The 72,089-nt window shown below is 36.7% G+C and overlaps 1 protein-coding gene across 1 annotated transcript; it reads left to right on the forward strand.

The window, feature by feature from the left end:
* Positions 1 to 3,035: 3,035 nt before the first annotated feature.
* Positions 3,036 to 57,728, forward strand: NFATC3 (nuclear factor of activated T-cells, cytoplasmic, calcineurin-dependent 3). The gene is made up of 10 exons (XM_010004437.1): positions 3,036 to 3,066; positions 4,090 to 5,221; positions 15,210 to 15,372; positions 32,483 to 32,682; positions 33,813 to 33,985; positions 34,731 to 34,871; positions 36,997 to 37,052; positions 37,654 to 37,780; positions 39,553 to 40,605; positions 57,166 to 57,728. Exons 1-10 carry the CDS (start codon positions 3,036 to 3,038, stop codon positions 57,288 to 57,290), a joined length of 3,201 nt encoding a protein of 1,066 aa, XP_010002739.1. The 3' UTR covers positions 57,291 to 57,728.
* The last annotated feature ends 14,361 nt before the right edge of the window (positions 57,729 to 72,089 follow it).

Below are 72,089 nucleotides of genomic sequence, written 5' to 3' on the forward strand. Positions count from 1 at the left end.
TGAAGCATAGTTAGCAGCTTAGTAAGGGATGAGCCAGTGTTGTTTAGTAGCGAACAGTAGCTTCTGTAAAGTGGTCTGTGTCCAGGCAGAGGCAAATGTACATTCAAAGTGACAGACCTTCTGGTCCTTCTTGATAAAGGGTGACACAGAGGCCTAATGTAAGATAGCAATAGAATTCTGCAGCTTTATATATGACACAGAGGCCTAGCTCTAGAATGTACATAAGATAGCAATAGAATTCTGCAGCTTTATATAGATTATATGCACAATGGAAATATAGCCCATCTGCTAACTCTTATGATTCCACAGTAGTAAACCCGATATCAGCAGAGTGGGGAAGAAGGCTTCACTAAATTTCTAAAGACTCAGTGGCTTCTCCAGGCATAGTAGTGTTAAAAGTCTTAGTAAGTTAAAACAAAGCTGAGTTTCTTTCTGTGCTAGCTATCCAGAAGACCTCTTTCTTCAATTGTAAACCAAAATTTGTTTGACGCAGTTTTGTTCTTAGCAAACATTGACTCCTTGTTTTGTTTCCCTGTCATCTTTTTAGAAGCTTCCTGGAACAAATAAACTATTAATACTACTTCTAAAACTGAAGTTAAACTTATTGGCCCATAATTCTTCAGTACTTTTTAACCTTTTATTTTTTTCGGTTTTCTTTACTTTGCATTGCTGTTAACTTTGTTTAGCAATTTATTTACTTGACTTTACTAAAGAGAAAGCATTTAACACACTTGCTTTTCAGGGTCATGGCAGGCTTTTGATGTGAATGGCACTGCTTTTAGTCTGTATATTTTGCTGTATTTATCCTATCTAGTGATTTGCCCCCATGTGCTTTTGGTAGTTTTTATGCTCTACCTTAGTAATTTGACCTAGTTTCTATTTATTGAATACTGTTTTCTTATATTTTAAGGGCAATGAAGGCCTCATGACTTGGTCAACTTCACTTCTTTACTGTCTTTCCTCTTCAGATAGGATTGTTTGTATGTAATAGCTTTCCTATTAAATAACCACAATTCCATAACTCAGTTTTTTGCCTTGCTCATGCCTATTGTGAGACTTCAAGTTTGTTTACCCTCTGCTTTCTTGAAGCTTGCATTGTGGTTTTGTTGTTTTTTGTTTTTTTTCTTATTCCCATTTCTTTCACCCAAGTTATACCCATCTTTGTATGTTTACTAGTTCCTTCACATTGGTAAGAGGGCTCTTCCAGATTAGGTTCTCTCTACAGTCTTTAATTGGACAAAAATAAGAATCGGTAAACAGTCTAGTAGAATTAATGATGTGATTTGTTGTTGTCCTTTGTATGATCAATTAACCTGTTATTTAAGGGGGACAGTTGGTATGTACAAACTAAAAGAAACCCACCTGTTTTTTGGTTGTGTCTGAAAATGGGTTGGGTGATTTAGATTTCAAAATACATTGTTTCCACAGCCTTAACCGTGCTTTTGGGATTTGGTATTCATTAGGTGCATAGTTCTTACTTTAGGTTTCTAGCTTCCTGTTTTTCTATGTGTGTATGTGTGCTGCTGGGGAGGGGTAATGGGAGAGAAAGGTGCCAAACTCATTAGAAGTTATTTGTTGTGGAGAGGGACCAAAGAAGCCTGAGTCAGAAAAGTACTCCCTTGCCTCTCTTCCCCAGTTCTTTCCAGCTGGTGTTGATAATTCTGTGCTAGTCTCATCTTTTCACCTCCATGAAACTTAAGTTTTCAATGTACATCTGTTTTTTATAAATCACAGTGACATTGAAAGTAGACAAATTGTCTTAAAATATTTTAAGATTTCTTTATTATTGCTGCAAGAGAAATAGGGCTCTTAGCAATGGTGAGTTTTAGCATAAACAATGTGCTGCTTTGTTTCTAAAGCCATTAATGACAGTAAATGGTTACACACAGGACTTGGAGACTTGAAAGTGTTTTTCTGTAACATTGTTCTTATTACAAAATGTCTGTACCTGTAACTTCTATATCTAAGTTTTGAGTAACTGAGTAATTGCTTTTCTTTGGTTTCCTTTTTTCTCCCTTGATCTATGCTTCTAATACTAATAATGAATCAGGAAACAAGGACATTTGTGATCTTGCACATTAATATACTGATAAATATGGGAAACATGCAACTAACTATTGTCTGCATTTCATGTTTTGTGATGGGAAACAGCAAAAAAATCCCCAAATTAAGTTTTAAAAAATGCTTGTTATCCTAGTGAAAGGATAGGAAAATGCAATTTTGATAGTGTTCAACATAGTGAGCTTGTGTTAACTATTTGTGCAATGTACAAAATAGTCCTTCCTAGGTATCCTTTCAGTGTATGCATATTTAGAAATTAACCTGTACAATTTTTTTTTGCTCCTAACACATATAATAGTAGTTAATGAACATAGTCTGTTCCTTGGCAACAGTATCCTTGATATCCATTTGAAAATACTTGCTTGTCTCTGAGGAGATGCTGTTTTGTTTTGTTTCTGTTTTAGATAATTTTAAGGTGATTGCTGTTAGTGAAACTGATAATAGAATTACTTCATTGACATACTAATGTTTTTTTCATCATGGAAAGGCCTAAAATACATGGCTTCCTGTCTGGATATTTTATCTGATTATGAGAGAGACAAGTTTTCTTTTAGAACAAGAATTAATATTCTACTGATACCTAGAATAAAACCAATTTAAAAAACAAACAGTGCTAATACCCAGAGATGCAAATAATGTTATTCAGTCTGGATTTATGGAAAATAATTGTATTAATGTGGTGCCTCATCATCACATTTGACATAGGAGCATTTTAGTTTGCAGAAACATTTATGCTTCTGCATAGTAATCCCCTGCCACTGATAAAAACAGATTTTAAAAATACACAAATCACTGGAAACTGTATAATTTTAATGATGATGTTAAATGTTAGTGATAGGTCAAAAGCTCTTAAAGTGATTAAACATCAAAACAAATTACTCAGGTTGTGGAGACAATACTGTTAACAGATTTTGAAACTAGTTTCAGTGTCTAGTGGGGACGGTCCAAGTAAATTTAATTTCATCCGCTAGACGATGATAACTAGTGAACTACCTGAGGTCTCTTGTATACATACTTTCTATAATTAGAGAGGGGAAGGCCTCTGTTTTTCAAAGGGAAAGAAACCAGAGTGGAAACACAGTGGCTGCAAAATAAGAATAAAGCTGCTTTTTCTACTCATTTCAGACAAATGTCTCATACTGGCAGTTAATTTAGTATTGAGAAGTGGGGCAAATTTGTTTCTTTTTGGTGACACAAAGCTGATCATTTTGTTAACTGGACCTGCACTCCTTCTCAATTACTTGTCTTTCTTTGGAATATTTCCTGTATTTTGGCTAATTTTTTGTGTGATCTGAGAATATTTTATTTTGCCTTTTTATGCTGAACAATTTGTGCTCAAAAACTTTGTGAGACTGCACTTGAAAAATGCCTTTCTGTTGGATGGGAACTTGAGAGTTTTCTAAGCAATCAAGAAAGATCTTTGAAATAAGATTCTTCATAATATCTTTAACAATATTCTTTGTTAGTCCTCTTTTGATATTTTTTTTTTTTAAGTTGTTCATAATCTGCATTGAAGTTTGAGTCACTGTAAGGTGCTTTCTAGTGTTAAAGTAGATAAACATTATATATGTGATATTCCAGTGCTTTTAACTATTGACTAGTAGGCTTGCAGAAAGTATAATAATCACATTAGTGTTAAAAATATTATGGATTATTATTGAAAATGTTTAATTATGAATGGAATGTGGTTATGAAAGCTAAAGTTTTGAGTGGTCCAGCTTAGGTCCTTGCAAGATTTTAAGCCCATTTCCTGTGTGTATTGTATATTTTACCTCTGAAGATGTATATAAATTGTGGAACCTGATTGGAAACAAGATTCATGACTGAAAACTGTGCTGTAGTCATATTTAGTTGTAATTATAGTTGGGGGAAAACTAAGAATTAGCTTTAGTGTGGCTAGCATAATGGGAAGTGCCTAGGATGTTGAAAACTGCCCATACCCGGGAGACAAAGGATTTTTTTTTTATGGTATTTTCCAAATACTTTATTCTCACTGTGTTCCTCTTTTTTTTCGTATTTTGTTTTCAGATCTTGAGTCAGATGACTGTGCATCCATATACATCTTTAATGTAGACCAACCACCATCCTCTGTAAATCAGCCAATTTGTATTCCTCGCCATGGATTGCAGTCTCACTCCTCTCCTCTGTCACCACCTACAAGACTTCAGAGTCACAAGAACTATGAAGGAACTTGTGAGGTACCAGAATCCAAATATAGTCCACTAGGTGGACCCAAACCCTTTGAGTGCCCTAGTATTCAAATTACATCTATTTCACCTAACTGTCACCAAGGGATTGAAGCCAACGAAGATGAATTGCACACAAATGGCACAGAAAATGAGTATATGGAAAGGCCTTCACGGGACCATCTCTATCTTCCTCTTGAGCCATCATATAGGGAATCATCCCTTAGTCCAAGCCCTGCCAGCAGCATTTCGTCCAGGAGCTGGTTTTCCGATGCTTCTTCATGCGAATCCATTTCCCATGTTTATGATGATGTAGACTCAGAGCTAAATGAAGCAGCTGCTCGATTTACCCTTGGCTCTCCTTTGGCATCTCCTGGTGGTTCTCCACGAGGTCCCAGTGATGAAACTTGGCAGCAGCCTTATGGGTTTGGGCATGCCTTGTCACCTAGACAGTCTCCCTGTCATTCTCCAAGAAATAGTATTACTGATGAAAATTGGCTAAGCCCTCGACCAACATCAAGGCCCTCATCAAGACCTACATCCCCATGTGGGAAACGACGACACTCCAGTGCTGAGATTTGCTATGCAGGTTCTCTATCTCCTCACCATTCTCCAACTCCATCACCTGGTCATTCACCCAGAGGAAGCATAACAGAAGACACGTGGCTAAACACTTCAATTCATAATGTACAAGGCCTTAATTCTGGCCTTTCACCATTTCAGTGTTGTACAGAGACTGATATTCCTCTAAAAACAAGAAAGACCTCAGAGGATCAGACTGCCACTGTATCTGGAAAAATAGATATCTGTCCTGAAGAACAGGGTAACTTATCATCATCCCTTGAAACTGCAGTTGATGATGGCTCTGGATCTCAGCACAACTTGAAAAAAGATTTGCCTGGAGACCAATTTCTTTCTGTTCCTTCGCACTTTACTTGGAACAAACCAAAGCCTGGTCATACTCCTATATTTCGGTAAGTGATCAGAAAGTCCTTCTCTCCTGTTTTCCCCTTTCTATGCATCTTCAATAGACATACAAATGTGCTTGTATTTCAGTCATGCATTAAGACTTCTTAAAGAAAACTTCTTGTAGGCAGACCAATTATATAACTGAGATAAAAAAAAGCTGAGACACCAAATACCTGTAATTTTCTTCATTTAAAAATGCCGTAGATGCATTGCAACATAGAATTAGTTTTATTTAAGTGAAGTTTGCTTGCATCCATGCACAGAGCCCAGCTGATGTCTTCAGATCTTGTGCTCACTTTGCAGTTCCATTTAATCTGAGCAGTTAACATTTTAATACAAATAAAGAAACCTGACTTCTATGATTTAATGAAACTACAAGACCACAAGCTGGGAAGCTTATTTGCTTTTGTTTTTACTTGTGTCTTTGGACTGATAGCATTCTAGAAATAGAATAAAGAAAAAAAAAAGTATGTGTGCCATTCTGAAAATGATCCAGAAAGAATGATTTCTGGGCTTTAGTTCCAAGGGTATTTCCACCATTGTGGTGCTGAGTTAACTAACTGTTTTCCTTTTGTAGTCCCGTCCTGTGCTAGCTGGATGATTTTTAGAGGCTCAGAAGAGGGAACTAGTTTGGTTGAGGGGAAAAAGTCACCCTCCTTCCCATTCTGTTACTTTTTACATGGAATAGTTCTGTGATCATTCCAACCACATAGCTTCTGGAATCACTTTGCCAGTACAATGCAGTGGGTGGAGTAGAAATGAGCACTCCTTAAGCAGCTTTGCTGCTGGATGGACAGATACTGTAATTATGCAGCATGAATCATCCATTTGATTCCTGAACCTTTTCCTTGCTTAACTAGGTTTTAAAAAGTAAGAGGTAGGGAGGTACTGGGAAGAAGAAGCTGCGGGTGTTATTTGTGTGGAAATATTGTTTAAAAAGGACGTTATATTAATATCTGTAAAGCACATTTATCCGTATAAAAGCACATTAGAGGTCAGTGCTTCCATGTTAGTCTGTATTAATTTTAAAATAACTTTGATTTAAAATAGTAGAATTCTCTCCACAGGCAGTGCTTAGGATTTGCTCTTCAAGGATGTGGTGGATGAAACAATTACCCATCCTTAGAATGGGGGTAAAGGGGTGTGTGTGGGGGTAAGACAGAGTAGGATTCTCCATATGTGTGTGTGTATATATATATACACATACATATAGACACATACACACAAACTTTATTTGGAAAAAAAAATTTAAGTTCTAAAAGCTAATGACAAAATACAGTGTTCTTCTCATTGCAAGGTCATCTTTGCAAAGCACTTGTTTTCACACAGTATTTTTAGTTTTTCGAAATAATGGCTTAGAAAATATCAATGGTTTTAACATATTCCTCCCTCCTACCACTTCCTGCCCCAAAATTAAAAAAAATAAAGAAATGTATGTTTCTGACCAAATGTCAGAGATGCCCTGTGGTAGGCTTTTTTTTCCTTGACTCTTAGAGTTTTAAATTGTTAGCAGAAAACTAGAATTAACTATTGACTAATAAGCGAGACTTAATGAAGAAATATTTTCGGGGGGGGTACCCCTCTCAAAAGCAGAAATGGTTGAAAAGTGGATGGCTGGTTTGCATGGCAACATGCTTGTCTTGAATAATTTTAATGTTTTGATGTATTATTTCCTGATAAATTATTGGATGATCAAGGCTGTTGAAAAATATTTTAGAATACCTGTTCTCATTCTGGTTGGATATGTGAATATTTGCAGAAGTGTCCATCTTGTGGAACATAAAAACATTCTGCCATCTTTTAAAGATTGCTGTAGCTGACCCTTTCCACGAACGTTTTAGGCAGAGAGCTAATAGAGAAAATTAATCTGTAGCTTTTTGCTATAGAGTACTGAAGATATGTACACAAATGGGCAAAATATAAACCAATGCTTCTAGGGTACAATGAAAGATCTTTAAAACAAATGGAAGATATTTTGTAATATTAGAATTTTTTTAGAAGCTGGCACTGGAGGACTTCTCTAAATATAAAATGGGCAAGCAGGCAGAAGGCTATAAAGACTACACCTCTTCACAAGTCCACTAAATAAAACTAATAAGTTGTAAACATGTGCTACCAAAAATGCGTAGCATATGAAAAAATGTGTGTTATGTGTGCTAAGTCAAATTTCTGTGTCCTCATTAAAGGTAAGTGTAGACAAGTAACAGTGGACAGACCAGTGCAAAAAGTCTAGAAACTAGGTAGTGTCTTCTCTATCTAGGAATCATGAAATACCTGTTGATGATGCCATTAACCAAGTGCCTAGGCAGATGAGCGCTCTTTCCATGGCAGATTGAATTGGCAATTTAAAGAATATTCAGCAATTAAGTTATTTGAAAATTTTATTTATTACATTATTACTATCATTACTGTTAACATCCTCCTTTTTTCCACCCTTCAGCATTCCTTCAGGATGATGGATAAGAAATCACTTTATTTGTGTCTCATGTTTTACTCCCCTCCACTTGGAAAATCCCTTTCTTTTTTGGATGTTAATGTAATGATAGTAGATCTGTCCCCTCATTTGCTCACTACCCCAACATTTAATGAAGATGCTAGTTTAATGACTTTTTCTTGCACGTCTGCTGTTAGAGCTTGCGTTTTACTCACAGAAAAAAAAAGTCAATTTCTTTCAGTAAATCTTTTTGAAATACCCATTTTTAGGCTTTTGCATCAAGTCATTTCATATTCTTTTATTAATTGGATTCTTCTTTTTCTTTCACTCCTTTCCCAAATACTGGCTGTTGGAAGGGAAACAGACACTTCAAATTCCACTTTCTTATTTAGATAGCCCATGTTAGTATAGGTTATAAATAGTCTAGGAAGAATACCAGGAAAAAAATGTTTCTTCCTAGACTGTATTCAAATTCAAATATCTAAATTTTATTAGCTTGCTTAGACTCAGGCACATCTGAAAGGTGTTATTGTGCTCCTGTGAATTACCTTAAGCACATCCTTAAATAGAAATTTCAGAATTTCAAGGACTTATTTAGTAAATATTTATGAAGCCATGTAATATTGGGAAGCTTTCCAAAACTCATCCCTTTTATTAAAATGTTATTGTTTAGATTCTAATCAGCCTCCTCAAGTACTAATTTGCTGTATTAGAAAGATGAGTAACAAATAGTATTTTGCAGTGCTCCATACACTTGTTTTAGAGAAATTAATGTTCACTGTTAGTGTATATAGCTCTTCTGTGTCTGATCCATCTCCCCTGAAACAGGTTTGCAGTTGTAACATTTCCAGAAAGTTGGAAAAAAAAAATAGTCTGTTTTGCAATGCTTTATTTAAACTTAATCAAGGGGAATAAAAAGGGTAGAGGGATGATCTAGAAACCAATACTGAGCAACTTAGAGAATATAGTATGTTCTTGGTGAGAACTTGTCAGTAAAAGTACAGTTTATAAGAGATCAGCAACATTTGTGATGTTAACAACCGTGGTTACAGTGTTCTGGAGTTGACAGCCATCACAGCCATGGCCAGGCCTGGTGGGACTTCTTTTACAAGAGTGGTCAATGATGACACAAGTGAAAATGGTTGGGGTTCTGTTATTGTTGCTTCTGCGTTTGTTGTTTCATTTTCTTTTGCTTTAAGCTCATTACTTTAAACATGAATGTTTGGTGGAACAGTAAGTTTTAGATTCTGTAAAGTAGATCTTGAGAATTCAGTTTGTGTCTCAACCAAACAGGAACTTTGTAGGGTAGTAAACCTGAAAAAGTATTTCATTTTTTGTTTCTTTAACTGCTGAAGTATGTGATGGGATCAGATGGTGCTTTTGCCTGGTAGATAACCAGCCAATATTCATTAATGGCCAAAAATCTTGAGATAAAACCTAGTTGCTTTTTCTGTGTCTTCCTTCATGGAATTCTCAAGAGACTTATACACCCACTGTAGATATAGCTGTAGGTGTCGTGATGTAGAACCCACTATATAAACTGTTGTCTTCAGACTCTGTGTCACAACTGTAGTCTAGAGCACCGAGAACTGATGGGAGTAGTTTCTTTGTTCCAGTGGTGATGAACAGACAGGCTTTGATAGATGAATTTACAGTTCAGAAATCAGTCTAGTGATGGATACTTGGTGGCAACTTGAGAGTATTTTACCTGCAATTATCTGGCAGTGACCTCTGGAAACGAGGATTGCTGACAATGTTGCTTTTTCTCTCAGAAAAATAATAGTTCAAATATCATGGGAGATGGCCAAATACTTGGAAAAGTTGTTTCTTCTGCATGGATCGTTCTCTTCAAAGTCTGGGGAGTAGAGAGAAACAGAATGATGTATTTTTAACAAAACTATTGGGACTTCAGTCTTAATTTTAGATATCTTAGGGTGTGAGTGGACTGTAGGCAAACCTAGTCTGCTAAGTAGTTATCTTATTTTGATAAATAGAAATAACACCAGCTATGCTACATTGGCAAAACTTTAAAGTGAAAATATTTGCAAATCACTGACTTTGAAGATAAGGACATACTTAAGAGAAAGAGAACTTTGAACCTCTTTTTTAATAAGCTAGGCTATTGCTATAATGTTTACACACCATTAATGAATCCAGAGAAATTCAGGTAGTGTTTGATATGCAACCTTTGTGCTGTACATGTGATTCAGCTCTCTGCTTTGCTCTGAAATGACAGTGTGTAGATTTTACTTGGCAGTATATTGTATCAGTACTCTGAAAGCATAGTTACTGCAGGTCTGCTAGTAGCAGAACAGTGATATTTTCAATGTAAACAGTATTTTAAAAGGCTATTGATAGGCCACTGTCGCAACTGGAATGACACCAAACTTACTTACTCCAAAATTACTCCACTGGGGAGAATGTTGCTTTGTTCTAGGTAGCAAAGAGCAACAATATTTTGGCTCTACAGATGTTCTGGAAAAGAACCATAGTATTGCGTCAGATTTATGATGCGAGATTCTCAGGGGTTTGCTGTGTTGCAACATTGACTTGTCAAGGATATGCTGTTAGTTAATATCTGCAAAAACTTGGAATGAAGAAAAGTTGTGGAATATCTATTGTATGGTCAGTTAGCTTTTTCCCACAGTGACAGATTTTGATGTGTTGGAAGGAGCTGTGAGTGGAAAATGTTATTTTTGCTGCCACTAAGTAATAATAAAAGAATCACTCTAGGAGATCTGTGAATCTCAACCAACAAAGGAAATACTTTCACAAGCATCTTGAGATCCTAGTGGATATCTTTAAAAGGTTATTTCTAGAATTAGTGAATACAAAGAGGCAGGAATATGTTCTTACAGAGTGGCTAAAATGAGTTCTTATATTAGTTCCACTTGTTTTCAAAAACTTTCTAAGTGGGGAGTCCAGAAGAGCATTAGATTAAAACTGAGCTAATTGCACATGTGCTTCAGCTGAGGTACCAGCCTTAGGAGTTTGTCCGTGCAGAGACCCAGCTATTTGTCCAATGAATTACCCAGGAAGAGTGCTACAAATGGAAGGTAACTGTTTTAAGATTGTAACTGTATTGTTTTTAGTGGCTCTCTTAACCTTTGCTCTTCCTTCTGTCCCACATGTACTGCTGCAGGGTCACAGTTAAATGCCAAGACGCCCACTTGTTTCTGGGGTTGGTTTCCTCCTGTGCAAGAGGTCTAGTCAGCCCATGAGCTGGACCCTTACTTCTGCAGGTCTGAATACTGAAGCCCATCTGGACACATTTGACTGTCCTTTTGTTGAACATTAGATGTTTCTCCATCAGTTTGTGCAACCTGAGTCAGTTGTGTTTTAGAGATGATGGTTGCAGAGGAAGACAGTATCTGTTAAATTAATGTTGATTAAATTATCACTTTGGTGATAATTTCAAATGCAGTGGCTTCTGCTGAGGATGTTACTGAAGGATTGCTTCTTTACGACTTAGTTTCCTTGAATAGCTGCTGTTCTCTGAAGCCATTAATCTTGATGTGATAGGAGTATGAGCTTTTTGGAGGCTTGCATTAATCAGATTATAAAACTCTCTTGGTATTACTGAAAGAAGGTTTACAGATTGGTACTGTTTCAAGAACGCGCTAAGATCTGATTTAATGAAAGTTTTAGAATTACTGTCATTAATTCTGTTTCCTGACATAAGATTTGTTGCTTTACTAGTAGGTTATTGTGTGGTTAGTAAGGGTTTTTGCTCATATAAACAAAAAAATTTAGGAAACTTCTGTAAAAGACTAGGTCTCAAGCCATTGTTAACAGTAATTTGGCAATGAAGCAGGTAGAATTTTGTAATGGAACACGGGGAAGTGTCTGCAAATGTGTTCTTCCCCCATCAAGTCTGAAAAGGGGAGGAGGGGTTAAATAACGAATGTTCTTATTTCTCTTAATATTTTGGCCTGAAATTACTTGAAAAAGTCCACAGTCACCAGCTAATCTGGATTCTGGGTTCTGAATTCAAAGTTAGATGGCTTTATCAATCATGCAAATGCTATTGTACTGTGTCTAAGCTGGAGGAGAAATTAATCTTTTTGTAACACCAAATTTTTGTTAATTTCTAAGGCAGCTGAACTTCTTATTCTTAAACATGTTACAGGTATTTGAAGAGTAATGCAGCACTAAATTTTGAACTTGCCTGAGGCCCAAGCTGTCAGAGATCATTGGAGTTCAAGGCACAGTTAAAAGTTGATAAATAACTGGTGATTTAGAAGTCTAGCAGTTCTACCGCTGATCCTCACCTAATAGTGCAGACTGAACAATATTTGATTGAGAACAGATCCTTACATGCAGTAGAGCTGGCAGCTTTAGACTTACTTTCCCCTGTAGAACATCTGGTACAAAAATAGCATTGCTTTACACTGAAAAGTGTTCCAAATATATGCAAAGTTGTTACCTCTTGCCCCCCAAACACTGACATGATTCTTCTGGTTTTATATTGATTTCTACATAGTGTAAACAAACAAACAAACCAACAACAACAAAACCCAAGCCAAAACAAACAAACAACCCAACCAATAAGAGTTTGTGAACTGTATTCTGGTGTTTTAAAAATGTATTTAGTGTCCAAGCTTGTGAGTCCATGTGGCTTTCAGCAGGTGACAGTGCTGGTTAGGAAGTTCCCATTCTGCCTCTCTCTCCCACTAGTTCTGTTTGAAGAAGCTCTATAGATAGCTGAGGCTCAGGTAAATTAATAGGATTTAAAAGTTTACCTTTTGCATTTTAAAATGAGGTTAGATCACTGATCAAGTTTAGTGTGTATCTCTACAGCATTTGTCTCAAAAAAGTTAAAAGTGATGTGGAAGCAGAAATCCTCAAAAATACTTATGGCCAGTGTACCCTAAAACTTAGTAAGATTCCACTGCTACTAAGAAGTGGAGGTTGATGGAGACAGCAAGAAAAATATTCAGAGGGAAACAGCAGTTTGGGTATCCAACTGCTACTTCTAGAAAACATCAATTTGATGCAGCACAGCCTGAAAGGCTATGTAATTTAACTGGAAAACTGTGTTCTGAAAGCTTTCCAATTTTTTTGATGTTTTAGGCATTTGCCCATGTGTTGTGTGTTTGCTTGCTCTCTCATGCTGATATTTCCTATTTGTTTTCAAAGAATGACAAAATTTTGAGGCTTCATTATTTTCCCGTCTCTGTGTTTGTACTAGTATTCCAAATATTTTTGGAGGACATAATGGGAGTTTGATACAACTTGTACCACATTTTGGCTAGTTAATTGCAGAAGGAGTAAACCTCTTTGAGAGGTATGGGAGAGTGGTCACAAGCAACAAATACTTCTTTCTTGACTGAGTTTACAATTAAACTTTCAGTTATACCGCCCAGAAATTGATATATTGTCTGCAGTGTGCATCTTATCCTAAGTTGTCTTAGGGACCATATCTATTCACTCTGTGTGCCAGCTATTTTGACACAGAATATTTGGTTATATGGAGGGGGAAAAGGTTTCCAGAAATACTAAAGAAAAATTTCTCGCATGCTAGATTTCTTTTTAAACTCCTTTTAGTATCTTCTAATCCTGACATTTTCTTTCCTTTTTCAGACTGAAGACTTGAGTCCTCTTCTCCTTCAGTAGCTATAAAAGTGAATGGCAAGGTCTAGTTGATAGCCAATAGTAGCATTTAGGCAGTACATCTTGGCCTGTGGTAAGTATCTGGAAGGATTGGGCTTATACTGCGTTCCTGTCAGTTTCCTCTTTTATTGCTGACATCACCAGTTCTCTCCTACCCAGCAAATACTATTGCTGTGGAAGGACAAGTCATTAGGTCTCCTTACTGGGGAAAAAAGAATCTTTGCTGTGCACTGAATGCTTGTGGAAATGATTTATTGCTCACATCTCTTCCTTTCAGTAAGAAGAAAGGGAAATACTTTTGTTTCTCCCATGGCTCTTGGAAAGGTGTTTCAGGAGATAAGGCTGCTGTTGTTATGTTAGCTTTCTCCTGAGGGGCACAGAAGAGGTACTCCATGAAGCAGCAGGTCAAAAGGCCTGTAGGTTGTTCTCCTGCAGGAGGAGGCCAGCAAGTGGTGCCCTTTGTTGTCCCTCTTTTCCATGCCTAGTGACAGTGTCTTTTGTAGTACAAGGTAGATGTATGGTACTGCAGACTGAGCCCAAGCCCATCCAGATACTTGCTAAAGACAGAGGTTTTTTTTCTCTCTTGTTCAGTCCAAACATTATCTTCTTTCTCAACTGTGAATATGTTTTATAGGTCTTAGCTAAATTCTTCGGAAGGTAAAATTCATCTTTCTTGGACCTGTGCCTATTCATGTTTGTGGAAATTTGCATGGCTTTGGATAGGTGGTGGGTTTTTTCCTGATTTCCTGTAAAGTGGAAAGAAATTTAATTGAGCTTTCTCAGATGATGATACAAACCAGTATTTGTTCATCTCTTTAAGTCCATATTTGCTTTCCTTGTTGGTCAGAGTAAGGTAGTACTAAACTATTTTAATAGCAGCTCAGCTTATTTTTATTGTAAAAGTTCTTGTTCACAATGCTATAAACATTCACTTGTAAATGTTCACAAATGAATTTGCTCTACCAGGTAATTACTGACTTGAATCTGACTGTTCATTTTATTGGAATCCTAAGTCTGTAAATCTCTGCAGGTAAAAAAGGGTAGGTATGAAAACACTGGTGATACTATGTGGCTTATTTCGCTTTGCGGTCCTTCCGTATTACTTCTGTTACTGCATTTTGTTCTCCTTCCCTGGAGACACTTTGCTGCTCTGTGTATGGGTGTATATAATCTGCGGATAAGCTAGGTGTGTACTTCAGGTTTCTTTGATGTCTGTTGCAGTAAGGAAATCGATGGGACTACTAGCTTTTAAAAATTTGGATTATTATATAGTGTTCATTTTAATTATAGTTAATAAAGTGCAGTGCTTACCGATCTTAAAATCATAGAACATAAAATCATGGAACTATTCAGGTTGGAAAAGCCCCTGGGGATCACTGAGTTCCACCATCATCCCTACTCTGCAAAGTTCTCCTCTAAATCATATCCACCAACACCACATCCAAACAACACTAAAACACATCCAGGGGATGGTGACTCAAAATAAATAAATAAATAAACCAACAAGAACAACAAGCTGGAAGATGATAATGCAGGGAGTTAAAACTTCATTACTTGCAGATTGAACTTAGCTGTTCCCTCTAGACAACATTTGAACTTGCTTGTTCATACACTTTAGAATAAAAAAATTAATATAACTGCATGATAGAACAGCACTGCTAATGTGGGGTAGGGGGATTCTACCATGCCTTTCTTTAATCAGATACTGGAATGAAGAAATTCCTCTCTCACAACCCCAAAAGAATTACTTAATTGAAGAGTTTAATGAGCTAGCAACTTTTTAGGATTTTCAAGTATCAGTTTTATGCTAATAGGTATTTTTCTTTTGTCATCATTTGTTAAGAGAGTGACATCATTGTCTATATTTTATAGTGATCTTACTTTTGCTTGTGCTGTGGCCAAATGGCATAGTTCTTTTAACCACAGTGTGCTTGTCTTGATTGCAGCACATCTTCACTGCCACCTCTTGACTGGCCTTTACCAAGTCATTATGGGCAGTGTGAACTGAAAATAGAAGTCCAGCCCAAAACTCATCACAGAGCTCACTATGAAACAGAAGGAAGCAGAGGAGCAGTAAAAGCATCTACTGGAGGACACCCTGTGGTGAAGGTAGGAAGTCTGGTTTTCTTGAATAGAACACAATTTTTAAACTACAATTACTAGTATTTACAATGTAGTGCTTTGTTACCTCGTGTGAAGCTGACAGTCCTATTTAAGATTTTCTCACTCAAATGTAACTTGTTCAATACCAAAGTTAGTTTTAGATGTTTAAAAATTCAGAGTTTGCTATGGTGACAGTGCATGTCACGGTTTTCTGCTGGATGCAGTGCTATGCTTGTGAATGGATTAATGGTGCAATAGTGTTTTATTTAACGTATTCAACATGGGCTTTGAGAAGGAAGGAGTATGCATGGGTGCAGGCAAGAGAAGTAATGATAATAGATTAGTTGGAGCTATACTGAAGAACTGCTTCATTTGAATAAAATTTTATTTCTTTTAGTGTTGATCGTGTTTCTGCATACTATAAATGTCTCTTGTTCCTGTTTTCATTAGGTTATTTCTGTGAAGTGGTATCCATAAATCCTTAACTTTCCATTTAACTGTCACTTAAATGTTTGAAGTAAATTGAACTTGACTCTTCTGTCTGTAGCATGAACCAGAGATTATTACTCACAGTTAAATGAGAGCTATCTTACTAAGTAAAGCATCACCTACTTTGATTACATTTGGTAATCTGTGAGGGCAAGTAAGACCTACTTTTTATATATATAGTTTCTCTTGTCTTAATGGAATCATACAAGCCTTATTGTCTCTTGGAACAGTTTAGATCAGTTTTGGGACTAGAGAAAATACTGTAGCCTTATCTGGCTAACAGAGGGTTGTGATGTACTGGCTCTTGATAACTGGTACCTGCTGTTAACAGCTGCTTTGGCTGGGCTCTTCTGCTAGTGCTAAATATTCCAAATGCTAATGGCATCTAAAGATTATTATTTAAGTATTTTGCCAACACCAGCCAATAATTGTTGAGCTCAGAATTAAATGTCAGGTCCTGATAAATTAGGCTTGGCTTTCATAAGCAATCTTTGCCATCATACTCTCTTCAAAGTGAAGGATGTGAGGCTTGTTACTGTGGGTTTGACTCTGTGCAGGAGCTGTGATGTGCTCCTCTCTGACTCTCAGAGGACAGGTGTGCATACACAGATGTCTTGCTCTATGCTGGGAAAAATTCTGGGTTACTTAGGAGTACTCACTGATACCTCCTTTAATATCCATGGTGCCAGCTGGCTCAGGCAGCTTGAAAGGGAACCCATGCTTCCATTCACTAGACATGGGGAAGGTAGTGCAGAGGAACTGTGGGACTTCTCAGGATGCCTTGATTTATCAGTTTGCCACATCCCCTTGGGTGAAAGCAGTGTCTCTTCATTTATTCACCTCGACCTTGCTTAATGGTCTTTATCTCAGTCCCAAGCCAGGTTAAGATAAAAGTTAATCTTTCATTTATGAGTCAAATTGAACAGTAATGACAAAATCTTAAGACAAATAGGAAAAAATAGTGACCTACTTACAGTAAGGTTACAGCAGGTTTTGTCTTTTCTCCTAAATTCAGGATATTTCCTGTTCCTTTCCAGCAATGCGGCAGTCAGGGTTTCAGTCCTTAGTCTTTGAATATAGCAGGTTTTACCTTAAAAATGTGGTTGATATTTTTATCCTAATCCAGTAGTTGGAAGTAACTCATTACAGTTTGAGACCAGATGCAAAGTTAGTCCCCATTATTTTTTTCCTATTCATACTGTAGTTAAATACACTATCACTTTTTCTCCTTACAAATTGTTCCTTCTCTCTGGCAAGTAAATCCTGACATGCTTTGTAATTGGAACAGGTCTCATGTTATACCTACACCAGTTAAGATGTACCAGTAGAATTTTGTCTTGGACTGTCTACTCCTTTTTACTTGCCTAAGCAATATTCTCCCTCCAAGCTCTTCACGTGATTAATTTCTTCTCTCAACCTGACTTTTAGTAATATTCTTTGGGCTATTTATCTAACTCTGTTTCTTCTCTGATAGCTTAGCTTGAACTTTGTCATTTCTCCTTTTTTCCTCTTAAGACTTTCTATCTTTTCTTTCCCTCAAAAAAAAAGTGCTGGTAATGTGCATCCTGGCTTCTTTCTTGAATGTCTTTCCTTATCCTTCCATTTTCATTCTTGAACTGAGCTCTCCATCCAACTTTCATGTTCCCTACAAAGTTGCTCAATATTTTCCTTCTCACAATTCCATGGCCTAACCAACTCCAGCCTTCCCTTACTGTCAGACCCACTAGATTTCTTAACATAGCAGAAGCAAGGGCCAAGTGCTTATCAGGGAAGTGTATGCCACAAACCAGAGAAAACTGAGGATGCTTGGACGAGGCTGGAGTCTGAAAGCTGGCCAGGCACATCTCTTCATGTGGAGCATTGTGTTTCTTTAGTTGCTGGAGAAAAAGTAGTTGTAACTTTCCCATGACAAGAAATTTAACTGAAATTTAACATACTTAAAGAGGACAGGAACTTGGGAGATTTTAGCTGACAAAATATATCTCTTCTGAGCTTTTCTGAATGGCATTCAGTTTTACTACTGTTTTTCCCCTGGGTGCTTGTGCCTTGCACTAATATTTGCATTAAAGGAACTTGTTTTGCTGATGTTTATAAGATTTGACAAATGCATGTAGGCTTTGTTTTGCTTACAGTACTAGATGCTTCTAAGCTGCAGTAGGAGATTCAGTTAGAAAAGACAGATCTGTAATCCCTGTGATTTATAGCAGTGGTTTTAAAGGCTTTTTATTTGCATTAGAATTGTGAAATACCTTGCTATGACAAGAAAGCAGTTTCAAGAATGTGGATTAGTATTTATGTGTCTGATAGTGTCATGATTAAACACATGGATTGTACTAGGCCTCTCTAAATTAAAATGAATACAAATGCAGATCAATATTCTATTTTGTGATTTGGTCTCTTCCAACTGGATTAGAAGTTAATTGTTGTGCTTGATGGGAGAGAGGAATTTGTTATGAAACAAAATATTGATTTGTATTAACTTTTTACTCACTGCTGGGAAAAAAACAGTGTGCTAAGGGCCAAGTGTGGTGGAAGGTACATAAATAGCTGTAAGCAGATGAAAATCACTTCATTTAAATACCAATGTGAAATCTTTTGTAGTCCTTCTGGCAGCTAATTATGCAAATCCAGTTTGCAATAGGCATGTCTATTTGTTTCTGACTTTTCTTTTTGGTGCTCTTAGGTTTATATCAGTCACTGCCATACTTGCAGTAAAGTGCTCAGTATTTTCTTGTATGAATTAACTGTATGTTAACCAGTGTCAGAGACAAGAAAGGATGTGGGTGAATAGAATAAAATCAGTTGGAAGGGACCCACAATGATTATTGTCTTTGGGTGCCTGAAGGCCTGTGACCTTTTGCTTGCTACACAATTTGTTTTGCTCTTGAACACTATTTTATAGGAAGCAGAGTATTTAACTTCCAAACCGTGAAACCTCTGTGGTTCTGTATGTGTAGTTCATGTATGACTTAAAGATTTTAAGATAGTACATATCTTCAAGACATTAATCTATTAGTGTATGTCATTAATCTATTACTAATACTGTACCATATCTGTTGCTAGGAAACTAAGCTTCTGACAAATTTGGCATCATCTGTTGTGAGTACATTTAATCAGCTTATTTCCAAATGTGAGCAAATAAAATGAGTGGAGCATCATGCTTTGCTTTCAAAGTCCATTGACTTTAAGGAACCAAAGTACGTAATGAAATTAGGTTGTTTTCAGCTTTTTTTAATGCAAAATGTTCTAAATAGCAGATACTTGACATTTTAATCTGCTCTCTTGGGATGATGTTCCAGCTAATCCATGTAATCTGGAACAATTTCTTTTACCTTGGTCAAGAATTGCAAGATAATGCTGATAATTTCCACAGAGGAGGAATCAATAACTTGGCAGAATGGTTAAAAAGGAGAAGAGTGGCATGTTGAACTTTAATTGTCCAAATTATGTGGAAATTTTGTGTTGCATTTTCAGAAGACATAGCCTCTGTCCGCCTTTACATGTCTAATTCAATATGTTAGAGTAATGACTGTACCCATCTACAAAGCCTTTTAACCTAATAGCTGCTACTTTGCGTCTGACTCTAAGTAAGTGATCATCGTTGCTTGAATTTTCCACCCTTTCCATAGGTCAAACTGTACATCATAAAATAATGTTTACACTGACAATTTGCTCCAATGGGTTCTCTACTGTTAGGCGAATTGGTTAGGGTTCTTCATGAGGCTTCACTTGGATAATGCTTATGGGTTAAAACCATATAAGCCTTTTAGAGATGCTGGGCATGTAATCAGGATCTGTCAGGGATAATTGCTTTGGTTTGTGTTTTTTTACTGTTGTACTTTAGCTTTCTGATCTAAAATTACTTTTTTCCTTTTAAAACAAACTTGGTTTGTATATTGTGTTCCTGTTATTCATGTCGGCTTCCACAATTTTCTGAGTTTTCTTAAGTATTTTAAATTACATATTTTGGTAGTAAATTCCATAAGAAATGTTCTGTTTTTCTCTTTTGCTGGGTCACTGGTGAAGGTGATCTATGTGATGTAGCCATACAGTGTGATGTGCTGAGGGACTGTTGAGCTCACAGCTGCTTGTTACTCCTTCTTGCATATAGAGCAGTGCTGTCTGTCCTCTGGCCATTTACCACAGTGGGAATCGGTTCTGGATGTGACCTATGAAATGGATAGTTTATTCTAAAGTTATCTATAGCAGACTCTATAGCATACAAAACAAATTTGAGGTAGCAGTAGCTATTGAGAAGTTGCCTGCACCAGAAGTGTATTTTTGCCATATTATGAAGGGTTTATGGATAGAATAATGCAATTCCTCTTGCTTGTAAGCAGGATTCTTGCTGTAGTTGATTATGTAGTAGCAGAGAAGTGGAAGCATTGTGTAATCCATATGGACAACTCGGGAGTATTAAAGCTAAAGAAAGCTGAAAGATCAAAAAAATAAAGAAATGTTAAATAAAACCTAGTTTATTTAAATGGCTTCATTCTTCTAGTCACTGAGAAGCAAACTAACCTCCTGTGTGAGGTCTAATGGAGCTCTGTGAAAGAGAGGCTGAATGTCAGCTCTGTTTAAAGTGATTGCAGAGTTTGAAGTGAGGACTGAAGAGCTGCAGTGGAAAAAAAAGTAAACTAATTGAGCTAAAGTAAACTAATTTTTAACTACTTTGAAAATTCTGAAAAAGGAATGTGTCCTCAAAAAGCCTGTCAAACTCCTTCTGAGTTCTTTTGGAAGAAACTATAACCTATAAGAGAGAATCTAACTGTGCAATGTCAAGAGATGATGCAACGAAATAAATTAACGAAGAATTGTCTAAATGAGTGTGTTTCCTGGCCTGTAATTCTGTGGCTGTCACTCAGTTGTTCTGTGTGGCCAATTCATGAACTACTCGAATAACAGGTATAACATCAGAGTTCTTTGTGTTCCCTAAGTCCAATGAAAACCGTGCTTTTTCTGTGTTTTGTTACCCATCCCATTCGTACTGCCTTTCACTTACCTGTTTTTATTTTTGTCTTAAATTCTTCACTATTTTGTATGTCACTAGGTTGTATCCCAGCTCCAAGTGCCTACTGTTGTTTGGTGACAACAACCTGAAAATAAATCTAGAAGGCAGAAGCTAAGTCCCACCTTGTGTAAATCATGTAGTGGGCTGTTACAGGAAAAACACTGATCTTTGAATGGGAGTCTAATCTATGCAATGCAGTAGTTAATGTAAAAAACATACCAAAAAAAGCTGACTGTTATCCAGTGTGCCATTTTTTATCATATGTTAACTAAAGTGTGGAAAAGTAGTAATTTTTTTCAAAAGTAAAACCAGTTTATGGGTTTTTTCTATAGGTTATGTGGGAAAAACTTCTTTCTATCCTGGAAATGCTTGTCCAAAAACTGTCAGTGGCATAATTTGACAGTGGCAGTTGGTATTTCAGGAACAGCACATTATTTTCAGCAGTGTTAGAAACACTGCTGATGGATAGTGGCCTGTGATGCCTAGGTGGATGACACTGGCAGTTCTTCACTGTGTGAAATTGTACTTTTGGTTTCACACTATTTAGCTTTGACTTGATCTCCTCTTGCGGGTAGCATGGACTGGGGTAAGGCTCACTTCAAAATACGCCTGGGATTAGTATTTTTAAAACTTCCTGTTTACAAGCAGTGAGTGAGTGTTTAATAAGAATGTGAGATTTCAGAAACTGAAATCCAAGCCCTTAAACCTTCAGGTATGTTTTGTTTGTCGTGTAAATGTACGGTATCCTGCCCAATAATGCACTGATATTTGCAGTTGTTAGCTTTAGCCCTTTGCAGGACCCTTTTGTCTTTGTGATGACCTTTAAACAGTTTTTAAAATTGGAGTTGTTTGACTACCTAATAGTTTATTAAGGTTTGTTCCTTTTATGTCTCACTATTTTTTCAGAATTTCAAAGGTCTGTACTATTTTAAAGTCAGTCTACTGGATAAGTTTATTTAGCAAAAGAGGAAGGAGGATGCTTTTTTTGATGTGCATGCTTTTCCTTCTCAGTTGATAGAAAGGTGCATCAAGTGAAAGAAAATAGTAGTGCAGTTCAGGAAGAGAAAGTAGATGTTGTCTTTGTTTAACATATTTAATTTTAAAATCAGACATTTCATTTTTTGTAACATTATAATCTTTGCTGAATCAGAATGAATTTATTTTTTTAAAACTTCCATGTGCCAGTCACTGTATTATTGCCTAATAAATCTGGATGGAGTTTTCTTCCATTCATTTCTCCAGTTTCTTTTAAACAGTCCATTGAAGATTAGAGGTCAGTGCTCACTGGATCTCTGCAAGACCACAAGCCATGACTGTGGTCAGTCTGACTTTCAAATTTCCTTGAACTCTCATTTCTTGGGCGTTTATGTATGGTTTGTTTCATGCTTTTCAAAATGCAACTGTTGATAAATTGCTAAGTTGTACCACTGGTATTAGCCATTGTGTGTCTTTGGTTTCAAATTTTGTTCATCTTCATGACTTTGGGTCTTTTTCATCCCTTGCTTTTATTCCCAGGCCATAGTTAGTAGGTGTGCTGTTCAGCTTGGCAGAATAGCCTTTTAGCTCTTAAACCAGCAGTATTTATAGCTCTTTAGGAAAGTAGCTACACAGCACTTGAAAGTAAAATTCTTGTGAATTTGAGGGATATCTGAAAAAGATTTGGTTCTTCAGAGCTGTGCACCAGTGTGTCTTTGACATTCTTTTCCAAGCTATTCCAAGCTTATCTGTGTTGTCTGGAGAAAAAAACACTTTAAAGGCAGGTGATTGTTGTTTTTCTTTAATTGGAACTTTTTTAAAGAATGCATTTTTTTACTTCTGTGAAGTCTAGAAGTGGAGTAAAAATCAGTGAAGTTCTTTTCCTTTATGGATGCATAGATTTCATGGTGACTTGTGCCATATCTTTAGTCATACAGCCTTTCCATACCCAATTCAAGAAAACATCTTTATCTTTCCTTTCAACTCCATGTACTGGGGCCTTTGGTCTCCTCTTCTGCCCTCCTTACCTTGTAACTTTGGGGGTTGTTCCAAGGAATAGAGAAGTCACTGAAATGCATCCAGCTGCTATGAGACTATCAAGGAGGATATAACTAGTTACAACATGCTTTTCATATCAAGGTATTGAGAAGCCGAGGAAATCTCCATCTGAAGTAAATGCTTAGTAAGTGCTTGCGGTTCTTTACACAGCTGTTTATTTCCTTCTCTGTTCTTCATGTTGGAGCTGAGGATTTTCATATGGATACTGGTGCATTTGTTGAAGCTAGAGATGTTAATAGTCTTTTGTTCAGTGAATTTATCACTGATTTTTCCCCTGACATGGCTTGTATTTCAAGACTATGCCCTATTTTTATGGAAGCCTATTTGTATGTAAAAGCTTTCTTTCTAATCAGCCTACTTTACCAATGCAGTAATGCCAAAAGCAGTTAATTGTGCAAAGAAGAAGAAGCACTAAAGTGCTGATAGAATCCTCATCTTCAAGTGGCAAGCAAGGGAAAGGCACATAAAAGATTAAAACATTAGTATTAAACCCCAGTGAAAGTTTGGTTAAACATGGCAATTTCCTAATAAAGCTGGCGAGTTTTGCAGGAAAATTGCTTTAAAATACAATCAAATAGGTTCTGGCACTATCTGAAAGTCATTAGTATAAGTATTGCTTGATTGCTGAGTGTAGAACTTAGCTAATGAAATTATTTTTCTGACTTCCTCCTTCCCACAAGTTATAGTTCCATTTTTATTTTTTTTTATTTAGCTGACATTGCTTCTGGATTCAGTGATGCTATTATCTTTTTTAATAAACAGGAAGGTTTTGTTCAGAAAAACAGTATCAAAATATACTATTGTCTAATAAATACCTGTTTGCTGTGAAGAGTATATTTTCTGCTGGATATTTTTCTCAAGTCTTGTTACAGGTTTTTAAGTAATCACATCTTGGGGATAGTTAATATTTACATGTGAAAAGAGATGGGTAATATTTGGGTTAATGGAGAACATAGACAGAATCTTCTTGATTTGTGGTTAATTTGTGGTTATGGATGCCTGTTTCCTGAAGGTGTTGAAGGCCAGGTTGGAAGAGGCTTTGTGTTGCCTGCCCTAGCGGGAGGTGTCTGTGCTTACAGCAGGGAGGCTGGAACCTGATGATCTTTAAGGTTCCTTCCAACCTTAAACATTCCATGATTCTATTATTCTAATTTTTAAAAAAGGCAGGGAGGAGAGGTGAAACTTATAAATATTAGAGACTAAAGAAGTCTTCTTGCAAGTTTGTGGAGTGTTGAAAGCTTTCCTTTCAATCAGAGTATGGAACTGATGACACGTGAGCCAGATATAATTGCATGCAATCTGGAAAAATGATAACTTATTTTTTCCAGGTTGATGCCTCTTAGTTAATGTGACCTGTTCACTGTATTCAGCAAGGAGAAGGTTCTCAGCTACAACAAGATTCCAGGTCTAAAAAAGCTGCTGTCTTCAGTGGTTAAATTAATCTATGTAGTTGAATGCTACATATTTTTTTTAAGGATTTTCCATATGTACAGGAGTGTATGAATGTTTTTGTAATATAAAATATGACTTCTTGACGATGCAAGAATTCTCTCTAACTTACTGCCTTTGTAGTTACTCGGTAGGAATTGTAAGCTAAGAACTGACATGCATGCATGAGTTGTCTGTGTGCAGCATAGTAATATGGCTAGAACTGCTTTGACGTGAAGCTCTTGTGGCTTATCCCGTAGTGACCTTCAGTCTTCAGCCTTCCAGCTTTAGTTTAACTTACGCATGCACTGACCTTTGCTATGGAAACGATATAGAAACACAAAAACAACTTGGCTGAGTTTCCTCAGCGAAGCGGTGGGTGGTGTGTCAGTGTTCTGTTACAGGGGAGGGTTTCTAGAGGTCAGTAGTGACAGTGTGCAGGAACTTACTAGTTGTCTACAGCACGCTGTTTGCTACTCCTGGGAAAGGGTTATATCTCTTTTTAAGTAAAATTTGTAACTTTTCTTTGTAGTGTGCAGCTCTATAAAATTGCACGTTAATTGCTGGAAGGTGTACTTGAAAATATCCCTAGTGCTCAGCCAGTAGTTTCAGTTACTGTCTTTCTGTAAGTGACCCATGACTGAATCCTGAGCAGGCTGGTATTGTAGCCATTTATTATACTGCATCTTCATCGTGGTGGTTCTACAGGACTTACCAATAGATGGTGAAACGATGGTAATTTAAATACTTGTGGGGTGTATACAGACAATATTCTTGTATTTGTATATAATTAGTATTCTTTACTGAGGTGACCTAGTTGTACAAATACCATGACTTCAGTGGACTTTTGGAAAAAAACGGTACCTCTTCTTTCATGTTATTTATGTAGGTATTTTCATTGAAGAACAGTTAGCAATTTTTTCTTTTACTGACTTAAATGTTTGGGCTGTCCAACACACAAAATTGTGCATAGAGCAGATGAAGTGGGAGGGTGTCACCCTGCTGTCAATGAAACTAAGAACAAAACTTTTGGTTTTGTCCTTTTAAAAGGAAAGTGTTTTAAACTCCAAAATGTCTTTTTTCTTTTTTCGTCTTTTTTTTTTAATTGGAAGTTGTTTTGGGGTGGTAAAGTCTCCCTGAGTATTCACATGAGAGGTGTTGCATCAATAATGGCAACTCAGCCTCCCATTACTATCTTTCTTTTGGGGGAGAGGTGACACCATTCCTAGGAGGGTGGTTCAGATTCTGTGATAATTTGGTCTCCAGCAGGAAGCACAGGTGGTGGGCAGAAGGTTCTGCTTTGCTTACTCTGTTAAGTTTTGTGTAGGGAGAGACATCCAAGACTTGCTCTCAACAGGATTATTCCTATACTGGATTTAAGAATACTTCCATAATCTTCAGCAGACTGCTGAATGCACCTGCAGGTAAATAATGTAGGAGTGGTCTCAGCTACAAAGCAATCCAGCATTGTCCCGTGCCAGGAATGGTAGGAGCAGGCTGTGTTTAATCATGTGGAGCTGGGCACAGAGTGTTGGTTTCACTGAAGGCTTTGAACGATTATGTAACAGCAGTGACCTGGGATGTGCAGGCATCCTCTCCACAAGCCATCGGATCATTTTTAACATGCTCACTGGCCCCCACAGACTCTTCTCTTTGAATACTGACACTGTAAATGTCCAGTTTGACTCTTGCAGAATCCATGTCATGCCGAGAGTTGTCAGCTTACTAATTAGACAAGATTTAATGGCAAAATGTTAATTCTAAAGCACAAAATTGTGTAATAGAAGTTTAACGGGGAGGAGGGAGTGTCCATTGTTTGGGGTTTTTATAATCAATATATCTTAGATAATCTCCTCAGGTGCCTCAGTTTTAGTTATTGCATGAGGCTGGCTTATTAGCATCCATTGCCTGTTAAGCTTGCTGTCTTTTTAGCTGTAAATGGTGCTGTTGGAAACAGTAGGACACTGTGCGACCTGCTTATTGCTTGCTTAAGACTGTGGTACGATTCCTGTTTGTTATCGGGCCCTGAATGACACTGTGTAATGTGCAAGACCCGGTTATTCTTTTCTTCCCCACCTCACTGCCGCCCCCCCCCCCCTTACTTAACTGCCATACTTGCTTAAAAACATATGTTGTATTTATGGTTTTTCGTTGGTTTTCTTTTATGTTATCATTTCTGCAGTCTCTACCACCTTGCCAATATGATACTTTTCTGCCTAATCATATAATATTCCAGTACCTTTAACAGGACCTCATCACAGATCCTTTACAGCAATTTGAAACAAAGCCACAGTGTAAGCAGCCAGTTGGGCTTGTTGGCTCATTTGTTTTGAGACTAGTTTACAGTAGCATGACTTCTAAGTACATATGACACTTTCAGATTTTTGTTCTGATATTATTCCAGAACTTTTTAAATTATGAGATGGCTTATTTGTATGTGTGAGTATTAAAATATGCATTGGTTTCTTCTAAATTATGGTTAAAAGGTCTTCTGTTTCATTATGTTTTCCTTGTTATTTCCTGGGCACACTGGATTTCTTGTTTGTTTGCATTTACTTTAATATATAAACTGGAAGGACAGTGACTAAAGGTGATACTAATGTGTAGGGTCTTGTGAGGCATTTTTTTGTTTCTTCTGGAGCTGCTGTAACATAGTTTCAGATTTCTGCCTTAGTATGTAGCCAAGGGAGGGCAGTGATGTGAGACAGTCAACCAGCACACCAGCCTATATGGCAAGAGCATCCCATAGAAAATGCACTTGATAATCTGCTGATGTAGAACTGATCTCTTGGTGGAGTGGGCATTTTTTGTCAGCCTTTTCCACTGCTTTTCCCTCCCACACTGTGCTTAGCAGACACCGGGGCTGCCTTATCATAGCATATCTGGGCAAGCACAGGGGGTGAACCTTTACTCAGAGGGATGGGAGCAGTAGTGTTGGACAGCTTTGAGTAATTCATATGTAGTCAGTGTCTCACAGACACTGGCATGGGGTATATTTTGCTTCACTAAATGAAGGTCCTGCTTTGTATAGGCTTCTGTAGGGGATAGTTTCTCCACTGCCTGTTTTTTAATTGGGAATCAGCTTTGTCACAGTGACCCCATTTGGAAGTTATTCAATTTTTTTAATAGGTCTAGCTTGTAAATTATATAATTCCCAGTATCAGAGTGATCACAGTTAACAAGCGTCACATTTAAGCTGTATTCCATTGTTTCAAGATTTAATTTTAACTCTGAAGAAAATGGAAGGTGGAGTCACAATGTTGAGAACTTGGGACAAGATGTTTGCTGTAAATGCTAAATACATGTCCTTAAATTTTCTTTAAACTCCTAAAATCATTCAGACTTGTAGAAATTATGAAACAAATATTAATTTGGTATTTTTAAAAAAAATATTTTTGAAAGATGGAGTCCTGTGTCCAAGTTTGTTGGGTTTTTTTCTGGATTTTGGTCTGTTCATAATGAGATCTCCAGAGGGAACAAAAATATTTTACATATTTGACAGAACAAAGGTCTGCAAGTAATGTATATAAAATGAAAATACAAATATAAGAAATCAGTTGGAAATATTTCAATTGTAAGACAGGAAATTGTATTTGATAAAAGCTACCCTGGATTTTAGAGTTATCTTGGCTTTTTGTGGCAGATATTTTTCCTTCATTCTAATGAAGGACTGAAAGAGTAAGGATTGTTAAACCCATGAGGAGGTCTGACATTTTTTTTAAGCATCCTTAGGTGTGTCTGTTCAGCTTGCCTGTGCATGAATTCTCAGTGGCAGCTGGAATCAGGTGAGGAGACAGATGGGAATTCATGGATTTGAGGAACCCAGTCTGCTTTAGCACAACCTCGTTTGTAGTCTATGTAAAATGTGGTGCTAACAGTCAACATTTTATGGCAAAATTTGAAGTAGGCTGCCCTCTTAAAGGAGCAACAGCTGGGAGATGTGGTGCATCTCCCAGGAAAGGTGCAAGATCTGAGGACAACAGAATTGGGAATTCATTGTCTACAGCTGTGAAAAGCAGGACAGACTCCTTATAGCAGTAATTTATTCTTTTCTTCCCCACCTCACTGCCGCCCCCCCCCCCCTTACTTAACTGCCATACTTGCTTAAAAACATATGTTGTATTTATGGTTTTTCGTTGGTTTTCTTTTATGTTATCATTTCTGCAGTCTCTACCACCTTGCCAATATGATACTTTTCTGCCTAATCATATAATATTCCAGTACCTTTAACAGGACCTCATCACAGATCCTTTACAGCAATTTGAAACAAAGCCACAGTGTAAGCAGCCAGTTGGGCTTGTTGGCTCATTTGTTTTGAGACTAGTTTACAGTAGCATGACTTCTAAGTACATATGACACTTTCAGATTTTTGTTCTGATATTATTCCAGAACTTTTTAAATTATGAGATGGCTTATTTGTATGTGTGAGTATTAAAATATGCATTGGTTTCTTCTAAATTATGGTTAAAAGGTCTTCTGTTTCATTATGTTTTCCTTGTTATTTCCTGGGCACACTGGATTTCTTGTTTGTTTGCATTTACTTTAATATATAAACTGGAAGGACAGTGACTAAAGGTGATACTAATGTGTAGGGTCTTGTGAGGCATTTTTTTGTTTCTTCTGGAGCTGCTGTAACATAGTTTCAGATTTCTGCCTTAGTATGTAGCCAAGGGAGGGCAGTGATGTGAGACAGTCAACCAGCACACCAGCCTATATGGCAAGAGCATCCCATAGAAAATGCACTTGATAATCTGCTGATGTAGAACTGATCTCTTGGTGGAGTGGGCATTTTTTGTCAGCCTTTTCCACTGCTTTTCCCTCCCACACTGTGCTTAGCAGACACCGGGGCTGCCTTATCATAGCATATCTGGGCAAGCACAGGGGGTGAACCTTTACTCAGAGGGATGGGAGCAGTAGTGTTGGACAGCTTTGAGTAATTCATATGTAGTCAGTGTCTCACAGACACTGGCATGGGGTATATTTTGCTTCACTAAATGAAGGTCCTGCTTTGTATAGGCTTCTGTAGGGGATAGTTTCTCCACTGCCTGTTTTTTAATTGGGAATCAGCTTTGTCACAGTGACCCCATTTGGAAGTTATTCAATTTTTTTAATAGGTCTAGCTTGTAAATTATATAATTCCCAGTATCAGAGTGATCACAGTTAACAAGCGTCACATTTAAGCTGTATTCCATTGTTTCAAGATTTAATTTTAACTCTGAAGAAAATGGAAGGTGGAGTCACAATGTTGAGAACTTGGGACAAGATGTTTGCTGTAAATGCTAAATACATGTCCTTAAATTTTCTTTAAACTCCTAAAATCATTCAGACTTGTAGAAATTATGAAACAAATATTAATTTGGTATTTTTAAAAAAAATATTTTTGAAAGATGGAGTCCTGTGTCCAAGTTTGTTGGGTTTTTTTCTGGATTTTGGTCTGTTCATAATGAGATCTCCAGAGGGAACAAAAATATTTTACATATTTGACAGAACAAAGGTCTGCAAGTAATGTATATAAAATGAAAATACAAATATAAGAAATCAGTTGGAAATATTTCAATTGTAAGACAGGAAATTGTATTTGATAAAAGCTACCCTGGATTTTAGAGTTATCTTGGCTTTTTGTGGCAGATATTTTTCCTTCATTCTAATGAAGGACTGAAAGAGTAAGGATTGTTAAACCCATGAGGAGGTCTGACATTTTTTTTAAGCATCCTTAGGTGTGTCTGTTCAGCTTGCCTGTGCATGAATTCTCAGTGGCAGCTGGAATCAGGTGAGGAGACAGATGGGAATTCATGGATTTGAGGAACCCAGTCTGCTTTAGCACAACCTCGTTTGTAGTCTATGTAAAATGTGGTGCTAACAGTCAACATTTTATGGCAAAATTTGAAGTAGGCTGCCCTCTTAAAGGAGCAACAGCTGGGAGATGTGGTGCATCTCCCAGGAAAGGTGCAAGATCTGAGGACAACAGAATTGGGAATTCATTGTCTACAGCTGTGAAAAGCAGGACAGACTCCTTATAGCAGTAATGAACTAGAGATCTCTCAGCCCAGAAAAGGAATAAACACAGTAATTCTGATTTGGTTTTTATTTTATTTTCCCTTCATTCATTAACAAAAAAAAAAAAAAAAAAAAAAAAATCATCTTCTCCAAGTCCAGTCTCAGTGCTGTGATTGTAACAAATACATTCAATCTATCACCCTTGTGTGTCAGCTGCTCAGTTGTTGGTCAGTAACAGGTACATGCTGTGTCTCTTTCCTGAGTTGTTTTAGATTGTGTTAGTGTGCTGGATATGAAAAGGTGAAGAATGAATTTCAGTTGGTTTGGGTTTAACATTTAAGCTCAATGGGCAAATGGGATGAACACTCATTAAAACATGACCATACTGTTGTACAGATTGAGTATTACATCTGGACAAAAGCATTGATGTAAAGCTGAAGGCTATGAGAGTGGATCTTTAAATTTTCAGAATTGGGTTGGAAACCAATTTCTATTCTTGGTCTCAGTGCTGTGATTGTAACAAATACATTCAATCTATCACCCTTGTGTGTCAGCTGCTCAGTTGTTGGTCAGTAACAGGTACATGCTGTGTCTCTTTCCTGAGTTGTTTTAGATTGTGTTAGTGTGCTGGATATGAAAAGGTGAAGAATGAATTTCAGTTGGTTTGGGTTTAACATTTAAGCTCAATGGGCAAATGGGATGAACACTCATTAAAACATGACCATACTGTTGTACAGATTGAGTATTACATCTGGACAAAAGCATTGATGTAAAGCTGAAGGCTATGAGAGTGGATCTTTAAATTTTCAGAATTGGGTTGGAAACCAATTTCTATTCTTGATTGAGAAAGCTCCAATGAAAGTGACAGAAATGGCAGGTGCAGTCAGGGCTATGACTTGACCAGAGCAAGCAGCCATTCAGCTGCTCTACGTAACATAAAACTGACTACCCATATTGCAGGAAGGTACCAGAGATCCACAGCGCTGCGTCTGATTTCTGGGTGTGGGTGTGCTCTGGGCTTTTGTACTGCTGACTGCTGGAGTTAAATTACTCTTGTAAGTAGGTTAAATTGACATGGTTTTGTTTGTTTTCTAAGTGTTGGTTATGTGAATAGCTTGGACAATATTGTTGTGTGACCAAATAACTCACCCTAGAGACAAAAATACTGAAATGACAAACCGCTTTCAAAGAATAACTGTCTGGCCTTCCCTCCAGTTTGAACATAAGTTGATGTCAAAGTTGATGAAATGTGAATTTGCTGCATTGCTATTTAGAAGTTACATAACTTGCAGTGTGCATCATCTGCCAAATGCAGGAAAGAGAATTAAACCTCATGGATTTTTAAGACGCATTTTATAGATTTTGGACTTAAAATTGCAGTGGCTAAAGGAAACTTGCATATTACTGTTGGTTAAATTTGTTTCCTTACATCTTCTGGATAATATGTTACCAAGGTGCTATCATAAAACTAGTTCTTCTTTTAGAGTTAATTTAAGTTTCTTCTGCTGTTTTAATGTGTTTTGTGCCTAGAATTACTGCTGTTAGCTCAAGCAACAGGTGGTTTTATGACCATTGAGTGCACTGGTGATTAGTCGTATTTGAGAAAAGGGAAGATGCATGAATTGCCATTTATCAAATTTAGAGTTTTAATATTTTTTTCCAAAATAACTCAGAGTTGATTTTCTAGCTCTGAATTATTTTTTTTTGTCCTAACATGTTGTGATGTGCAAGACATTTGTATTTGCAAAACCTCTTAGCTTTCATAAACTCACTATTCTATTCCATAGTAGAAAAACTATTTTTCAGTATTTCTAGAAACCAGAGGCATCTTAGTAAAACTAATAATTCAGCTTTGATTAAAAACTCTATCAGAAACACATTTATAATGGAGCATACTTTGGTGCGTAAAATTGTGAGCTAAAATGATTGTCTCCTTGAGAAATTCAAAACTAATAGGGGTATTTTAATAATAATTTGTTCTAGCAAATTTTTTTGCTGATATTTGGGACAGATAGCTCTACTGTTTTCTGATTTCTAAAGAGATTGAAGAGGACTAAAGCACTACTATTTGACTCTTAAGTCTTTGTACTGGTTGTGTACTTATATTATGCATTTCTATGTCTAATATTTTAATATTACATCTACTTTTTCCATCAGCTCCTGGGCTACAGTGAAAAGCCAGTAAACCTACAAATGTTCATCGGAACTGCAGATGACCGTTACTTAAGACCTCATGCGTTTTACCAGGTGCACCGAATCACTGGAAAAACAGTTGCAACAGCCAGCCAGGAGATAATCATTGCCAGCACAAAAGTTTTGGAAATACCACTTCTTCCGGAAAATAATATGTCAGCCAGGTACATTGCAGCATAAATTATCTGTTTAGTTGCTATGTGTCTTTTTTATTACTGTTATTTTTCATTGGTACAAAGGTGAAAGAAAAAAACATTGTAGACTAGCATGTTTTCCACACACACAGATCACTACTAAGAATAGACATAGCTCTTTAAACATGCCAATATGAAAAAACTAATGTTCAGAGACAGGAAAGCTCATAAGATTGACAGGGAGTTGGGTAAATGCTTCTGGAATTATACTTCCCCCTACAATCCATACATACGTGTGATTCCACGTTGTAGAATTGCCTGTGGGTTAGTGCCTGGTAGAGTTTTGTGTGATTTTACAAAAGCATATTACTTTTTTCTGTGAAAATAGCCATACAGTTGAGTTGCTTGTAAATGCTGATTTCAGGTATCTTGGCAGGCCTTTTTCTTGTTTTGATTATTTTTTTATTTTTGCAGGTCTTGCCAGATAGAATGTGCTAAATAATAGTATGATGGTTAGTTACAGCAACAAAAACTGCTCTAGTCTAGCTTCGAGTGTCAGCAAACAGAGTAAAGCATGAGTATTTGTTTATGTAGCACTTCCATTTCTTATGTAGACTTCTGAAGTCAGCTCAGGTTTTCCTAGTTGCAGTCTTGATGCCAGTTCCATTGAATGCTGTGAGCCCACGATGATGTGCAAGATAACATTCCTCACAGGCTTCTGTGTGGTTGTTGCTTTAATAATGTGTGTGTGTCTCATGAGCAATCAGTAGCTCTGTGCAATGGGAGCTGGGATTCAATGGCTGAACTTTTCATCGTTTTTTTGTCCCTCCTAAGGTAAAATTAAATATAGGTCACTCCTTGTAAATTATATTGACTTACTTTAAAGGTTAAACAATGTGCAATAATGCATAATCTTGTAAAGGCTCAAAAAAGCAGCAGTTAGACATCTTTGACACCAAATGTTTCAACCGAATACTTGCTGCCATTTTTGACACTGACAGTCTTATAATCTCAGACACATAAAATAGGTAAATGTGGGGGAAAAATAAAATGCTCTTCATGCGTTAACAAAAGAAAGGCTGACAGAATGTCCTTTGGCAAGAGTCTGATTAATTTTCTTTCATTTCTCTTTTAATTCATCCATCCTCACCTATCTCCAGTATTGATTGTGCTGGTATTTTGAAACTTCGCAATTCAGATATAGAGCTCCGTAAAGGAGAGACAGATATTGGAAGGAAGAACACCAGGGTGCGCCTTGTGTTTCGTGTTCACATCCCACAGCCTAGTGGAAAAGTCTTATCTCTGCAGACTGCTTCCATACCTGTTGAATGCTGTAAGATTGTTTTAACTATACATAATTTATTTTCATGTTTTCTACTTGTGTCTGTAGTATTTTCATTCTGACAATTTTTATTTTCAGAATTATACATAGTAAATGGGTGTAAAAAGCACTGTGCATCAAGAGCTACATTACCAAAAAGTAATACAGCTTTATTTTAAAATGGTACTTGCCAAATGGCAGCCTGAAAGTTGGAAGGAAAAAGAATATTTTAGGTTTTAAACCAAATATGACAGTCCCACATCTAGCAGCTTCATTAGTTCCTCTATAGGAGCAGAGGGAGATGATACATCTCAGTGAAAATAAGTATTAATTTCAGGAAGAACTTTTGTGCCATTAGTTTTCTTTATGAAGTGTTATCTTGTGAACAGCTGAACTTCTAGAGAGTTTGTTTGTTAAATGCTGGCACTTAAGAATCAAAACATGACCTCAACCTGCATTTCTCCTAGAATTCATTTGTCTATAAAATAAAAAAAGTAATTTTTGGACTAATATTCCTAAACTAAAAATTTCATTTGCCCTAACAGTAGAGAGAGGTCATGTCTCCATTGTATTTCTTGTCTGTAATTATATAATTTAAACATAATTTTTAAAACTAAGATAAATCATACACCAGTATTATCTACATATGTGAACAGATGGTTGTTTTTGTTTCACCCCTGATTCTTTGACTTAGGATCATCAATGACACTGTGATTAAAATTGTGAATAATATTTTTTCTCTTTTGTTTTTTTAAAGCTCAGCGATCTGCTCAAGAACTTCCACAGATTGAGAAGTACAGCATCAACAGTTGCTCAGTAAATGGAGGTCATGAAATGGTCGTGACAGGATCCAATTTTCTTCCAGAATCCAAAATAATATTTTTTGAAAAAGGACAAAGTAAATACAATCTTTTTTTTTTTTTTTTTTTAATTGAAAACAAAACCAAAAACAGCACTTGAGCTTGGATGTAGGAATTAATGATGTTTAGGAAAACATAAAATAAGTGACAAGTAGTGATCTGAAAGTTCATTTTGGGCACTGATTATGATGTTGGTTGGCAGTTGTTAATGAAATAGTACTTGTGATTCAGGTAGACTACTACAGGCTAACTACATTTGAATTGTGTATAGTTGAAAGATACTGTTTACACATCACATCATGTATTTTTTCATTATATAAACCTAAAAAAGTGAAAATGGGAACTAATATAAATGTAGTATTTGTCACTCATGTCATGTTACATCTGATTCGGTCATTGCATAGGAACAGACTTACTCCTAATCTAATGAAGTAAACAGTAATTTAAAAAACCTACTGTTTTCTTTTTCAGTATAGCTTCGTAATGCTTTTCTATAGAAGTTACTCTTAAGGGATGAATTTTTTATCAAGTCTCCAGATCTGGCTATGATTAGGTGTGCAGTGTATGCTTCAGCTGTGCCTCTGACAGCAGACAGGTGTGTGTGGGGGCACAGCTGGCAACGAGCAGTGCAGTAACAGTCATCTTCTGTACTGGTAGTAAACACTTCTGTGCTCCACAAGCCAGTCATCTATTTAATTGCCAAGAAACCAGAAATGTTATAGTCAGTGTATTTACATGATCCTCATTCTCCAGAATCCAAGTTCAGTGTTCTAGGCAGCACTTAGTCATGGGTGAGAACTGCACCTGGCTTTACTTGTATATCAGTAAAGTGAAATATTATATTGTAGACTTGCATTTCAGTTGAGGTGAACTATAGATGGAGTGTTTTCTTTGTGCAGTGAAATGTCTAGAAAAACTAGAAAACTTAACACTAATAAATCCTGTCAAATACTATTTATTTTTCATTCTCTACAAGTGGATATAATGATTGTTTTGCAAGGTTTTGGTTTTGCTTTGCAGTATGTAGAGGTGTGCATGCACACACGCTCAGGTACATGCATACATGTTGCTCAGAGATGTTGTTCAGTTACTCAGCATTCTTGCATGGTTCTGTACCTCATCTGGATATGTCTCTTGATCTTAAAGTTTCTTAGACTAAAATGCATGAAAGATAATTGAAAATGTAGGACTAGCTATCCTAATACATAGAGTTCCTTTTCTTCCCTGATTGTTTCTTTAAACATAGAGAGTATAAAAATCTGAACAACTTACATAAGTGCTGTGACTTGAACATCTGATTTGAACTTCTGGGAAAACAGTAGCAAAAGGCATTAATAAGTTTGCAACCAAGACCAGCTCTTCTGTATCTTTGTATTTCCATAAATACCTACGTAAAAGAGTTGGGGCTTTTTTTATTAGCAAATGCAAAATCAGGGAGGTTTATGCAATACTGTATTTTGAACACCTTGAAAGCATCCCTACTGCTAGATAGGTTTCCTGATAACCTGTACAATGCACAATAACAGGAGACCCAAGTGCTAGACTAAGGATAATGTGTTTGTGCTGGGTCAGAGCAGAAAGAGGGTCACCAAGGTGATGGATGTGCCTGGTGTTCAAACTACAGGGTCTTTTGCTTCAGGGGAGGGTGTTTATTTTGACTCTATAACCTGTGGGTATGTACATGAAGATATGGTCTATGTTGTCTCTGCCATGGTGACTTAACGTGCAAGTGATCAGCAAGTTTGTTTAAATAATCACAAGTGTTAGTAGCAATTCAACTACCTTTCAAAAATGTTTCTATAAAAATGGAGGGGGGGAATCCCTCTGTACACTTATAGTACACACTGCCTCTTTTGGAATTAAATCTTACTCTGTAATCAGCAGTTTCTGTTAAAATATAGAATCCTGGTGAATGATCAGCTTACAGACCACGTCTGCAGTGTTGAAATTCCTGAATAATCTCTGTACTTCACATTTTGTTTACAATATATCTTTGTCAGTATGTATCATATCAGTATATCATATATCAATGTATCATATTAGAATAACCTCTTAATAACAGAAAATAAGTGCAGTTTCATATTAAGCACTTAAGTATTTTTAAGATTAAGTATTTAAGTGGTTTGGAATATGCTTTAATTATTTGTAAATTTCTCTCAACAGATGGACGACCTCAGTGGGAGGTAGAAGGGAAGATCATTAGGGAAAAATGTCAAGGGGTGAGAAAATTTTTATTACTTTAGAAAGCGTTCTGTTTTAAAATGAGGAACTAGACATCATTGCTGTTTTTAAGTTTAGACTTCATTTAGTAAAGTAGATCATTGACTGATTCAGAGACAACTGGAGACTTCTAAATTGGCTTAATACTATAAAGCAGCCATTACGATGATGCTTTGAAGGAACTGGAACTAATGTGCTGCTTGTGAAAGCAATGAAAAAAACTGAAAATTGACAAAAGACTACTGAAGATAATTTTTCTAAGATGATTTTCAGTTCACTAAAATTTTTAAAAGATTAATGATCCAAAATGCAGTAATTTGCTAGAGTTTTTTAAGATCTGGCAGAGAAACAAAACACCCTTTAGGTGATGTGTCTAGTTAAAAACATTACCTTCAGAAGGCTAATGTTAAAAAAAGTCTCAAAATAAAAGTTTGCTTATAGTACTATTTTACTATGCAATATGCATAAACTTGAAGTTTACCATTTCAAAATATCATTTTGCTTTAGGTTTGTGACATGCGTTAGGTTTTCTGTAATTAATAGCAGTTTCATTTGCATTTGATATGTAAAGCTTTTTCTTTTTTTTCAACATTTATATAGACAAACATCATACTTGAAGTTCCTCCATACCATAACAAAACCATTACAGCTGCAGTTCAGGTGCAATTTTATCTCTGCAATGGGAAAAGGAAAAAGAGCCAGTCTCAACGTTTTACTTACACACCAGGTATTAAACAAAAAAAAAATCATAAGTTGCATTTTATTTTGTTTTTTAAAGTAGACATTTGAAACTAATTCAGACAGCCTTATACCTTTGATAGATAGATAAAAGTAGCTATGAATTGTTTGTAAAACTGCTTACTTAAGCTTGTCTACCTGAAAAGCTTAGAATATTAAGCTACAGTGATACTTTTTACAGCCAGGTATTCCCTCGTTACACTTCCTGCAGAATACTTTGCATTCTATTTTCCTTTCAGAATGATGGTGAAATTCAGAAGCTGCTTTTCTAAATAACCCTAGTGATGAGGATCGGCTTGATACATTTCCCCCCTCCTCAAATGTAAAAAAAACCCAAACCAAAACAAAAAAAAAACATACCAGGTTTAGATACAAGGAAGACAAAAAATATTTTTCCCCCTCTCTGGACACATTACAGGATGTTGAGAGAAAATAGTTTGTAACTTACCCAAAAGCAAAAACTGTACATGTTAACTGTACATATAGTTAAAACATCTTAACTCCCTCTATTTGGTACAAGGAGCTGGTTACTACTAGATATGCTACTTACTGTATTTCCTTTTAAGAAATTCATACCTATTTAAGGTAGTCAGAATTCACAGGGTACCAGTGATTGTGCTAGACGCTTGGTATTGTTTGGAGGACCTCAAGTCAGGTATCTGATGGAATCTTTAAAGTCAGATATGGGTATTCAGATGAACTTATGAAAGCTAATGTGTATGCTGACAAAGCCAACTACCATTAGTTTATGCTATTTTAAATAAGTTTGGGTCACTTGTGCTCTAAAATTGCCTACTAATTAAGCAGTGTTACCTAGGTATTTGGTACACTAAGTATGCATTACTTGTATTACCAAATTTGTGGTATTTTTCAACCATTCTTAAAAACCATTCTTAAAAGATTCTTAGTTACAAGACACATCTTAAACTATTTTTTTAAAAATCCATGTTTCAGTTCTGGAATGAATTAATGACACTTTCTTCTAAAATAAGCAAGTTTAACTAGAGCTACAGCTGTTACTGTACAAACATTTCAAAATCCATTTTATCTATAAATGTATGTTTCTTTAACAGTGGATTGTATGAAGTAGGAATTGAGCTGATAAGTGTTTGCATTTTTCTACTATTTGTATTTTAAATCAGTATGTTCTCATGAGTCTACCAGTAGCTTTAAGAAAACAAAACAAACCCCAAAAAACACAACCCTCCCCCCCACACACACAAAAAAAACCACAAAAAAGGTGTGTCAGTTTATACTATAAGAACAAATTGTTGCCATCACCAGATTTGGGGCATATGCTGAAAGAGCTACTCTAATTAAAACAACATCCACTATGGAAACTAGTTGAACTGTGGTTCCAAAGTTCAGCTGTAATCTTGGTAAGAGGCTAAGGGAAGTTTGAGGCCACCTAAAAATTTAATTCAGCTTTTCCTACTGCCTGATACTGAACTCTTGTCCTGCCTATTTTCAGTGAAGCCCAGCAGCATCCCACACACCCCCTCTGAGCTGTACCCTTTAGATGTACTGGACATTCTCTGACTGGGTTGCAGATGTCTTTGAAAACATACATTGCATAGGAGAGTATTTTAGAAGGGAACATAACTGCCTTTGAGTAAATGCTAGGAGAGTTCTGGCTTATAATGGTTAATATAGCAGGCATAAAGTGAGAAAAAGAGCAGAGAAAAAGGGAAATGGGAGCAAGGACGTAATACTGTTGTGGCTGTTAAACAGCAACCCATGTTTATGTTTTACTTTCTCTAGTTATCATGAAGCAAGAGCACCGTGATGAGGTGGATTTGTCTGCCGTTCCATCTTTGGCCCTGCCTCACACAAGCAACGTCCAGGGCCTGCATGCTATCCGAACTCCATTGCCTTCACCAGAACAAGGGCATCCACATGACAACTTACTGTCTACGTCACCCAGGAGCCTTGTGTGTCCAGTTCAACCACCTTACACAGCAATGGTGACCTCGGCAGTAGCCCACCTGCCACATATGCAAGGTAGAAACCTCAGTCCAAGTGAAGAGTGTCATGTTTTGCCTCCTGCTGTGGTTCAGTCTTTTCAGGTAACAGCACCTCCTCCTGTGAGGCCTTCTTACCAGCCTATGCAGTCTAACGATGTATACAATGGACAGTCTGGTCTTCCTATGAACTCTGCTTCCAGCCAAGGATTTGATGCTATTTCATTTCAGCAAGAAACAGCTGTACCTCATCTGATAAATCTGACCTGCCAAACTTTACCACCAATGCAGTTTCATTCTTCAAATACAGGTTCTGTGTCAACATCAAGTACAGCAGGGCACCCGCTGGCACACCCAGCTCATTCAGGACAGTCATCGTCTCACCTGCCGTCGATGGGATACCACTGCCCAAGCGCTGGGCAGGGCTCCATCCCTTCTGCAATGAGTCGATCCCTTGGGCAGTCTTCTCCTCAGCTGCAGCAAGTCCCTTACCATTCTACAAATCCAGCATCTGCTTCATCCCAATCCCCAACAGCTTCCCACCCTTTGGTCCATTCACCACTGTCTGGACCTTCTTCTCCCCAGCTACAATCTATGCCTTATCAATCTCCTAGCTCAGGACCTGCCTCATCTCCCCCACCAGCTGCTGTGAGTCACTCGGGACAGCCCTCCCCTCAAGCACACAGCCCAGCACTGGGAGGTCTGAATGCAGCAGCATCCCTTGTACACCACACGGTCTGCGATTCATCTCCGTTTTCACCAGATGGGGCAGCTGTTAACATTAAACCTGAACCTGAAGATCGAGAATTGAATTTTCAGACAATCGGACTACAAGACATCACACTAGATGATGGTAAGTGGATATACTATTTTAATACTGAGCTATAATCTACATTAAACTACAAATAGGTGTGGTAGGGTTGCTTTGTTTTGTTTAGAACACACTCCTCTTCACAGAAGTAAATTTGTATCCTTAAAGTGGAGTTATCTTTTTGCCTAAAAACAATGACTTAGTTAATTATATCAGATGTAAAGCTGTTGTTATACAGTTCAAGTACTTCAGTGTGTTTTGCCCTTAGACTTTGTTTCTATCATAGAACAGGGCCTGAGGATTAACTCTGACATATTGAAACCTTATATACAAGGAATTAATTTGTAGCCTTTTCCGGTTGTCGTCTTGGTATGTTTCAGTGAAAATCATAATGCTAGATCTAAGTTGCATAAACGTAGTCTGGAGTCTTGGTTCTTGGAGTTATTCCAGTTTTGAAGAGTATGCTAGTTTTTAAAAAAATATCACATGTTTTGGCACTGTCTTAGTCTCTTCACAGACATTCTGTAGATATGCTGTCATCATTCAGCACCTCTGTTCACAGTAGCTGTTTGCTTTCTCCTTACCACCCCAGCTACCTTTTTGAGACATTTTCTTGTTTAACAGAACAAAGACATTCTAGTGCTAAAGGCTAGGCTGTAAAGTTTTAAATACTTCGTGTTAATTTACAAAACTTGTCTAGCCAAGTGAAAAGAAATATATATCAGATCCTAAATGTCAGCCTATTTGAGGCATAGATGCAAAGCAATTTCAAGAACACATCTGTTAATACACCTGGGAGAACAAAAGGCCTGGCCTTAAAAGGTGTGCAAAAGGTGTTTGGTATTGATGGGAATCTTACTAGTATCTTTTTTCTACAATAGCCTTAAGTGTTGTGGTGGTGGTTTTAAAAATTATCCCTAGTAATTATTTAATTGCATCAGCAATAGTGTAAAGGTTTAAGTGTAGGCCATCTGGTAAATATATGTGTCAGTCCCAGTTCCTTTCATAAATGAAGCTTTGCTATTGTTAACCTCCAGTCAGTAATAAGAAAATTTAGTAAGAAATGCCTTTAAAGACAGAGCATATTAGGAAAAAAAAATGAGAGAAACTGGTAATAGAGGTGGGCTCTCCATTAATGGCCGTGCCAGTCATACAAAGCTCTCTTTTTAGAAATACTTTATGAATCAACTTTATTTAGAAAGGAAGGAAGAGAGATTCTGTCAAGGACTTCCTAGGGAAAAAAGAGCAAAGCTTTATGAAACAATGCAGCAACAACAAAAAAGCATTTTCAACTTTGCTACTAGAGGAGTGATAAAGCAATCTGATGTTTCAAGAAGTTTCATGTTAGAACCTACCTTTTTCTCATCCTTCTTCACTCCATGGCCACAAAAAAGATATAGAAATGAATAAAACACAACTAAATAATTAAGCTTTTCAGAATGTAAGCAGAAGTGTTGAGCATTCATGAGCATCTTGGCAGTTTGTTTGTACTTGTTCAGAAATTAAAATGTACAGTAATGAAAGCCAGTTTTTTTCCCTATATCACAAATATTCATTGGTTTTGGAAACTATTTTCCTTGCTCAACACAATGAAATTCCTGAGTTGTTTTCTGTGCTGACAAAGACATCGAATCACAGGAAAACTAATAGTTTAGAGAAGTATAATCAATATGCAAAAAAAGTCAAATGGCTACAGCTTTAATAATTTCCTTGATTAAAGAATGCTTGCTAAAGAAGTTTAAAGAAAGTCTGATAAGTAATGGATAAATTCTACATTTATATGGAAAATGGAACATGGCTTTTTAATTGCTAAACTAGCATTGGTAGCAACAGTACATTTGCAAGCACAGATCTTCAGTATAATTTTGCCAATTGATAATTACTTGGAGGGTTATTTTGGTTTTTTTCATTGCCAATCTGCAAATAAAAATCAGATATTTAGACTGAAACCTGCTGTTCCAAAAATCTTGCAGGGCATAGTGACAAGAAGCAAGCTTCTCAACTCTTTCAACATGAGTAAATAATTCTGCTTGATCAGCTGTAAATAAAATGTTTAGACAAATATTTTTTAAAGATATATCTAATATATTACTGTGCTTTAAAATATAGTTTCAGAATTTTTGTGTCTAATCAAATTTTAGTTTCCATACAAATAGAGTTAGAAGACAAATATCAAAACAGTTAATCTACATGAATGTTATAACAATTAAGGGAAAAAAGCCAGACATAATTGCAGTATGTTCTCCCAGCTAATATATCAAACCTGAAAGGTTTCTAAAGGTTACCAATGAAGGTGAATAAACTTCTCAAAACACTAAGGTAATGTCAGCTGAAAATTTTATAAATACTGTGTGCAGTACTGACCTCAAATATTTAAGTCAATAGTCTTTAAAAAAAGTAAGTAAAAATCCCTTAAAACCCCTAATAACATGACAGATTATTTAAGTAATGTGCATTCTTGCAAAATTAGTGTAGCATATATTTTCTTTGCCAAGACAATAAAATTTTTAGAAATTTTAAGAGAACTTGAGCATAGTATGGAAGTGCTGCCTCATGATAAAATTAGTACTGTAATTACTAATGTGTTTAGCTTTATAGCATATGGTGTAAAATTACTTTATAAGAAACAACAAAATATACACACACACCCCCCCCAGCTCTCTCCCTCTCTGCCCCCAAACCACCTAAAAAAGTGGCAGTATGGATAGTAGTTACATACATTCCTTTAAGCAGGACTCCTAAAAATGAACCTTACTGCCTCTGCCTCCTCAGCTAACATTCACAAAAAAACCAATCCAAATCCACTACTTAATACGGAACTACAAAGCCGAGAGCATCTGGATTGATCTTGATCCGGCATCTCTGGAAGGTATAACACATCTGAATTCACCATTTATAGCTTCTCTGCAAAGTCAAATAAGTTGCTGACCAGAATGGAGTCTCTTGTCTTCTGAAACTTGTTTTATTTCTTTGCTCTTCACTGTTTAGAACAAGATGGGCTCTATTCTGACTGAATGATAAAGGTTATGTTATTTAAAGGCAGAGCTTCTACCTGAGTGTCTGCATAAAGTATACCCTTCCCCATCCTTTTTTTTTGTCCTTCTGAAGTTTGTATGGCTCTTTTGTTTTGTTTTTCAACAGAATCTGATTGATGTCTTTAGGCTTTTCTAATCTCCACCTTGAATTTGCTCTTTTGTTTGGCTTTCCCACTTCCCATCCTTGCTTCCTATTGGAAACACTTTCTAATTCACTTGAGGAAACACGGGATCAAAATGCATGATGACATCTAGATATGAAATTCAAATTGTATTACAGAAAACATTGAATTCTAGCACAAAGTCATCTGTATTACTACTTTAAAAGTGTTCTGAAAATAAGTACTCTTTTCCTGCTTAGGTATTTGCAATAGTCAATCTGCACAAGCTGGTTAACTTTTGGACTGGAACTGTGTAAAAGCAGCCTCTTGCTCTTTATTTATCCCCTTCACTTTTCCTCCTGTACACCCCCAACCCCTAGTATGTTGAGCCTTTTTTCTCCTTTAACACCTTTCAGCCAGTCTGCTCTCTGCCCTGCTCCCCAGGCTAAGTAGATAGTGGAATATTTAGGGCTGCAAATAGGTGTAAACAAGGCAGCTGAAATGACAAGAAACAGGCAGTTGATCCTTTCCTTCCTTTCCCATATCCATCATCCATACCATGCTCGGTTGTATACTCCGCAAATAAAGTTTATTCCCATTTATTCTGCACTTCAAAAAAGAAGCTAGTCCAAGTTAGAATCAATCTAATTATATGATGAGTTCTTAATTTTTTTCCCCACTCTTTTTAGAAAGTGCTCCTGGTGTGGTGGTTTATCTATTCCACTGTCAAGTTTTAGATATTCTAATACTGTTGATCAAAAATTTAATCTTGTGTTTTGCAGTTTAGGAGTGAGTCTACCTTGGATTTCATGGCTTTCTACAGTGGTGAAATTTCTAACATGTACAACTGTATTTAAACATTTTTAAGGTATTATGTTAGGCTGTATTTAGCAAATCAGGATGACCTTCTACTAATCCTCTTATATTTTGTTACTCATTGCATCTCCATTACATAAAGCTGGAGATTAGAAAATCCAGTATGTGGATTTACTATAAATCATAACTAGAAATCCTCTAACCATTTTGTGTACATAAAGCAGTAAGTCTGCTTTGTCAGACACATTCCATGTAGATTTCTAAGCCATTTGCATTCATTCATTCATGTTAGTAGTTCTGTGGTAACTCTCTAGTTGTTAAATTTTCTTGCTGGGAAGCTCAGAATTATTCTGGTCTTTGCTAGAAAATGTGTACTTTTTTACAGGTAGTTTCTTACTGTAGCTTCAGCCTAACATCTGGAGAATCACAGCAGTAACTAGTAAGAAAGTATAGGAGAACGACCTTACTTTGTGTTTCTACATATATGCAGTATACAAGCAGTATGGAGATAGCATAAAAAACAACTTACAATTTTAATTCTTTTAAACTTATAGGCTCCCAAAGTCTAGTGAGGTGGTAAGGCAGAACCTGAAGTGCATTGGAAGAGAATGGGAATGTCCTTTTAGAAATGGGTGTTATGAATGAAATAGAGGAAGATACTACACTGAGCAGTAGATTAAAAGGAAAAGGCTGGAACAGTGAGAAACAGTGAAGAGAATGTTATCCATCTGGGGTTGTCAACAGTTAAAGGATGCCATGATTGTACCTGCTAGTGGATTCATTCACCGTGTTCATAAAATATGTACTAAGCAAGGCATTTATTGAGAAGATCAGTTATAGACTGCTGATAGGTTAAGAATTCAAGATAAATCTTCAGGTATCCATGACTAGCTAAGGTATGAAACTTCCTCTTTGCCACAGGACACCTTGTAACTAATTAAAAGCAAGCTCAACTAGTTGCACCATGGAAAAAAGATTGCCATTTAAGAATCAGAAGTGGTTAGAAACTTATCCTGTGAATGCAAGTGGCATGTCTACATGATGGTGCAGACGCTCGCAATAGTAGCAGGCATGCCCTTGTGACACTGGCAAAAATACGCGTAGGCACTTTCGCACTGCTTTCCATTGCGCAGCACGTGTCCTCCGGCTCCAAGGTTCACGCTTCACACTGACTATCTGAGAGAAAAGGGTAAACCATACAACTTCAATGAGTCTGTTTCACTATGATATATAAATGCAAAGTCTGACATCATAATCATGACATGCACTAGGATATTTGTTATTGTACCAACTAATTGCAGAGCTTGTGCTCTGACTGCAGGCACATGCAATCTGCCTATATAGCTATAAACAACGCACACAGGAAAACTGTACTACTCCTAGCACTTCGTACAGCCTTATTTTATTAGTTAATTTTTTAAAGTACTTAGTAACCCTGAAATTACTAAAAGTAAGCCTGTCTTATGGCTTGAAATGGTAACTTGAAAGACAACCCAACATGTCCTTGATTGTCTGCCACTGCAAATGTGGCCTGCCCTATGACTTCCTGATCACAAACCAACAGAATCTTCTGGCTCCTCCATAGCAGAAAGACTGAGGGTTAATTATAGCCTGGCAGTGTGCTTTTTTTTTCAGGAAAGTTGACACTGTACTACTTGCTGGTCTGGTGTAGTCAAAACCAGGCTAAATATACTACACTAAAGAGTGTGATGTAGCTGCAAGGATTTTTAAATAAATGCAGCTGGTAGAACTTTATCTGGAGACGAAAAAAGGCAGCCTATATCAAAGGCAGTGCATGATGCAGCCTAGCCATTATATTTTTGAGATTTAGTGATCCTGATTAGATCTGTAAATACAGCAATTCACTGATCTGTCCTCTAAAACACAGGAATTCCTTGGTGGATGCTGCAATACTACCAAACCTAAACAGTTGAGATGATCTGCCATACAATTATATCAAAGTCCCATTTGCAAAGAATATTTAAAAACCCATTCTGCTGCTTACTCTAGCAACACCTCTAACAATCTTGCTTTCTAGAATACTTGGGATCTACTTTCCTAAAGTCAGTCCATCTTCTATTTGAAGTCCCATTGCCTGCAGACTCTACTTCAGTTCACAAGTAGCGAAGGATACACAGGCTAAACTTTGCTACAAAACAAAGTTGACTCCTTTAGGACGAGATCCTGAAAACAAAATGGTATAACTCCTGTAGCTTGTTGTTTTGCCTATATCAATAATAGAACACTCATTTTAAACTGACTTACTGCTTTGACCCAAATCTGGTGCAGGTAACTGAGGTTTTAAAGTTAAGAAAAACTTTTCTTAAGGGAGGAGCCAAGACAAAGAGGTTGTTCATAAAAGTGTGAAATGTTGATCAGTTAAATACATAGATCTCCAGGATGTCAGTTTTCTTGATTTCTATTTACATGTAATCGTTTTAATTTTAGTGTTACATTCTCTGTGCACAAAACACATTTTAATATTGCTTAAGGAAGTAAAAACCTATCTCCAATGTTTATGAAATTATGAGGTAGAAAGGTGTTTTTAACATATGTCTATCTGGAACCTCAAGTTCTACCTAACTTGTTTTGCTTGAACCAAAGGCTGTTGCTTTATTTACCACATTTCATAAACAACAACTATTGTGTGCCCAAGGCAAGTGCATGCTTCATTACAGAACGTGCTGGCAAGAGGCAAGTTAATATGCTCTGCATGACACACTTTGTCAAGAATTTATGAAAGCACAAACTCAATATTGTCAATAGTTTTGCTAGGACATCAAGAAACTCAATCTCCCTATGTATGAAATTAATTAGTAAAATTGCTCAGAATTTCTCTGCTAAAGTGACATAATCCTTACTGTATAAGCTAGGCAGACTTTTTTTTGTGCAGAGACTGTTGCTTACAAGAGCTAATTAACTCCACTGTTCTGGAGGCTTTTTTCAGTGTGTTTGTTGTCTGCTCCTTTGAAAGCCTGAGCTGTAAAGAGGATTGCCCTTAAAAGTTAATGTTTCATCCCAAGGTAGTTTTCTGCCTATCTCCCTGGATTCAGTAGTTCTTTATTTAAATGTCACTTTCTTGCTGGTTCTACCATAGTTGGTAGAAAAAAATGTTCATTTCTTCATCTCCTATTATTTGACAAGAATTTGTCCTTCATCTACTCCCTTTGAAGCTTCAGAATAACCATGGACATTTGCATTGAAACCCAGGTAATGCCCTCCACTTCCTGTTTAAATACATGTAATTTTACCTTTACACAATTAAGCATAAGTTGTCTCCCAAAGAAAAGTAATTTAAACTGCTTGAATCTCATGGGGAAGTAAGAATAGACTCTCATTCTCCCAAAAGTCATCCCTAAACTAGGCTTAGAAATCATGCTTGCAGAACCAATGTGTGGCTCTATTTAGAAGGCACAAGTTAGCCAGTTTCTAGAGTAATTTTGTTAACTGTATTAAAGCCTAATTTACTAAACTTGCAGCTCTGGCTTGGGCAGGATAGGAAAAAAAACCCAACAAATCCAACCCAGTCCACTGTTGTAGGGTCTGCACAGTCATTAATCAGACTGAATAAACATGCCCTTGTTGAAGTAATACATTATTCTACATTAATTTTTCCTCTAGGAAATGGTTCAGTGGAATACAGTTCTCTACTTCACCTTGGTCTGACAAAGCCACCTGTATCAAGATCTGACTTAGTTTTCCAACACTTCAAACTGTGTGTGGCCTGACTGCAGATCAGTACCTTGGGCAAAAGGTTCAGATAGTCTGACAAGTAGAAGGGAAGCTAACAGCATTCACAACAATAGTTTCCTTTCTTTAAAGGATAGGGGGGAAAAAATGTTCTATTTACCAGTGCTCTTTTGCCTACCTTGTTCAGTGGAGGTTCTGTCAAGGGGCACAAGCACTTCTAATTTGACCACAGTAAGTAAAGCAGATTAAGAAAATTGCAGGAGGAATATTCTAAACTAACACAAATACTTAAATGAAATTTATGATGATACAATTAGGTAGACTTCCAAAAATATTAACCATAACTTTTATAGCTTTGGCTGATAACTGAAAAGGAACTGAATATACAAGATAAGTGATATTGTTTCTACTAGGCACTCTGATAATTTATAAATAGTTACTTATGTCAACATATGCAGTAGTTGTGAATGAAACTTGGTATTTAAAGTTACCGCTATTAAAAGAAAACTGAAAGTCACTTCCTGGTTGAGTGAACTGTAACTTCTTGGTTTAGTCCAGTCAGTAGTTATGTCTGTCTTCTTCTCTGACACAGACAGTTTTATCTCTGACCTGGAATACCAGCCATCAGGTTCAACAGAGAAATGGACTCAACATTCAGCACTCATGTCCAACTCCTATGTGGAAAATCTAGAGGGTGAGTCTGCTTACATGCTTCAATGTTTGAAATTGGAGCAGGAAGGAAAGGGGAAAGTATTGTAATAGTCTTAACATCTACAAGTAAAAAGTGCTGTGTAATACTTAAGTATTGCTATAATTGGACACCTGTGCATTCTCAAATAATTGGAAATTCAGAAGCTTGAATCAGGTGTACACTCATGCAGTAAAAACCTCCACTTAAAGTATACATAGCTGCCACAGAACTTCCTGAGTGATGTAGGATCTAGTAAAACAACAAAAGAGGATATGAAAATCTTAAACCAGACATTGGCAAGGTTGTAGAGTGGCCAGATCAGTTAACTGTGAGAAATTTAGAATGTTTTTTCATTTTTTAAAAATATGAAGCCATATCTCTTAAATTGACTGGACACAGTGGTGTGCACTGCTAATCTCAGTATTAGGAGTATAGATTTTGTAAATAGATTTCTAGTTGAACATGCACTATAATTGAGAAAAACTGTCTGAATTTATTTTAAGGTGCTTTAAATCTTCATTATTTCACATATAAACAAGATAATTCTGCACCATTACTCTTTTAAATAGTAACAATATTAGAAGCTGACACATGGTATATTATTTGTGTTTACACTCAATCTTCTTCAGTTTTTCACTTCATTACAAATATTCCTAAAACAAAGAACTAAACTGTCTTTTTTCCAATATATATAGACACACACATATATAAAAACATTTAACACACTTTCCCCAGAGGAATACCTGTAAGTCTACAGTAGATTTGTGATTGTTAACAGTAAACACACTGTATATAGCCTTAATATTCTCACACATTTAGCATGTCGATCGATATTAACTTTGCCCGTGAATGTCTGTCTTTTACCATCTTTCAAAAAAATAAGTTCTGCTTTCCTTACCTATCAAAATGTTTTTGGTAAGGTAAGTAGCTACTATTCACAATGGCAAAACTAGAGCAAGGACTGTGTTGGTATTTCTGTATCTTGAAACAGCAAATTGATTAATAAAATATCCATACAGTTTAGATGATTTCTGTGTTCTAAACTATATACTCTGCAACTCAAAATAATTGTTGAAGAGCAGGAGTTCTTTAAAACTGAAAACTCACTTTAATAACCCACAAATACTAGTATCATCAAATGAAGAGTGACACCGGTTGGCAAATTGTGAAACATGCTGACAGCACTTAGACAAAACCACACCCAGAGAGAAATATGCCTATACACAAATGCTAGCATCTGAGAAATACAATTAACATGGCATTTTTAAAAATTAAAACACTATTTTGGTTATTTGGTGTAAGAAAGGCAGGCGGTATAGTACTAACACCAGAGAGGTGTTTACACAAGAAAGTTAGTACAATAGTTCTGTACCTTGAAGAATGCTTAGTATAAATTGGACAAGCTATCAACTAGTAGTACAGAATGCTTACAGATTTAACTTCCAGGCTTAAATTAGGAAGAGTATAGCTTCTAAATTATGCTGCTGAACAGGAAAGCAACCATAACTATAGTGTGCTGCAGAAGATCAGACAATCTGCAAACGCAGGAAGTACACTAATGGAATACTTGAGTCATCCTTTATAGAATGGGTAAGTGTGATATCTGCTTCACAGAGATCTAAGTTGTGAAAACCCATAAGGAGAAAACATCTCAGTATTTGGTCCAAAGAAGTTTACAGCAACCGCTTAAAAATAAAAACATATTCTATCTTTGTTCTGTAGCAGTTTCAGCATTGCAGGCTGTGACAAACTTCAAAAGGGACACTATAGGAAAACTAGAGGACTTTAAGAATAGGTAGTTAAAAGGCTACAATAGTTGTAAGCAGTCTGAGAACTCTTTATGAAGGTTCAGGTTAAGCATGCAACTACTCTTCAGTACAGGGAATACAAGGTGCTTCCAAATGCAGAAAATGAAAAAGAACATGAAAATTAGGTTAAATGTGAAACCTAGTCAACAGGTGACAAATCAGAAATTCAGTTAAAATTAGATAAATTAAAGTTTTTTGCATTGAGGTTCTCAGTTGAGTGACTAAAGATTATAATCCCAAAGTCCTTTGAAAAAGGGACATATTGCAGGACCTATCTCAAGCTGAAGTGTCAGTTAAAAAGGTTTCAGAACAGATGAACAGACAGTGACAATTCACCTTAATTAGATGACATCCCAGACAATAGCTCTGAAAGAGTAAGGAACAGTTGAAATATTAACGGTAATGTATAAGATCTTACTTAAATCTGATGTGGAGCCAGGGGACTGGAAGTTGGTAAACTTGACGCTGCTGCTACTTAGCATTTCAGAGTAGTAAAAACAAAAATCTGTCCAGAAAACTCTACAGACCTGTGTTATTCAAGAAAATCAGTTAGTTAAAGGAGTGAAAATCGGGGTAAGGGAAGGAAAAAAGCCTGCCCTAATTCTATATATACAGCAACAAGCTCTCTGAACTATTCTCATTTAAAGCCATGTTGTGTTAAAAGTATTTGTAAAAACATGAATAAATGCAAGGAATAATTAAGAAATTAGCAGACTATGACCAAATGCTGCTACATAGATCTGCTATGTGCCCACATCTTTTTCCCTGATGTGTCACAAGAGAATGAGATGCTTACATGTTGGTTTGTGGGGTGTTCTGGTTACAGGCAACTAGCATGACTGAAGATTTGGAACACAAGTTAAAATTGAATCAGCTAGGACTCTCTGAGAAAAAAAAAACAAATGAAAAGATTATGCCAAGGATAATAAAATTAATGGGTGGCACAGAAAAGGTGATGGAAGAAAATTCTTAGGAGAGAAGATAATAGAAATGCCCATCATGTAGCAAGTTCAATACATACAAAAAGCATTGCTACAGCTATACCTAGTTAAGCTTTGGAATTTACTGTCTCAGAATGTTGCAGATTATAGAACTTTGCACAAATGTAAAAGACCATGAGGACAAAAATCCAAATGGGACCATTTGGCGCAAAAGATAATGTCTCTGGCTCAGGAATTCCCTAGGACAAACATTTTGGAAGCTGGTAGAACATCCTTGCGGCAGATAATGAAGTCTTTTTCTTAGGTCTCTACTACTACTCATATTCCTAGTGGTTTGTAATCTGAACAGATTTGCTTGTAGTTCTCCATGGAGGTTTTCAGACAATATTTTTTACCTACATAAACCTAAAATGCTGTGCAACTGCCTATTAGAGAGATTCTCTTGTCCTATAGAAAGTCCTGATGCTGATTATACATTACCAGCTTTGTGGAAGAGAGGTCACACACACTATTCCCAGGTGTTTAGTTGCAGGTATTGCTTGTATTTTCCTTTGTGCTCCAGCACAAAATATTTGTCTCTTAGCATTCACAGAGATAGGGGGAATTAAGTGCAGAACAATTTAGAGGCATGCTACTATTTGGTTGGCAATTGATTTAAGAAGATAATGCCTTTGCTTCTGATGTTAGAATTGCAAACAAATATCTTGATCATGCTACATCTAAATGTGTTTTTATTCAAATATAAAATACTCGCTGAAGTGGTAGAGGTATACAGGGTGACTGAAAAATTATGGATTGGTCTCACACTGAAAGAATAAATTAAGGTGACATTGTAGATTGATTAAACAAACTAATGGGAAAAAGTCTAGATCTTATAAACATATCAAAGCACCAGTTCCTCTTTTAATAACTCAATACTCCAAAGTTGTACTCAAAATTTACACTAAATTTACTCTAAATTTCTAAGTGTTAATTTATCCAAAACACTCAGCAACTTATTATAAGCATAAGCTTCATAATACAGAAGCTTTGTTCTGTTCAACTCAGGTAACATGGCTAACTTTTTATAGTTGAGAGTTTCTCCTTGCAGGCTGGTCGGTACTGCTCACACAATGCATCTCTTTTGGAACAGCTGACAGGATGACTACCCTTAGCTGTACGTGTTTTTCACTGCACAAACAGCTGCACTGTTCAGCCTAATTTTAGTTTATCTAAACCTCCAAACTGCAAATTGCAACAGTTTTAAGAGATCTTCCTGAACAGTCTGGCTGTTCCTGCAGCAAACAGCTGGAGCAATAACTTTATCAGGTGTCCTACCACAAGTCTTCAGTGACCAAGAGGCAAAACCTTCAGGCAAAAAAAAATAAGGGCAAGGGAGGGAGGAAGATGCTTCCAAGGAGCTGTGTGGCCCAGTTTTCTATTGATCTCGGTGGCTCTGCTGTCTTTCATGTGTGCAGTCAGTAGGGACTTAAAAAAGCAAACAGAACACTATGTGAAATCAAAACAGTGGGAACAACCCAGTAAAACAGAATGTGGTTGCTCTTGTTTTACAAGCTTGACAGCAGATCCCAAAGTCAGAGATAGTTATCTTCTACTTTGTGCTGCTGGTATTGACATTAGTATGCTGCTTAGTTTATTTGAAAAGTTATAGGGACTTGAGCCTCCAGATGACTTTCAGTGCTTTACCAGTGCAGCAGAGGAGAAGAACAAAACCAAAACAAAACACAAAGAATTTGCAATGCAATACAACAGTATCACCAGCATTGATGGGTCCAATTTCATCTGTCTGTAGGAAAATATTTTCTCCCCACCACAATAAATTCTGTTCTGCACAATCTATTTTTAACTAATAATAGAAATCTACCAGCCAGCTTACACTACATATAAACAGTAGTGAAAAAAAAAGGTGGAACTATTGCAAAAAAAAGTAACAGCTAAAATTCTTAAATCTGGGATAACTGCCAAAGAGGTCAATTAAGTAGACATAGGAAACTTATTAAAATAATTTTCTTTTCCCAGCCTGATTTTAAAAAAAAAGCTGTTGTACTTTGATCCATGCTATATCTCACAAACAAGTTTTTACAGTGCATTTATCACTTTTGTAGTGGAGGAATCTGCCACACTTCAATACAGTGTAGTGTGTGCCACTCCTTTCTCTTTTGATCCGATCCAGTAGTTATTTTGAGATTAGCAACCTGGATTATTAGCTTTTGACAACACTTTTAATGTTATCCAAGCAATTTACACTGATCTTTCAAAACAATGTAGGTGATTAATAGATATTAAATTAGTACTAAATATTAGCTACACCTCTAGAATTATTTAATATGTAAAATATTTCTGATTTCTCATCTCTGTGACAGTAGAGGTCCAGAGTATGGATTAGCAGTCCGAACACCTGGAATCAAACAGGCAGTTTGTAAACAAGGTGTTACTCACGTAACTATTCACCTCTATCTTAAGTCTCATGAGATTGGCTGTCTTTGAAGAGGCAACAGAAGAATAAACTATACAACACAAATGAACCTGGCAGACACACCATAGAGAACCTTAACAACATACTCAAGATCTGTTCTGCTGAATCCTGAACAACCTCTGCAGCCTCCCCTTTTGCTGAAGAAAGAAAGGAAATTTTATCTATTAAAAAAGCCATGTATATTAGTTTCCCAATATCTAGTTGCTAACGGGGTGGCTCCTAAGGTGAAGCAAAAAGACAAATGAAATCTTTCCAGCTATTTCTAAGACAGTGTAGCCCATGCACCACGTAGTCAAAAATAGGAAAGTGGGACAAAGTGTTCTTCTGCAAGTATAGAAAAGTTATCTTTTGTTTGTAAAGCATCATCAGTATAACCTGAGCTGTCCTTTCTGAGGACTGTTGACATTTACTTTCTTTCCAAATTTGTCACCTAAAAACTTGGATTTAGCTGCATAACAGTATAGAATACATGGGTTTATACTCGTAAGTTTTCAGTTTTAATCACAGAACACTAAATGGTCTGTGATTGACCCTGCATGGAAGAAGGTAATGTGTCAGGCATTCAAATTTGGATTTCTATTTTAGACTAATATGATTTTCTCCATCACAAATTAATACAAAAAGGAAAACACTGTATTGTTTCACTTTCAATCTTATATGTTCCTACAGAGGATTTTAATTCTTCTTACCAACTACATGATTTACATTTTAAACCTCTACATTTATACCACTCCACTGTCTGAAAACTAAAGTGAGTTACAATAATGCTGGTAAAGACAGGATGTCCTTCATGTAAAGCCAAATGCTTTCCAGTTTAGATGTATGCAGGCATCTCATTTTGCTGACTGAGAGCTGAGTTGTGCATCTCTTCAGTAAGCTGTTCCAAAGGACTTCTGGGCTGCCTAATTTTGGTAGATATTGAATATGGCTTCTTTACAATGTTTTGGGTTTTTTTTCAGGTTTTAAAAGACAAGCCTTTTCTAGAAAAGCTGGTTTCCTGGTATAAATGCCCATTCCTCCATATCCTAGCCTGCATGCTAGTTCAGTACTCCCCACTGTCCCCATTCACTTGACTCACATAGTACTTGATTTGCACAAAATAACTGTTCTATAGCATACAGCAGATAACAGTTGTTAGTAACTAGGGCAAGCTGAGTGCCCTGGCAGAAAACAATGGAGCATAGTTCTTATAAGTGATGATCTAAATTTTGTTTAAAAAAATAAAAGGTGGTCTTTTTAACAGCTGTTTACTTACACATTGCATTGGCATAATAAAAATACTTGAAAAAGTATCCTACCTGCAGTGTCACAACTGGCATTATAAAACCAAAGATTAAGTTCATTGAACAAGACCTTTTTTTGAAGCCAGCTAAACTGCCATTCTCTAACACTTGAGGGAATCAGTTATTACATCTGTACTGTTTTAACCTATGGGCTGCCATAGTGTGTATTTTTTACAAACTGCCCCTGCATTCATGCAAGAGAATACCATTGCCATTGACTGACTTTTAGGTAACAAATACCTCCTCCATGGTTACATACAAGCATATGACCTAAGGTGATTTTAAAGCCTTCCTAAGTAAACAGAAAGAACATAGACAAGGCTTGTTTTCGTAGTTGGATTTTATGTACATTATGCATACTTCAGTGCATTCATAATATTACGACTATTTATTTTTTTTCAAACTCACTTGTGTTACTGCTGCAGCAAAAGGTCATGCTTAGACTGTTGAGCACTCTGTTAAATAAAGAACAATTTACACTATCTGTAGATTGATTTTGTTATGCTTCTACCAGACAGAAATAGTTAGTAGGTAGGGTGGTAAAATATATCAGTATTGTTCTGTGAAGTTACCCAATGGAAAGCAACAGAGCAAAAGCCTAAGTCCCAAATCTGGCAAGATTTAGAAGCAGCTTACTAGCAAAACAAGTTCTTCCTTATTCAACAAAAGAAAGCCACTAAATGCCTCTTTATAGAAGGTCTGTACAAATTTGTGTCAGAAGCTTTTATTTTATTACTATAATTTGCATATTCAAAGTCTTGCTGAGTAAGAGATACTTCATACCTGCTGCCACTCAGTCATGGAAAAAGACATGATTGACTGCCTCTTCAAACTATTAATAGTTTATATTTTTATTATCATCTAATATTTATCTGAAATTTGTTGTTACTACTCAATGTAATATTTTTCATCGCCACTTAAGATTATTCAGTTTGCTTAATTAAAATTGCCACTTGCCATTTTGCAAAATAAACGTTCATGTAACTGCATTTACACTTACCCATTAAAATAATTCTTTTTGTCATCTTCCAAACTCAATTGGACTGCCATGACTTATCTAGACTTTAGAGCAACACTCCAAAGTTGTCATTTCTTGACAACTTAAGTGCTACTTTGTCATATTCACAGTGGCGTCCCTTACTTGTAAATAGTAATTGTTTGTAGTAATTTGACACACACAGGCACACAAACTGATGCATATTAGTCAGTCTTAGTTCTTGACTATAGAAAAGCTGACTGATAACTAAGGAAGATTGTATTAGTACAATTTCAGAAATTCAAGTACTCAGAAAACTGGCCAATTAAATAGTTATATGATATTAAAAAGTATATTAATGTTGTATTAACCCAAATCCAAGTTCTGAGGAAGTTCTGTAAGTAGCTTGAAAAGAGCCAGGAGTTTATTGGAGTTATTTGTTGTGCCTGTAACACTCCTGAACAGAAGAGTTCTGACCCACAGGTCTGCCGTTCCATTAGCTGATTGTCATGAGTATGTATGTGTTTACTTTCTTCACATGTTTTAGGCATTCTCCAACATCGATTGTGGTAAGGACAGACTGTAATACCAAGAGAAACTAGGACTTGCTTAACTGTTACTGAAGTTAGGTCCCTCATTCATCCTCTGTTACTTAACTGCATCAAGGCTTAGCACAGAAAAAATTATGTTTTAGAAGGGATACACTAGTGAGTTTTACCTTTTGGAAAGCATGAAAACAGTTACTTTTTAATTGTGTTTTGTTTTTGTTTTGTTTTTTTTTGTAGTGAATGAGATCATAGGAAGAGATATGTCACAAATCTCAGTGTCTCACGGAACAACAGCGGCCAGCCAGTCTGCACATACATGTCCTGGATCTCTAGAGACAAGAATATCTGATGGAATCCAGTAACGGATAAGCTTACAACTAAACATCCATGAAAACTCAACCGTTCCTCTCAATATTTCTTCATCCTCTTCCTCTTTAGACTTACTGTGCTTCCAACTCTGTGGCCTTTATGAACTGGAACATGGGATCCTTGCAGAGCCCTTTTAGTGGGTAACATTTTTGATGTAGAGACAGAGCATTTATAATTATAGTTCCTCAGAAGCTGTAAAGAGACTTCTTAAAATGGACACACAGAATCTACACCCAATATTTTAACTGTTTTAAAGTTACAAACAAGCTTTGCTTTTTTGCATTTAAATAGAATACTTTTATATTGTAAGTGCTTCAAATGTGTGGAGATGTTAGTTTGCTCTTATAATATTCACAGTACTGAATGTGGAAAAGGATTTAATACACATCTTCAGTGTGCTGCTTTCCTTTAGAGATAGTATAGTTTGTAACCGATTCTTTGTAACACCTTTTGGTCATTTTGGAAAGCCTTTAAGCTTATCTTGTTTAATTTTTTTTTAATATGATCTTCCAGTGGCAAATCGTACCTGTCATCTGAAGCCAATGCCATGGAAGCCATTGTGTATAAAAATACTGTAGTGTTTTCTTTCTTAGATTCATAGGAAGCAAAGCCAAATGTAGATCTGCACTTGTTTATAAACTGAAAATGTTACTTGATAGGCTGCAAAAAGACCATTCCATCATGCAAGTGTTGGGATAGAAATGACATTCCAAAATTTAACTTTTATAACTTTGTGGATTATCTTCCTGTTCTTTTGTAGTACAGGCTCCTTCTTGAAATAGCTTTTTCTTAGAAAGTTACATTTGTAATAAAATTTGAGCAGTAGGATTTTAGATTAAAGAACAGCAACATCAAAGCCATTTGAGAGAAATACAGGAGAAATTTTAATATTTGCTGAGGATCTAAGTGTTCCTGTTATCCCTACAGAATACAGTTTTGAAATCACCAGTTCAGTGGCATTCAAGTTTTCCATGCAATAAATCATTTGATCACATCTGTATCTTTTATATGCTATATGCCTGACCACACCACTTAAGTTGTAAGGAAGTAACAATTACAGTCCCTAAATTTAAGCTGTTTATAAAGATCAGTTTGCTAAAAAAGTAATTTACTGAATTAATGATTAGGTAGTATAATTTGGCCATGTTTAATTGTATATGTGTGAACCAGAAGCTACCAAAGAAATTCAAGACTAAGAGCAGCAGTAGACTGTGCTGTACTCAAAAAGGATGTGTTCCCCTTACCCACATAATTTGATACATTTGAAACAACCTGTGTACATATTTACTAAAAATCTCAGGCGTCTATGATTAGAAACCTAGGAGAGGATCTGAAACTGCCTGCTTAAGCCACAAACATTTTGCTCCCCAGACAACAGCGTAATTTACACAGCTTTCTGATATGGAACATACAGGGTACAACAATCACAGCCTAGTAATATCAGAGATATGTGGGAACTCAAAGATGTTAGTTTGTCATTTGGGTGAGCCGAGGTGCTCTAACAAAAATTAAGAGCAAATACACTAAAAAAAAATGTGAGAAAATGTATTTGCATTGAAACTAGTTTAGACAATTATGGACATTTTAGTGGTTTAACACGTGGAGCGCATGCCTCTTTCTGTAGAAAATTACTATAGATTTAAAACTACAGTAAAATGGTCTTAGTAAACAGAGATTCTACTGTTGCTGCATTTTGACAGACAATCACGGGGAAAACTTGCCATTGAGCCTTTTGCAGGCAGAACATTACACCTAAAAATTAAGTTAGTGCCCAGGCAATAACATTAAAGTAGCTATAATTGCTTCTTTGTAATAGCTGAATCACAAACTTAAGAAGGCCGTTATTAAGCAGGTGAAAGTATAACTCTTATTTACTTCCTTTTAAGAGGGCAGCCTAATGCTACTATCTTGATGTTTTGTAAGTTATTTCAAACAACATAATGCAAGGCCACTATGTGCGTGCTGGGAATCTTAAACATCCTTTTTGTGAATGTATTGTTCAATGGTGCAAATCTTTAAATTTGCAGGAAAAAATGGCAGGGCTGTAATCTGAAAAGCATGATATTGTAATCGTCTCTCAGTGACAGTGCTTTATTCTGTCCTTTACTCATTTACATTAAAAATCCTAGACGAGGAATCACATGCTGAGAAACACTTCTACTTACATTTTGAATACTCAAAAACAACCAAAAACCATACAACACTGAGAACTATGTAATTGTCTTCAGCTTGTGTGCTGGTGGCAAGGCATATTCCAGTTTTCAATCATGTTTCGGGTCTTTTTCGTTAACCATCATTTGTAGGAGAATTCTAACTTAAAAAGCTCTTCCTACTGTATGGGATTTATGCTCCTTTATCCTACTGGTACAGACTCTCCTTGCAGGTTCTCCAAGTAGCTGAAATTCACACTGTACCTAAAATATAGGAGCCCAAACAATCCGGAGTTGCTATGCACTAAATTTTCTGATGCCTTTAAATACCTTGATGCCTGTAGACATAGAGATGCTTTCCTATTTAAAAATGAAATTTAAAAAAATATAGCTTTGGATACTAAAGCGGTTTTGTATTTGCCTTGTAAAAGCTTCAATACAAGGGTCTTAATTTTATTTTAGCTTGTGTGATAACATAGGTAAAGACTGTTAATCTTGTATAATTTTAGTGATATAAAAAGCACACAATCTCTATTGGACTATGCAAATTTGATTAAACAACAGAACCTGGCAACTGTTGATATTTTGTGGGCATCTTCTTCCTTGCCCTTAAGTCCTGTCTTTTCCCTGAGTACTTCTCCAAAACTTTTTCATAACTTAGATTATTCTAAAGGAAAGCCTTAATGATGAGGGAGCTTTTCTATAAGGAGGGTCAAAGATTAATGTTAAAAACAAAAAAATTAAGGGGTAGTGTGGGGCAGGGTGATTTCTGAAATTACCATAAACTAGCAAGCTGAATTACTGTAGTAAAACTTGCATATTATCAGGGGAACTGCCATACTTTTTAAACCAAAGAATGAAATAACATGACAGTTTTGTTCTGATACAAACAAAGCTTTGAAACTCTATTTTTGATACTCATAATGGATGTCATTCCTTGAGGTTCAGAAATTGTTCAAATTGAAGTTTTATATTTAAAAATGTGGGACAATAAAGATTAAGTTCTAGATGTTTACAGAGCCTTGTATTGTAATTTCATGTACATTTTGTATTTTAAACATTTTGTAAGTTATGATTGCAGTGCTACTTGCAGAAATAAAGGGAAGAACTTGCATTTAGGCTCTTAAATCATAGTGTTAAAATAAATAAAAGAAAGCAAATGTGTTGTCATTTATTTAAAATGAAGGCCCAAATGCAGAGAAGAAACTCCCTATTTGTGATAGTGGTAAAAAGCTATGTTCTGTAGTGCTGTATTAAATAAGGGATATTTACTATTCCCCCTAAAAAAATGGCAATTTTCAAGCCATGTGGTAAGAGTTTGGGGTAAGAGCTTAGAGCCAGGAACAGTGGGACCTAAACATGTGTAATGGATGATCAGCAAATACCACCAGAGTCTTTGCACCATAACTAGTGATTTCCTATATCCTATTTGAATTAGATAATCACAAGATTATTTTGAGAAATTATTCCAGAAATTATTAATCAGGGAACACATCATAAACTGTGATTTCCAGTTAAACTGTGTCAGAAAATCTGTGCAAAGCCTAAATTATTGGCCGATTCTTGGCTGGTCAAGGAATAGTGAGGGAAATGCATTTGGAAATGGTACAGTAGATTCAAGCCTTAAAAATCTGCATCATACCTCACTTAGGTTAGTGCTACTGGAAAGATTGTTATCTCCTTTGTAATTTTGTTACAGGCCTTTTAGTTATCTGTGGAATCCCTAGGTCTATTAAGGTATGCAGGTGTTCCACATTGAACCTTGAAGCTAAAGCTCTTTGGCTAGCAATTCACCTTCCCAAGAGAAAAAGAATAGTGATCACACAGTGATCTCCTGCTCACACTCCACAGTGAGAAGACAGGCCTGTTTAGGATTAGCCTCTTAATTAGAGTGCATGTCCTGTCCAGTTACTTTCACCAATGTTTTTTATCTACAAATACAGCAGAAAGGAGTAGCTACACCATCAGTAACCAAAGACAAAGGAATTAGAGTTTTACTAAAATAGCACAAGGAATTTGAGAGCTGTTCCACATGTTTTCTAGTATGATTACCCAGTATGTAATTAGCATATACCAGCACTAGTAATAATTCACATACTGACTGCATATACTTCACTGTCAATTCAAGTCTTCTTTCAGATGCAAACAGGCTGAAGGCTGATTGAGTAAGATTGATAGGCTAGGACAGATGATAGGCTATGCAGTCATGCCAGGACATTTAAAGCTGAGCATGGCTAACCCTGGACACTCACACTGACACCTGTTAATCTGCTGTGTTGCAGAGAGGAGATTTTATTCCAGGCATTGTGAAAACATTGCTAATACCTTGCAAAATACTGTTTTTAAATTCAGGTAAGCAGAGAGAAGGAATGTTTTGTTAGCAGTCAGTTTCTTTAGGGAAAAAAAAAAAAAAAGTTTGTTCATTTAGGACCCAAATCCACAGGAAGTGCTGGCAGAAATCAAGGGCTTTTAATTCTCTTACTGTAGCCAGTATTTTCTTATGATACTCCCCAGCAATACTTGTGCTATCTGCTTTTGTCTTCTTGTTTCTGGACTTTTTTCTATCCCTTCTCCCTGCCAACCCTCCTAGCCTAACTCAAAATACCACTGTAGGCTTTGAATCCAGTGCTTACTCCTGTAATTAATGAGGTGAGGACTGAGATTTTTCCAACTAGTCTCCTCCTGCCTTCCCACACACACACTTTGGCTTTATTTAATTGGCAAGAATAATATTCAGGAACTAGGCACTGCTGTAGTGATTAAAGCATTAAGGTATCTGAAAGGCTATGAAGAGTCCTCAGTATTTACTCTGTTGACTGTATATGGAAAGGAAAAGGATTTAAAATATATTTAAATTTAATGCCTATTTTTGCATACAGACTTGTCTGGTGGCATCAGTCATTCTTAGCACAAGAAGCATTGTCACTTGCTGAGATTCTCTAAAAAACAGATTATTTTTACAATAACCTACAGTTACCTTTGTTACCAGTAACATCTGGTACATGTGAAAAACAGAAGGAAGAAAATTAACCAGATTTCAAGATAAAGAAGCAATAAAGGCAGGATCCTTGCTTTGCAAAGGCTTGCATGTGTTATGGATTTTGTTTTAGAAAAGATGGATCTGCTAGAAAAGTCAAGTTACACTTGTTCTCCAAGCTGTTTCTGCAAATTCGAAGTTTTTGATGGTTTACTACTATCCATTATTATTATTATCTTCAAATATTGCCTGAAAACTGGGGGGAGAGGGCAGAATCAAACCTCTCCCTGTCATTGTTGTGACATCTGCTGGTAAGTTTGTAGTCTGTGCTTGCTCCCCTTACAAGTGCTCTTCCTCCAAAAAAAAAAAGTTACATTTCTTGACAACTTATTAATAAAAAGTGCCTAGTTAAGCATTGGTGCAATTGACGTATGTCCTGGAGAAATGTATACAGTCATAGATACAAGAAAACTTCAATAGCTTTTGCCTAAATAAGGCAAACAGAAGTCACGTTAAGCTGACTGCACATAGCCTAGCCTGTTAACAAACTATGTTAACTTCTTTCCACAATTAATAATTTATTTCTGACTTCTTAATAAACTGCAGAAGGAGTTAAACCTTCCATAAAGAAGCACTTAAAACAGCTTTCAGAAAACAAATTACATATCTATTTATATATATGATTATGATATTCAAGCATTTAAGAGGAGAATAATAAAACTGGGTGGGCAAATAAGCAAAGAGCAGAAACTCCAACAGAGTCACTATGTTTTTTTCAGCAAGGCCAAGTTTTTGTGCAAGATCATTAATTAACCATTCTTTTTAATCTTTGTGGTATCTGGAGAACACCTAGAGATCTTCCTCAAATTGACAATTGTATGCCCTAGGGCCCAAGCTTTGCACATTTATTTCAAACACAATGTTGGTTTTCAACTTTTCTTAGAAAAAGATTCACCATGACAAAGCAAATAAAAAAGGCAAATACATTGACAATAAACCCCTCTGCATGTAGGAGCTGTGTTATCCATAAAGATAACAGGGAACCAATTCAAATATTAAGAGTTGGATCTGGAAGAAATAAAAAAATATGTACAGCATGGCAAATTCCTGGAGGTTGGACAAACTGATTATCTAGGTAAGAGGTAGGAACGCATGGGCTGAAGAGCCTGAAAATTATACAGGCAAGACAGTCTGAAAATAATAAAGAGCCATTCTGATCAAAAAAGTTCTACCCCTTGCATCAAGAAATTCAATGCCAACCAATAACTCTCTGATAGTTCATATTGCAAATAACTGACAGTATTAGAACCCCAGATGCTGTTATGTGTTTGCTTTTTGGTTTTTTCCCCCCCAACCAATATTAATAATCAGACTCCACTTTTGTTTCTATTTCCATCCTCTCACCCACTCACACTCTTACTCACCTGACATCTAGTATATGAAAAAAGCTACTGCTAGTCTGCTGTCTTCTGTAATTTTTGATCAAAGGGTCACAATTTTCAAGGAAAAATGATGGACCTAAGTAGAACTCGGACATTAATGAAAATAATACTTTGGAATGCAGTGCTAGATAATAAGTGGTATCACATGAAATAAGCAGGCAGGAAAATGGAGCACCTACTTGTAGAATTTCTTGCATCAGTAGAACAAAAAATTACTGATGACTTTAAAAGATCCTTTTAATAAAAAGCAGAGAAGAAAAGCCAACTGTTGAAAACCCTGTCAGTTGGGAAGGTGTTTCTTAGAATGCAGTTTTAAAAAACAATAAGCACCTCTACACCTTAACAACTGTAACATCTAGTTCCAAATATTCAAGTTCCTGTGCCAAGCTTTTTAACATACTAGATCTTCTGCAAATAGCAAGAGTAAAGTTGCATAGTGCTGACTTCAACATCAGCTTTCAGGATTTAATCTGGCAATTAGCATCTTTTAGGACAAGGCATGATAGGTCAGGTTTGCTTCACTAAATTTGATACAGCTTAGGACAAAATGTGCGATGGATTCTCTCTGCCAAGGTGGTAACAAGCACTGCAAGAAACATACACAACACACAGTAGCTGAGCAGTCTCCCAGTCCTCTTATATACATAATAGATTTTTCCTAACTGTAATACAAGGATCTGATTGTAAATATTCCATTAGTTCCCTTGTGTATCCACCAGCCAAATCTTTCTTATAACGTGTTGGAAAAGAATGAGACAAATTTTTAGAAGTTAGTGTGCCACTGCTTTCAAGTAGGAAATTCTGTATGATGTCAGATTTTTCCAGTCTTCTGTCGTTTGAAGAAGTGCCTTCAGAGATGCTCCACAGCCTGCTCCAAAGCACTGGTTTTGTATGATTTAATCACTTATGTTTTAGTTTAAAAATCTGATATTGTAAGAAATGCATCATCGTAAAAGTTCAGCCATTTACAAATCAAAAGGAGTTTCAGTTCACAGCAAATGTGCAGATTTCCATTTTAACTGCCATTAATCCAACACACAAGCTATGTGCTTTCTATGCACTGTCTCTGAGTATACCAGTTGCCCATAGACTATCCTTAGAGCAGCCTGGTGCTTGGAACAGGTCTGTGCTATGATCATCCTATGTTCTTGCAGTAATTGTTCTGTTCCCTCGCTGCACTAATAGGCATGCTTACTGTTTCACTGATACATGCATTTGTGCAACTCCCATGTTCCCACAACTTCTTCCCTTACCAGGAATAAAAATTTGCTTACAAAATCTTCAACAGAAAGAAAATATGAGAGGTTGAGGATAATTTCATTCAAGTAACAGCAGACACAACCCTGTGACATTTGCCTGGCTGTAGTGACAGTAGCTGGATGAGCAGTCCAAGTCACAAAGCCAATACGACAAATAAGGGAATACTGAAACTCAATTAAGTGCTACTATGGGATTATTTTTTTCTAAGAATACAAAAAAGAAGTGCGCTATGCCAAGAATGTCATCGTTGCCATCTGACCTCAGTACTGACAGAAATTATAGTGGAAAAGTTGCACAAACAATGACGGAAACAAGCAATCCAACACTAGCCAAATGCTGGACTGAATGACATCGTGGTTTGGAGAGACAGCAAGACATACATTTTGTGACTGTCAGCAGAGTTTCACTGAGAGTCTAAAATGCCAATTGTCTGAGCCTATATCCTTTGGTACTTAATCCAGCTGCTAAAATTACAATGGAGACCAGTAAGATTTTCTTAGCTAGAAAAAGAAATACAAAACATACAAAAGAAAAAATAATATTTTTTTTTAAACAAGTGTATATATATTACTGAGCAGGTCTGTCTGCAGTTGCAGTGCTCCACTACTACAAAAGATTAACCTCAACTTCTACTTCATAGCAGAAAGAAAAATCTCTTGCAAAGTTCTTAGCAATACTTTTTAGATAGCAGTTAAACTGTATAAAACACTCTTTAGATAAGCAAGAGTTAAACATACCATTGGCTATACAGAGCATGTTCCCATGTTTATTCAAAATTTTCGGTGCCATTTTTGCCCTCCCTCAATGATGCCCTTTACAGCAACTGTGCCTTCATTGGTTTATAATCACTTGCACTTTACGTTACACTGTGCTCAAGATTTTTTCCAACAGTGCATCAACTCTTAGAAGCCCAAACATCATACAAGCTGAGTACAATGAAATTATTTCAATTCAAACAGAAAATCCCATTTGATTAAAAGGACCCAGCCTAAATATAGTACAATACTGACTGATATTAAATACTTAAACCGTGACTAAGCCTTCCATAAACAAAGTAGTGAATATGAAAAAGGCGATTCCATCTTTCCACTCAACTTATAAGAGATTTTAAGCTACGTTGTGTTTCTTTAATCCAAAATACACTAGAGCAGCTTATGTATCACTGAAGGTCATCTGCTATGGATGGGCCCAAGCAAGCGGAATCATAACTGGATATCATGCAACATAAAAAACACTCAGTTATGATGTTAAGAGAAAAAGAAAAATCACATCATTGAGATACATGGAGCTCACTTGTTGAGCTGTTCTGAAAGTGTTTCTCAAGCTCTCAGATTTGCTTAAAACATGGAAACATCTGCAAAACTTCATTTGGTATTGCTTGCATTCTACTGAGTCAGGAAGATACAATCCAGTTTTCTATTCTCAACAGCATAGTGACTTTTTGAGGATCACCTTTTTTTCCAGAAGTCAAACTGCAGCCTGGGTTGGGTTCTACAACATTCAATCAATATAGAGATCCCATTTTTATGCATGCTGTTCTAGTTCCCCACAAGAAAATTCAGGAGTAAGAAAAAAAGTTTACAAACAATTAGACACGTGTTTTTTCACTGAGTTATCAGGATGCTTCTCTGGAGTCTCTTTTTGTCTAGCAAATAAGGTGTGATCGCTCACAAAACACGTATCTGGATTCAGGTTGTACTTCGTGAGCTTCCTATAGACACAGACATTGGGCAGAAAGTGTGCAGCCAATAGCACATCACCTTTTAGCTTTTTACTTTCAACTGAGGGGGGTTTTGGATCAGTTTAGGATGCAGTTTGAATTATTTCTTTCTATTTGTATATTCTGAGTTACTCTCAGCGTAACTCCCACAAAATAAACATAAGCAAGCAGGAATAGAAGAAGACGAAGAAAGGTCACTGAGAGAAAAGAGCTTTGGCCTGCCTGCATTGAACCAAACTGAGCCAATCAGGAGGTTCACAACTTCTACATGACCCTCTACCAAGCTCCAGTGAAGCCATTGCTGCTTCCATTTTGAATTAACTAAGGACTGGGCTATTTTATACCTTTTTCTGACCATAAACAGTAATATAAAATAGCCTTTCGCAGAAGATGCTAACAGAACAACTGCTGACTAAGATACAATGTCTCCAACTGAAAGCAAAGGCCATAATTTCTGGTACCAACACTAATATGACAGTCACATATACTTAATTATTGGGCTGAGAAGAAAAAGGCAGAAAAGTTAGTGGAAATTTGCTTTTAAAAGGAAAAAATGCTAGGAAGCCTACAAAGAGGAAAAGTTTTAAAATCTGCTACCCCTGAGTGGTGGGTGGTGTCTGGTCTCTATCAAAAGCCAGTTAAAAGCTACTTAAAACTACTGCATGCTGTGTTCAGTGTGCAGACAGATAGAGAATACAGGGCCTCAGAGAACCTGTTCTACAGCAAGAAGCAGTATCCAAAGGGTAAGGAGAATTTAACACCTCATTGAAGAGAAAATAAACAGTTTAGTAAAAGAATTGATTCTTAATATGTGGAAATATTTATATACACATGGAAGGGAAATAGCTTTTATTCTAAGAGGGTGGCCCAACAGTCTCCTACTCAAGAAAAGAATAGAATCTGGAAAAAGCAGGGTAGCAGGAGAGATTTAACCTGGTATAAATTCTCTAGAAGATGTGTCTTGAAAGGGGAAAAATGGCTGTAAAAGCTAAATACCCACCAAAAAAAAGATGTAAGAAACAAAGGCTAAATCCTCAAGTAGCTATTATCAGAAGGGGAAAGAGCAAAACTGTTTACTGGACAAAATGAGAGCTTTCTCACATAGTATAAATGCAACTAGACTAAACATGGGGGGTTTTATTTTTGCACTCTTTTTTTTAAAAAAAGAACAAAAACCTGATTGCTCTGAGCATTATAATTAAACACTGTATTCACAATCTAAATCACACTTCACTCATGCCAGTTAAAGTAATCTGGCTAACGGCAAGGCATTCTTTATCCTAACGTGGTGAACCTCTAAATTGAGACTTCAGGACTCTAGCCAGTGACCTGGCTACCCAGTATGTCACCCAGTCAGTTGAAATAGAAACAGAGAGGGTTCCCAATTCAAAAGGCATGGCTTGGAGAACAGCTGACAGCACATGTGCCAGAGAGGCAAAAATAACTTCTAGTAACTCCTGGCCATACTTTAGGCTCTCTGCTGGCCAGTCTTAAACCCCGAGGCTCACAGGGGGCAGAACATTATGAACCAAACAAGATTCTGCAAAATGGACAAAGATGTCTTGAGATGTACTAATTTTTCAGTATCACTGTATCATAGACTGTTTGAGCTATAATTTTGGTTTTAACCCACTTTACATTATGAGATCTTTCAAATAAATGGGAAGGAAAATCATGTTAGTCACCCAGAAGACAACTTCCACTCAACTGGAATGCAGCAAGTGTTCAGTCTCAGTCATAGGAAGTCAAGAAATCGAGAAATATCACAGCCAGCTGAAATACAGATAAGTATCAAGTAGGTATTGCATCATATCAGAGTTTGTGCAGACCAGTAGGGTAAATGTTTTCTTAAACAATCATCATTTGGATTCCATCAAGTTATTTGTTGCTACGTCCCACAGAGATAACCATAGAATCATAGAAAGTTAGGGTTGGAAGGAACCTTAAAGATCATCTAGATGTAAACCCCCTTAAAGATCATCTAGATGTAAACCCCCACACACACAAGCAGGGACATGTCCCACTAGATCAGGTTATCTGAAAGGTTCAGGTGATGCACACATAACAGGTCCCCAGCTCTCACTGTATTCATGAAGGAGGTAAGCTGCTAAGCAGCAATTGTGTGAGAAGAGGGACAGGACAGTGGTATTCAAGTCTTCATACTACCTGCAATATACATTTTTGCTGGCAGGATTGCCTCCTGCCAGTTCTTCGGTAAAAGCTGCTCGTGTTATCTCACTTCACTCTGTTCCTATTACTTCATATCAACAGTCTTCATTTTCAGCTCCAAATTTCTACTGTTACCAGAAGCTACTCAGGTTCACCTAATGCCTTATTTATGCCGCAACATCACAATCACTTAAGTAACAGATGGTGGCTGATGAACCCTACACATTTTTAACACATGGGTTTACTCTCAGTTTCATTAATCTAAAAGTAATCAATAATTTATAGATAAACAATAAATTCAGTGTCTGTCTCTTGTTCCTACCACAGTACACAACCATCCAAACCACATGAAACAATTGCCTCAAACACAAGCTATGCTAAACAACTGCTCAGAAAGTCTTCAGTCTCCCCTTGCCACAAAAGGAACTACCTGAAAGGTAGTATTACACAGATGGTTGTTTCCACAAAACAGGTGCACAACTGAAATAAAGAAGAAACATGAAGGTGTATTTATGAAAGGCAGCATTAAATCTTATGTAATGGGTTTCTGGTATCCCAAAATTTACCATGGTGCATGCAAAAAATAATGTGTGTGGGGGTGGAAACCCTCTACAGCCTTATTTGTCTAAAACGTATTGCAGAATTTTGCATGGAGATATCTCCTTTCGTAAGAAGCAAGATGCTTTGCAAAAAAGGGCTGGATTTAGAGTCACGGCCAGGTAGGATTGATGATTCAGTGAGGGCTTTCAGGAAGAAAAGCCATAGCAAAAGGAAAAGCCTTGTCCTTCAGGAAAACTGCTTACTACTACAGTAGGGTTAAGAGGAAATATTTGTTTGCTCAGTGTTGGGAATATTTAAATTATTTTCTCTAAGAAGTCTACATAATTAAGGCTGGCCTTAGTTGGCCTTCCAGCAACTACTGTAGCTGCTTCACTGGCTTCACACAGCTGGAGCAATGTTTACAAGCTGAAAAGCTGAGCTCTTCTCAGAACATGGTGGGTGGGCTGGGAACAGTAGGCACAAAGTGTGCTCCCACGGCACAGCAGCAAACTAAGTATTCAACACCAGCACCCTCCCCTCTGTTCCAAGTTAAAAGCCAAATGATGCACCTTGGTTCGTCAGACACCCCTTGATACTTCCTATAAATATCTTCCCATCAGCACATCCTCCCAGAAACATCCATTACTCTTACAGTAGTGCAGAAAGGATTATTTATAAAGCTCCATATTAGCAATCTTTTAGGGAACAATGCAGTAAGATATACGCAAAGGCACTTACTGAAGGAATGCTTTCCCATCACAAAGCATTATCACGAGAACATTATCCTCAAGACTTTGATGCATTTGAGTCAAAAGGCTGTATTTGTGGTTTGACTATTGGTCTGAAATGGACTGCATTTACCGTATTCCCCTAGAAAAATAACTTTAAAAAAAAAAAAGTTATTTCTTTGTGCTTCTAAATGAAATACTGAAGAAGTGGGGAAGGAAGGTATGAAAAAGTCACAAGTTACTTATCTTATTCAGTGCTGAGACCCTGTGTGAAAATAGAACTAACAAAAAAAAAAGTAAACTAAATGTTAACATAACATTTCAAATAAAACTAGATAAGCTCCTTTCACAAATGAAGTCTAGATTTAGGGAAAATCATGGAATGTCTTGGGTTGGAAGGGTTATCTAGTCCAGCCCCCTTGTAATAAGCAGGGACATCCCCAACTAGAACAGACTGCTCAGAGCCCCATCAAGCCTGAATGACTGTCTCCAGAAACACGGCCCCCACCACCTCCCTAGGCAACCTGTTCCAGTGATCCACCACCCTCACATTAAAGAACTTTTCCTAATGTCCAACCTAAATCTACTCCTCTCTAGCTTGAAACCATTACCCTTTGTCCTATCATTACACGCCCTTGTGAACAGGTCTTTCCCAGCCTTCTTATAAGCCCCTTTCAGGTATTGGAAGGTCATTATAAGAGGAAACCTGGGCAGTGCTGACTGATGCTTTGGGCAGATCGCTGGCCTAGACTGCTTGTGCAATGCATTCAGAGAAGGGGTCAAGAAAATCACACAATATATCACCAAATGCAAAATGCTCACTATGCAGAGCTTACAAAATGTCCATCATACAGACTTGAGGTATATTCTGAAGAAGAAAGAAACAAAGAACAGACCAGAGAAACGCAGGACCCTTATATTTGAAACATAAGATAGGCTGTGCCACAAAGGCATTCTGGAAGCACAATTTGAGGAGCATGTGCACCAGAAGGATGGAAAATACCTTTCCTTTCATATTACTTTTATTACATCACACTTGGAATAAATTTCCAGTTCCATGTTCATATTAAAAAAAACCCAAACAAACAAAGCTACCATGCTTTACTTTTAGCACTGCAAAGTCACCAGAGTGGCAGGGAGTATTTTGGATTATGTTCCATGTTATTCATAGTAATCCCTTACAAACCCTGTCATTCGTGAAGAAGTGAAGTTGAGTTTCAGATCTTAGATTTTGTCATTCATTAAAAACATCTTGTTAATGTTATCAAATGTGGAGTGATTGAAGGGCAGCAAGCATGAAACTTTATACAATTTTTATAGCACACCAATATAACCTATTTAAGACAGAAGGGAGATAACTGGTATTGTCTTCAATGTTCTGTTTTCCATTGAAGCAGATTGTCATACTAGTAACTATTCTGCACAGTGCAGCTACATTATATAAACAACATGGATCTGCAAAGCTGTGTGTGTTACTTGCATCAAGAAAGGCCCCAAAAGCCTAATCTCTTAGGTATCGGTGTTCCACTGTTGAGCTGGGGGACTAAGGATGGAGTGTTTTTAAGAAGAAAATTCAAAAAACACCCTATGGTTTATGTGGGTAAAACCATAAAAATTAATTATAAACCACAAAGTCTTATTTTTTCCTGGGTACACTGAACAATAGGGAAGAACATTCAAGTGGGGGAAGGGAGAGCAGTGGTTTTGAGCATTCAGGAAAAAAATGCAAGTCCTCTTGCACAAAGGGTTTGCAGAGTTCAATTTTAGTGACATAGTCTATTAAACAGCAACCATGTTTTCCTGCAT

Source organism: Chaetura pelagica, unplaced genomic scaffold (genome assembly GCF_000747805.2).
Source record: "Chaetura pelagica isolate M959 unplaced genomic scaffold, ChaPel_1.0 scaffold449, whole genome shotgun sequence".
In the NCBI taxonomy this organism is placed as follows: Eukaryota; Metazoa; Chordata; class Aves; order Apodiformes; family Apodidae; genus Chaetura; species Chaetura pelagica.

Coding starts and splice junctions, on each gene's coding strand:
- NFATC3 (XM_010004437.1), top strand. CDS start 3,036: ATGATAACTAGTGAACTACCTGAGGTCTCTT. Junction 34,872..36,996: donor ATTTTTTGAAAAAGGACAAA/GTAAATACAATC, acceptor TTCTCTCAACAG/ATGGACGACCTCAGTGGGAG. Junction 40,606..57,165: donor AGACATCACACTAGATGATG/GTAAGTGGATAT, acceptor TTTTTTTTGTAG/TGAATGAGATCATAGGAAGA.